This window comes from Hyperolius riggenbachi, chromosome 9 (genome assembly GCF_040937935.1).
Source record: "Hyperolius riggenbachi isolate aHypRig1 chromosome 9, aHypRig1.pri, whole genome shotgun sequence".
NCBI lineage: Eukaryota > Metazoa > Chordata > Amphibia > Anura > Hyperoliidae > Hyperolius > Hyperolius riggenbachi.
Window position 1 is genome coordinate 245,986,021 of NC_090654.1, and position 54,752 is coordinate 246,040,772.

The 54,752-nt window shown below is 45.4% G+C and overlaps 2 protein-coding genes across 4 annotated transcripts; one reads left to right on the forward strand and one right to left on the reverse strand.

Moving 5' to 3' along the window:
* Positions 1 to 12,611: 12,611 nt before the first annotated feature.
* Positions 12,612 to 29,193, reverse strand: ZBTB25 (zinc finger and BTB domain containing 25). Of its 3 annotated transcripts, none has more exons than XM_068252063.1 (3): positions 29,100 to 29,193; positions 18,049 to 18,226; positions 12,612 to 13,962 (listed from the first exon to the last, which is right to left on the reverse strand). In XM_068252063.1, the coding sequence occupies exons 2-3, from the start codon at positions 18,219 to 18,221 to the stop codon at positions 12,846 to 12,848; spliced, it is 1,290 nt and encodes a 429-aa protein (XP_068108164.1). In that variant the 5' UTR covers positions 18,222 to 18,226; positions 29,100 to 29,193; the 3' UTR covers positions 12,612 to 12,845. The 3 variants fall into 3 exon arrangements, with proteins under 3 accessions (XP_068108164.1, XP_068108166.1, XP_068108165.1); XM_068252065.1 differs by lacking the exon at positions 29,100 to 29,193 and adding an exon at positions 28,933 to 28,982; XM_068252064.1 differs by lacking the exon at positions 29,100 to 29,193 and adding an exon at positions 28,736 to 28,925.
* Positions 29,194 to 39,199: 10,006 nt separating this feature from the next.
* On the forward strand, positions 39,200 to 49,654 carry ZBTB1 (zinc finger and BTB domain containing 1). The gene is made up of 2 exons (XM_068254246.1): positions 39,200 to 39,437; positions 44,686 to 49,654. Exon 2 carries the CDS (start codon positions 44,706 to 44,708, stop codon positions 46,776 to 46,778), a length of 2,073 nt encoding a protein of 690 aa, XP_068110347.1. The 5' UTR covers positions 39,200 to 39,437; positions 44,686 to 44,705; the 3' UTR covers positions 46,779 to 49,654.
* Positions 49,655 to 54,752: the final 5,098 nt, after the last annotated feature.

The following is a 54,752-nucleotide window of genomic DNA, read 5'->3' on the forward strand; positions in this document are numbered from 1 at the left end:
CAATCACTTTTTCACACAGGGCCATGTAGATTTGGAGTTTTTTCTTCTCACTAAATAATAAAAACCATCATTTAAAACTGCATTTTGTGTTCAATTATGTTATCTTTGACTAATAGTTAACGGTTTTTGATGAGCAGAAACATTTAAGTGTGACAAACATGCAAAAGAATAAGAAATCAGGAAGGGGGCAAATAGTTTTTCACACTACTGTAGCTAATTAACCAGTTCGGCCTTTCTGGACGAGCTTTCTCGTCCAGAAAGGCACTGCTGTGTTCCCTGCGTGGTGCGCGCGATCGGGCGCGCGCACCCGCCGCCCGCCGCTAGCCCCCCGATCAGTGAATGGGAATATAATTCCCATTCACCGATCTGACTTCCCCGCAGAAATACCGACGCTTTCTCTCCAGAGAGCGTGGTATTTCTGCCCCCCAGGAAACAACTCCTCTGAATTTTAGTTCCTGGATGCGACATAGTTCGCATCCAGGACTTTGCTCACTGTGGCCATCTTGTGGCCAAATAGTAAACTGCACCCACATACATTTTTAATAAAACAATTACATTATTTTACATTAGAAAATAGCAGTTTCCCTCCCACCCCAAAAATTACCCACATACATTTTTTTATTTAAAAAAAACAAAAAAAAAATACAATAAAAAAAAACAAAAACAACATAAATAGTTACCCAAGGGTCTGAACTTTTTAAATATGCATGTCAAGAGAGTATGTTATTATATTATTTAAAATTATAAGCCTATAAATAGCGATGGACGCAAATTGAAAAAATGCACCTTTATTTCTAAATGAAATATCGGCACTATAAATTGTGATAGGGACATCGTTTAAACGGTGAAATAACCGCGACAGATAGGCAAACAAAATAAATGAGTTTTAATTACAGTAGCGTATATTAATTTCAAACTATAATGGCCAAAAACTGAGAAATAATGATTTTTTTTCATTTCTTTCTTAATCTTCCTGTTAAAATGGATTTAGAAAAAAATAATTCTTAGCAAAATGTACTACCCAAAGAAAGCCTAATTAGTGGCGGAAAAAACAAGATATAGATCAATTCATTGTGATAAGTAGCAATAAAGTTATAGGCGAATGAATGGGAGGTGAACGTTGCTCGGATGCATGAGATTTTCGGCACTGCGGCGCTGAACCGGTTAATATTCACTGCACTCAGTGACGTGCAGTGTTTACTTCCTGGTGCGGCCGCTCTGTGCGGCGATTGGCCGGCGGGACCACGTGATGCCGCATGCGTCCAAGAGTATGCATCACGGACACCCGAGTGAGCTGCACAACGCGGCTCACTCCAACGTCCACATCGAAGAGCACCAGACCTTGCGTTAGGTGCACGTTATGCGACCTTAACGTAGCACCTAACGCAACGTCTTGGTGTGCAAGTAGCCTTAAGGAAACCCATGCAGACATGGAAACGACATACAAACTCCATGCAGATAGTGCCCTGGCTAGGATTCAAACCGGGGACCCAGTGCTGAAAGGCGAGAGTGCAAACCGCTATGCCACCATGCTGTCCAATTTAAGCGATTCAAGGTCGGTCGGCACACCAATTCAAGTTCCCAAGCACATTTATTGAATGCACAGCCGGCCAATCGCCGCCGACCTTGAATCGCTTGTACTGAACTGATGTTGCTTCTACATCAAGGTTGAGCACCCAACTATCCACGGCAAGGTGTGCCAATCCTAAATCTGTTATCATGCTGTCCAATTTGTCACAATGTGGAAGTTCCATGTCTTATGGTGACTGTGGAAGGCTCTGAGGGAGCCAAGCAAGGAAAGACTTGTTCCACCACCTCCATATCATTGGTCAATGTCAAACCTTACCTAAGGTATATACAGGTATTTGCGGGTGTGGCCAGTATCTTTGTATAAATCTTTTCAAGGGAGTGCTTTTGTAAAAGAATAAATTAAATACTGAGAATCACCTATGCGGAGATGGACTAGTCAAAAACCCGTCAGTTTCGTCAGATTTCAACTAAATACTGTAAGTGACAGCAACATAGGAAAAAAGTAATTTAAAGCTCATTTTACTCTGAAGAAACATACTTCTTATTTGTATGTCTACACAGCAGGAGGAGGTGGCAGCGCTTCTCAAGGCAGGCAGGCAATCTGATTGATTGACTAACTGCAGGGATGTGCAGAGCCTACATATAGACAGGTTACACGACTTGCATTCAAAACAGATGCAGCAAAATGGAGGATGTTGGCTTTCAAAAACAGTTTGCGCAGAGTGTTCCGTACTAGGCTCTTCTACTGCGTTGAGGTATCCTCATGGAAGAGACCCTAACCTCTAATTAAGAAAAAACTTGAACCTGGGGGCAGCTGGCCATAAAATGGTTTACACATTTTTTGGGGAACAGGAGGGAATTGGCAGTGCTTCTAACCAGGCTGCAACTGAAATGACTATCAACAGAGGCGTGCGGAGCCCCCTAGAGGCTAAATACACACCTTGTATTTGTATGTGTTTACTTTGAATTTTTTTTTTTTTTTTATGATAGTGGTCTTTCAATTCCATAGAAAAGAGAAACCAGGCTATAGCTTCCCAAACACTAAGAGAATACTCACAATACTGTATATTCTGAAGCAAATTAAAATATATTCGTCACGCTGTCAGGGTGCTGTACATTTTTATTTATTTAAGTATTTATATAGCGCCGACATATTACGCAGCGCTGTACAGAGTATATTGTCTTGTCACTAACTGTCCCTCAGAGGGGCTCACAATCTTATACCTACCATAGTCACATGTCTATGTACTGTATGTATGGTTAAGTGCATGTATCATAGTCGAGGGCCAATTTACGAGGAAGCCAATTAACCTATTTGAATATTTTTTGGGATGTGGGAGGAAATCGGAGTGCCTGGAGGAAACCCACGCAGACACGGGGAGAACATACAAACTTGCAGATGGAGTTTGCAGATGACATAACAGTCACATGATTTTATATATATATCTAGTACCTCTACTGTCCATGCAACTCTGATTCAATTTAAATGTGTGCTTCTGGATTCATAGCAAACCTGATATAAATATTAGATGGTAGTTTGCAGCGCGCAGTAGAGCACAATCTCACTACCATTTCTGGTCTCGGCATCAGGTGTGGCTGAGCTGCCCTGCACATTTCTTATAAAGAGAAGAGATCCACCTGCTGCCGGTAATTTCAAAACTGATAAAACCCAAAACAGGTTATCAGCATTCCCCAGTGCAAGGTCCACTGTGCAGGATTATTAAACATCAGCTAATGCCTGAAGGAGACTTACCGTAATATAGAACTGACCTCTCAGAAGTTCATCTATCTTTTCGTCCCACAGATGAGCAAAACATTCAATGACAGTACTTAAATTCATTCTGTAGCTCCAGGGACCTTATACTATGGGGTGTGGAGCCTTTTTACTGTCTCCCAAAGCATGTTTTAGAGTAATATTGTGTTTGGTCCGTAGGCTGTGCCAGCGCAAGCAGCTCCCCAGTTAAAGTGATTACAGGATGGCAGAGTGATGTGCACTGCGCTGCATTACCCATTGTCTTCATGTAGTCCAGTCAGGCGCATGAAACGGAGCCTCAGTGCTGCTGCAATGATGAAGAAAGAGGCCCTGCTTCTGTCACTAGGATGTCTTTATTCCGACACGGTTTTAAGAGGAACTTTACCAAAAGAGAGTAGTAGGGAGAAAAAAAGTAAATCTGTACATTGCAAAGTGAGTTAAAAAAATAGAAGCTAGATTAAGAAATGATTTATACTCGCCGTGTAATTCGTTCATGTTGTTGTTTGTTAGACTGTGAACATGCAGGTCATCACCTTTACTACTGGCAGACATGAAAAGTGCCACAAGTAAGTACATATATATGCAATAAAAAGTATGTGAACACTTTGGAATAAATGGATTTCTGCACCAATTGGTCATAAAATGTGATCTAATCTTCATCTAAGTCACAACCATAGACAGTTACAGTCTGTTTAAACTAATAGCACACAAATAATTAAATGTTTCCAGGTTTTTATTGAACACACCATGTAAACATTCACAGTGCCGGTGGAAAAGGTATGCAAATCCTTAGATTAATGACATCTCCAAGAGCTAATTGGAGTGAGGTGTTAACCAGCTGGAGTCCAGTCAATGAGATGATATTGGAGGTGTTGGTTACAGCTGTCCTGCCCTATAAAAAAACACACATCACTTTGGGTTTGCTTTTCCCAAGAAGCATTGCCTGATGTAAATGATGCCCCGTACAAAAGAGCTCTCAGAAGATCTACAATTAAAGGTGGGTACACACATCAGACCATAGTCTTTGGAAAATGAAAGATCACAGACCAATGTTACCCCCTTCCATGTAGTATGAGAGCCATACTTTACACAGTCTAGTCTATTGAGCTGAACTCTCCAACAAACAGAAATCTTTGCAAGATGCTGCACACACAGATGCTGTAGACATTCAAAAGATCAGTTCCTGCAAAAGATCCGTTCCTGCAAAATGCATTCATAGTCTATGAGATCTGCAGTTCATCCTACACACCTTGTTTAACAGACAGTCATCTGCAGATCAGATCCACCTGGATGGATTTTCAGATCTGCAGATGATTGTCTGATCTGCAGATGAATGTCAGTTAAACAAGGTGTGTATGATGATCTGCAGATCTCATAGACTATGAATGCATTTTGCAGGAACGGATCCTTGGCAGGAACAGATCTTTTGCAGATACTAATCTTTTGCATGTGTACAGCATCTTTGTGTGCAGCATCCTGCAAAGATTTCTGTCTGATGGGGAGTTCAGCTCCATAGAATAGACTGTGTAGGTATGGCTCTTATACTACATGAAGGGTGGTAAGATTGGTCTGTGATCTTTCATTTTCCAAAGACTATAGTCTGATGTGTGTATGTGGCCTTAGAATTGTTGACTTGCATAAAGCTGGAAAGGGTTATAAAAGTATCTCCAAAAGCCTTGCTGCTTATCAGTCCATGGTAAGACAATTGTCTATAAATGGAGAAAGATCAGCACTGTTGCTACTCTCCCTAGTTTTGTCACCAATTGGTGCAGAAATCCATATAATTCCAAAAGTTCACATACTTTTTATAGCTACTGTACATATAAGTTCAATCCTGAGTTAGAGTTCCACTTTAAGCGTAATTTGGGGGACCCTACAAATTATTATTTTGGCGGCAGCCTGCATAATTGTTAGTTGGGGTTTACTCTAGTATTATGGGGGAACTCTGCATAATTATTCAGGAAGCATTCTGCCTAATTGTTATTTAGGGGTACTTACTTTTTTTTTGTTACCCAGGATTGAAAGAGCATGCCCCCTCTAGGGAAGAACAGGGGACAAAGCTCTGGGGCAGGGTAGATGCTGGCAAAGCTGAAGAGCCATTGGTAAGAAGTTTAAGGGGGGGGGGGGGGGGGGGGGGTTATCAGGTAGCTTTAGTGCTCTTGCTCAGCACTCAATGAAAAGACTTTATTCCACATTTAGTTGCTTAACCTCCCTGTTGGTAATCCCGAGGTTAGCTCGGGCTAAGGATTACATGCTGGGCCACAAGCGCTGCCAGCTCACCTGGGAATTGGCGCTGCTGCGCGGGACTCCAGGACACTTCTGCTGGCCACCAGGATCCCAATCTCTTCTGATCTTCCTCCTAGATCCCGGTGGGCCCGCGGCCAATCAGCAACGGTGCGGCGTGACGTCATCGGCGGTGGGCAGTGCTAAATTTAAAGTGGACCCAAAATCTTGCACAGGACAGAAGGAAATCAGAAAAATGCACTCGATGTGCATATAGAGTTGAGTTTGTCTAATTCCCCCATCTAAACCTCAACTCTGGCACAGGACAGAAGGAACACATAGAGAAATGCAGCCAGTATGTATTTATAGAGTTTAGCCTGTCTAATTCCTCCTCATTTCTCTAATCACAAGTTGTAATTTGATCTCTCCCCGTGTCAGCTAACTGCTGACAGAGATGGCAGATAAGCTCATATGAAAGCACAGGATGTTAACAATATAGCTATTTGGTTCCCAACTGCTTCTGAGCTAAGTGCTTCAGCTGATCTGCCCTAAGGTGGGTACACACATCAGATAAAAGTCTTTGGAAAATGACAGATCACAGACCAATTTTACCCCCTTCCATGTAGTATTAGAGCTATACCTACACAATCTATTCTATGGTGCTGAACTTCCCATCAGATAAAAATCTTTGCAAGATGCTGCACACACAGATGCTGTACAGACACAAAAGATCAGTATCTGCAAAAGATCTGTTCCTGAAAAATGCATTCATAGTCTATGATATCTGCAGATCTCATACACACCTTGTTTAACAGACAATCATCTGCAGATCAGATCCACCAGGATGGATCTTAAAGAGACTCCGTAACAAAAATTGCATCCTGTTTTTTTATCATCCTACAAGTTCCAAAAGCTATTCTAATGTGTTCTGGCTAACTGCAGCACTCTCTACTATGACAGTCTCTGTAATAAATCAATGTATCTTTCCCCTGTCAGACTAGTCGGCCTGTGTCTGGAAGGCTGCCAAGTTCTTCAGTGTTGTGGTTCTGCTATGAACTCACCCTTCCTGGACCCTCTATGCACACTGCCTGTGTGTTATTTAGATAGGAGAGAAGAGAGAAGCTGCTCTAATCAGCTGGATAAATCGTCCTCTGAGCTGGCTGGGCTTTCACATACTGAGGAATTACAAACAAGGGCAAAGCTGTTTGCAGGGAGAAAAGAGCAGCCTGAAACTTCAGTGCATCGGGGAAAGAAACACACAAATGATCTCTTGAGATTCAAAAGGAATGCTGTATACAGCCTGCTTATGTATGGATGTATTTTCTATGTGTGGACATACTGTACATCAACCTACTTCCTGTTTTGGTGGCCATTTTGTTTGTTTACAAACAAACTTTTTAAAACTGTTTTTAACCACTTTTAATGCGGCGAGGAGCGGCGAAATTGTGACAGAGGGTAATAGGAGATGTCCCCTAACACACTGGTATGTTTACTTTTGTGCGATTTTAACAATACAGATTCTCTTTAAGATTTGCAGATAATTGTCTGATCTGCAGATGAATGTCCGTTAAAAAAGGTGTGTATGAGATCTGCAGATATCATAGACTATGAATGCAATTTGCAGGAACTGATCTTTTGCAGATACTGATACAATAAATAAATAAATTTTGACTACTCTCTGCCTGCCGCCTAAGACTGATAGCAAAGGGAAAAAAGTCTGAAAGGAATCAACCGCTTCTACTGCCCCGATTGTAATGTCACCCTCTGTGCTGTTTTAAAATATACCACACGTGGGAGGTGTATTAGGTATATACAGTATGTACATACTGTATAGTCTGGTGCCTTATTTGTACAGTTTGACAATTTTGTGTTCTAGTCTTTTATTACAAGTGGGGTGTCTATAAGACCTTTATTCTGACATATTTTGATGATTTATGACTTAAGAATTGGAGGCCTAAAATTCTTGAAAAAAATTTACCGCTTTTAGATCCATAAATCCAGACAGAAATGAACCGTCAGGGGGGTTAATGTATTACTGTAATCAATACAAACGCTATTTATCCCCACATTTTACTGCAACAAGAAGCTCACACACCTGTATTTGATTTCATTCAAACTAAACACATTCATTCATCTATCTAAAACAATAGTTCTGATGACTACAGCTTCCAGAGGTGCACCACAGCACAAGGACGGCTCCGGAGTAATCCTGGTGAAATCGCAACATGGCATCGACTCTTCAAAGAGCGGTACTCAAACTGCAGTGGTGCACCTGTGGGACCCCTGGAAGAGCTGATGTCCTTCAACCAGCTCCTCAATCATAGAGGGGTCTTCAGAGGAGGTGGGCAGTCAAGGTAGCCTAACAGACGGTCAGCTCTCCCCGCTGTGGTCATCAGATCAAAGTGGATGATGCCACATTATTCATAATATCCTTACAATCATAAGAATAAGGATTATTCCTATCACCACAACTATGGGCTTTAACCAATTAGAGAGCATATTCAAGCTAAGGCATACAAAATGGAGGACAGTGAACCACCAGATGGAGGAGATTTAAAAGTATAATCATTTCTTTTACACATCCTCCCCACCAAAACATATCATTCCTTACATGACTAAAAGACATCCTTATCAAATATAGTTGGTTGAGACTATTATCGATACCATTGTATTATTTACCATACCCATAGATGTTACTTGTGCACATACAGATACAAGTTTCGAGTGTCAGTATGGCCAGTGGGTGTTTGCAAGTACTGCAAAACATGCACACTGATTACAAGCATGATGAAGGCATTTCAAGACAGTGTCCAAATTTAAAGACAACCAGTTGAAGAAGTTATGATGCAAAAAATATATGCAGCGCATGGGAAAAAATGCAATGCTTGTATGTACGTTCGGCAGTCTGCTGTTTGTATTATATCTAGGAGCAGCCTTTTGCTCAGTCTGGAGTCTTAAGTCCTTGGAAAAACCCCAAAGGTCTAGATAAAAAATATATTTTTCCATATGCCCAAAGGGCCCTTTTTCACTGGCTGCTTCAAAAAGCAGATCAGAGCCGTGTTGCCGATGGCTAGAGCACCGCAGTTTACATTTAAATTGTGGTGCTCTTTTTCTACTACCGCAATTTATTTTTTCACTGAATCACAATCGCCGGCCAGCGTGATACTCGCCGCGATCGCGCTGTGTTCCTGATGGCTATACGGCGCAACGTTTGCATGGTCATGCGCCTGTACCCATGTCGCGATATTGTGCAAACAACTCTTCAGCTCTCCAGAAATCTTTGGTCCTCTGTAAAATCGTGACATTGGTACATAGCTTTATGGTTACTGATTGTTGCCCGACTACGCTCTGCCTGCCGCCTGCACAGACCTCTGCCTGGATTTCTGACTACTCTCTGCCTGCCGCTTACACCGACCTCTGCCTGGATTTTGACTACTCTCTGCCTGCCTCCTGCACCAACCTCTGCCTGGATTTTGACTACTCTCTGCCTGCCTCCTGCACCAACCTCTGCCTGGATTTTGATTAATCTCTGCCTGCCGCCTAAGACTGATAGCAAAGGGAAAAAAAGTCAGAAATGAATCACGCTTCTACTGCCCAGATTGCGATGTCGCTCTCTGTGCCATTCCGTTTCAAAATATACCAAACGCGGGAGGTGTATTAGTAATATATGTACATTCTGTATAGTCTGGTGCCTTATTTGTACAGTTCCACTATTTTTTAAGTTTATTCATAAATGTAATTACCTCAACAATTTTGTGTTCTAGTCTTTAATTATAACAGGGTGTCTACAAGTTCTTTATTCTGACATATTTTGATGAGCTATGACTTAACCTCCATAGCGTTCTGGACGAGCTGAGCTCGTCCAGAGACGCCGGAGGTCACCGCTCAGGCCCTGCTGGGCCGATTTGAATAATGTTTTTTTCAAACAAGGAGCTAGCTGCTTGTTTGCTGAGATCGCCGCAGCTTGCTGCCGATACCCAACGCAAAAGAGCCCCCCCCGCAGACCCTGTGCGCAGCCTGGCCAATCAGTGCCAGGCAGCGCTGAGGGGTGGATCGGGACTCCCTATGACGTCGATGACGTCATTCTGTTCGTCGCCATGGCGACGGGGGAAGCCCTAAAGGAAATCCCGTTCAGAACGGGATTTCCTTATGGGCAAACGCGCTGACGGCGTTCGGAGGGGTGGGTGGGAAAGCGCAGGGAGGGGGGCAGAAAAAAAAATTGGGCGAAAAAAACCACCCGTTTTCAGAATGCCCAGCAGGTTAAGAATTGGAGGCCTAAAATTCTTGAAGATTTTTTTTTACTGATTTTAGACCCATAAATCCAGACAGAAACAAACTGCCAGGGGGGGTTAAGAAATTCACTGCACTGTGCTCAATGTTTGTTTAACCTTATATGTAGCTATGGATAGATTGAAATAGCTCTTCCGGGATCTCTGCCTAGGCTCTCTGCTTATAAGTAAACATTGAGGTTTAACGAGAACCCGAGGCGGTGCGGCAGATGGGACACAGAGGCATGTTCCCTGCCTCATGACATGCCTCTGTGTCCCCCCCCAGACCACTCTCTTCCACGCTATAACCCCCCAAAATTAGCGGCAATGAGTGTCGCTATTCTGGAGGATAATAGGAGGAGAGGGATTCCCTGCTCAAAACGCCCCCTAGGGACCTCCTGCAGACATTCCCCAGCTGCCATTGGGCAGCTGTGTCTCCCTGGCAGCGCCCCCTGCCTCCCTGCATGCTCAGAGAGAATATCTCTCTCTCCTTCCAGTGTCGTGACCCCAGAGGTCACGAAAGTGATAGTTAAACAATGCAGGCCAACGGAGCGGCGGAGATGGTAGCTACCTGATCTGCCTAGCCCCCCGGATCAGGTAGCATAGGTTTTTTTTTAATTTTATGTGCCCAACTCGGGCTCTCTTTAACCCTTTCAGTGCCCTCTGGAAAGTGAATATAAGTTAAAAAAATCAGGGTTTCTTAACATTTTCCATAAAATGTAATGAAGATTTTTTTTTCCATATTGGTTATCATGCTGTGACTAATCTTTTAGAGCAGAGAGGAAGTCACAAGTTAAGTTCCGCTTTAAATCTCTCAAATGGTGATGCAAAAAAGAAAAAAATTTAAAACGTTTCTAACCTTCCCTATAGTATCCAGAGCTTGTTATCATTCACAGCGCTGAGAGACTTCCTGGGGAGGCAAGGCCACACAGTGGAACAATAATTCAAGTGCTTACAAGTGTAATGAAGAAGACTACTGTATATTTTTATCAAATGGTGCCCATACACGGTACAATTTTTTTTCCGATCAGAGAAATTCGATCGATTATTCCATTTGGTCAAATAGTTGTTAAAATTCTTTTCCAATTACCATACATGAATGTTAGTTTTTGTTTTGTTTTGTTTTTTTTAGAAAATCCTAGAAAAACAATCGAATAAGAAGAAAAAGTTGGTTGGGAAAAATGACCTAAAGTAAAAAATGAACAAATCTGATCAAAATTTTGTATTCAATCGGAAATGACGTGTTTTCTGCGTTTCCTGAACTTTTTCTTCAGACGGAATAGGAACAGGAAGAGGAAATGGCTGTAATAAGGAATAAGAAGAAAGCTCATATAGCGTTTGCACTTTATCTGTGGACCATACTGGATGAGAAGAAACCAAAACCAACAAGACTATGGGCAAAGAATTGGTTGCAGAATAAAGACAAGTATTCTCATGTGACGCTTCTGCATGAATTAAAGGAGAAAAACTCAGATTCCCACAACTACTTGAGGATAAACTGTGATACTTTTAGGCTTTTACTTGAAAAAGTGGCGGAAAAACAACAAATATGCAAACTTGAATTATAATCTCAATGACACCATGCCTCCTGCAACCTCACTGACAATGCACACTACCAGTATATCTTGATCAATTAAAATACTAATACAGAAAAGTCCCCAGTATTCGGGACTGGCGGGGATCGCCTGATGCCGGATACATGTGCTTGCCGGTTGCTTGAGCAGCAGGTCGTAAAAGCACAATCCTCCCCCCTAAAATACTTACCCCAGTGCACGGAAGCTGGAGTGTCAGCTGACCCGCATTGGGTCACATGACACGCCGGCTTCCGTACACAGACGCTGGAAGCCGCTAGGAGGTTAAGGAAGACCACTAGCCATCGCTGGATGCTTGGTAAGTATTTTAAATCCTGCCAGCACCCACAGGAAGCCACCCAAAAGAGTTCCCCATTACCCCTCAGGCATGGCGGTTAGTTGAGACTTCCGGTTGCCTGAATTCCAGATAACGGGGACTTTACTGTACTTTCGAATTTAACTTTACTTTACTAATACTACTGTATTTTTCGGACTATAATACGCTTCTGACCATAAGGCGCACCTAGGTTTAGAGGACAAAACCAGGAGAAAAAATATATACTAAACCTGGTACATCCATGGTGAAGGGGCATCTTGTGGATTATGCCCCCTGCCCCCTTGTACCTCTCGTGTCTCCCTGTGTCCTCCATGTGTACTCTTCTATGTCCCTTTGTGTCCTCCTCTATGGCACTTTGCGTCCCCCTGTGTCCTCCGTTTGTCCCCCATGTCCTCCTCTGCATGGGCACAGTACAGGGAGTCCCTGACATTGGAGGTTCGTATCGGCAGGCAATCACAAGTCAGGAACTCCCTGAATTCCCTTGGACTATAAGATGCAGTGACTTTTTTTCTCCACTTTTGAGGGAGAAAAGGTTTGTCTTATAGTCCAAAAAATACAGTATTTGTATGAGAAAATCAACACTCATTTCAGGGCTCCAAATAATAAAAAAAAATCCATAACTACTATAAAGACTAAAAAATGAATACTCTAGTCCCTTCATTTTTTCTATAATTCACGATGCATATAGTTTCCATTCTTTAAACATTTCTTTCAATTTTTATGTAATATTATTTTCTAATACAATTTACCATACAATATACAATTTCAAAAACATACACCCAGATTTTTCTCGATCTAAAAAAAAAAAGATTTTTTCACTCTATTCTAACGTTTTGGTCAAATAGACTGGAAAATCAACATTTTAATTGTACAGTGTATGGGCACCATAAGAAAGTTCTAGCATCTGTAAATTCTGACAATGCATGATGTGACATTTTTAGATACAATTTATTTTTGTTCCCTTTAATTAGGATTTGTCAGTAACAACACAACACAGTATTTACCAATAAATAAGAATACAATTAAAGTATCAGTGAGTTAATGCCCGTTAAAAGCTACTCTTAGCACACTCTACACAAAGAACTGGCATTTATGGAAATCTAGCCTAGTGCTAGAAAACCATGATATGAAACACAAATACCAAACTTTCGTATCAACAAATATTATTCAACCAGAACAGAATCATCTTCTTGTGAGTTTGTGGGCTCCTCATCGTCAAGGAAGTCTGGTGGTTCTAGCAGTTTGTCAGTATCTTTCTGAGTACTGTCAGTCAGACTGTTACAGTAAGTCTGTAAAGCCTGTTCTATCTGATTGCCGAATCTGTCATAGCGACTGAGCTTAGGGGGTTTAGATTTGTGGGTGTACAAATGTTCCAGTAACTGGCTCCTGCGTACAAATCTGTGTCCACAGACGGTACAGGTGAATTTTCTTTTTCGCAGGAAGGAGAAGTTACAGTTCAGTTCTATGGGATCGGTGTCCTTCGACAGGAAGGAGAGTTGGCTGAGCTGAAGATGTTCCGCGTGGCTGGGATTTTGAAGAGCTTCAAAAGTCCCGAGTCGGCAACTCTCTGTGTTCTCGATGTTTTCAAGTATGGGACGAACTTCTCCCAAGTCATCACTCTCCAGAATAGAGGTGGGAACCCCGAAAGGGAGGGACTGGGATACATGTATATGCAAGTGATCCCTCAAAGTACCCCGGGAGTCAAAGTGTTCACCACAGTAGTGACATGAGTACATTTTCTCAGCACTTTTAACGAACGTTGACTCTGAATCATCTTGGGGTAGCAATGACGGTTGAGGAGATTTTATGGAATCGCTGTCACAGGACTCCTGCTTTATGGTCTTTACGGTGTTCTGAATGTCTTCTAGTGATTTAACGGAGGTTCCCACCTGGGCAGGAAAATGTGAACTCTGCTGCTCAGAGCCTACACCTTCAAGACCGATGGCAAGAGACAGCTGTAGCTGAGGCTGCTCTCCTTGTTGAGCTGCTCTTGATGTATTTTGCAAATTATTTCTAAGATTGCTGCTTTCTTTAGGTGTTTTTTGGGCTGTTGAGATCTGAATTCCATACAAATTAGAGGACTGCATGGTTTCTGAAGGCAAAACTTGACTCGTCTCAGAGGCTGTCATGGACAGGAGGTTAGCATGAAGAAACCTAACTCCTTCCTCTAGTCGGAAATGGTCCACACTTTGTTTGGGAGTTTTTCCTGTATACATGACATGCAAGAGGTAACTGAATATGTCCGGCTGAATGTCTGTTGGCTGGATCTTGATACATTCACTGTCGAAAGAAAAAACACTAAAGTAAATCAAATCGCAAGTGGAAGCACACAAATGGCTTTGATCAAAGTGTCTCTACCCTCAAAGATTTTCCTGGACAGATAATAAAAACACAAAATAACATCCATAAGTTAACACTAACCCCACCCCCACGTTCCTCAATAATTAAGTTACATGGCACAACTGACCTAGAATGGTTTGATTCTCCCCAAGCACAGTGAGATTTTCCACTTTCACCAAATTGTCTCATAAAGGGGTTCTGTAGGGGCTTTCTGTGGATAAAAACCGCCACTTACCTGGGGCTTCTATCAGCCCCCTGTAGCAGTAATGTCCCACACCGTCCTCCTCCGATAACCTGTTCCCCGCCACCGGCATCGGGCATTATTCGTCTGTCATAGCCGAATAATGCGCGCTGCCGTTCGCGTAATCGGAAGCTTACTGCACAGGCACAGTATGAAGGTTTCTTGTACTGCGCCCGCGCAGTAAGCTTCTGATGACATGAGCGGGAACGAGCACGGTTGCGCAGCCGCAGCTGGACTGCGTGCTGCGCTAAACCGGGACCGGCAGTGGGGAACAGCGGATCGGAGGAGAGTCTATGGGGATCAGAACAATAGTCCACGATAGTCCTGAACGATTTATCGTCTGGGGATAGAAATCGCGATCATGGAAACAACGATTTCGTAATTGTCAAAGCAGGAATTTTTAAGCTATCCCCCTCTGCAGCCAATCTAGTATTCCCTTGTCCCGCTGTGCATAGCTTGCCGCTCTATGCAGTGGCTCTTAGACGTGGCAACAGCTCACTCTCTTCACCTTACTTCTGCCCAGTGTACAGCCTATCACGTGAGCAGGCGGCAGACTTCGCCCGCACGCCTATAATTAACTGCGGCTCACTCCTCTTTCCCCTAACTTCTGCCTCAAGGGCAGGCGCTACCTATCAGCTGAGCGGCAGTAGACTCCGCCCGCAGGCTCTCATTCTCGGCAGCACCTTCTGCCCTACTTCAGGTCATCAGCTGGGCAGGCCCGCACACCTGTCAATCAAGAGTTTTATATCAATCCTCCCTCTGCCTGTTTTGCACAGCATGTCAGCGTGATGATGACTGACACAGACTGTGGTGTCACTGGTGTGTGACTGACTGTTGTGCGGTGATCTGCAACTCTGTATTCTGCTGCAAAGCTGTTTTCTGCTTCCTGGCAGTGGGGCAGTGACTGTGAATTTGTGCAAAGGAGCTGAGGCTGTTAATCCTAAACCAAAATTGTGGATGCAGGCTTGATAATTGGCCAAAGTGAAGTCTGCAGAGAATCTTAGAGAGCTAAGGAAGGACTCTAAGTTGCTGGCTTGCTGCTCACACAAACTGATGCTTGTGAAATTGAGAGCTGTTACTGCACAACAGGCTTCAGGAGAAGGACTATACTGACCTGTTCTCTGCCCCTACGTCCAGAGGTGATAAGAGACTTGAGTAACGATCTTATTGTGAAGACGTGAACTGAACAATCCTTTGTTACTGGTAAAATTTAGTGCTGAAGCTTGATTCGGAAACAAAATCGTGAATTGGATCGAAATCGCAATTTCTGCCAGCAATCGTGCAATTCAATCTTTTCCTAAAATCGTTCAGGCCTAGTCCACGACTGGAGTTTTCATGACGGTCACTATCGCCACACATCGCTAAATATTGTTTAGCTGACTTTAATTAAAAAATGTTACAGGATGCTACATGATATCAGGAAAACTGATCACTGGAAAAATCGGGGAGAAAAATGGAAAACCGTGGGTATGGGCCTTTAAGGTGGCCATACATTAGTTAATGGCCACAAGATTGAAAAACAGATAGATCCCTCTCTGATCGAGTACGATCCGAGAGGGATTTATTACCTTTAATATTAAACAGAAAAGGTCATCAGTCAAGGGATGTCAAAATAGCTTCATTCAGTATCGAAAACCCCCTTCTAGCCCAATAAAAACTCTTGCAGACTGCAGAGTGTTCCTCACTACACTTCACCATCACACATGCCAATCCACATACTGGGTACCGGGACCACCTTCCTCGGTTTTCTTCAGAGTGGGGTGACAGAGATATGAGGTGCAGAGGATCGATGACAACCCGGCTGTACAAAGCCAAGACCCAAACAACAATCGCTTCAATTGCCAGGCTAACAGAGGCAGTCAGTGGGGCTGTATACAACGCTTATTGGTAGTCTCACCACTCCAACGCTAGACTATGTCCCTTCTGCTTCACTGCCCATGCTCAGGTTTAAAGAGAAGCGATCGTCTATTCTAGCAAAAAGTTGCTCAACCCCAGCCAGTGGCATCTTCTTAGCAGAGAGCAGACCGCACATAAGACACACAGGCCCATATGCAATTACTGTATATACTTGAGTATAAGCCAGGCATGGGCAAATTCGGCCCTCCAGCTGTTACGGAACTACAAGTCCCACAATGCATTTGCCTTTATGAGTCATGGCTGTGGCTGTTAGACTCCTGCAATGCATTGTGGGACTTGTAGTTCTTTAACAGATGGAGGGCCAGGTTTGCCCATGCCTGGTATAAGCCGACCCAAGATAAACCAACACCCCAACTTTTACCTTAAAAAAATTGAAAAAAAATGTATGACCCAAGTATAAGCCGGGGGAGGCAAAAGCCTCAACCATAACACCACTCACAGCCATGGCCAGCCACAACCATATATTAGTAAAGCAGCATAAATTCAGCAGATTGCAATAATAAGCCAGAACATAGGCCCACAATAGAGATAGACATGCAAATAACTCCTGCTGCAAAGTTTAAGCTGGCATAAAGATAAAGCAAGGAATGCACAGCCACAGTCATGTATCTAAAACTTGATATAGGACTGCAAGGATTCTCACCACTCAGTGAAAGCTGTTCCTGTATGTCTTCCAAGGTTACAACTCAAGATGAGGTTAGCTGGGACTTCCCATGGAAATGTCAAGTGTGTTGCCTCCCTCAGATAATGCACCACTGTACATATAGTGGGGGCACTGTGGGGGTTACTCAAAGAGTAATGACTTGAGTATTAGCCAAGACCCCTACTTTTGGGCCATTTTTTGGGGGCCCAACAGTTAGGCTTATACTCGAGTATATACAGTATATTTTTCTCCTGAGTTTTCTCCTAGGTGATATTTTTTAAAATTGACAATAAAATGCCTTTCAAACCACCAGATAGCAAGAAAATACTCAAAATAATTTTGATAGTACTTTTTCATGAATGTTTTGATACTTTTTCAGTTGCAAAGTGCTGAAAAGTTATTTTAAATAAGAAATGAAAAATTATCTCCTTGGAGAAAACTCAGGAAAAAAAAAGTGAATTGCCTATGGGCCACAGTTGGGAAGTTGCGGCTGCAGCCAATCAAGGGATCTATTACCTACCCACATACTGCACACAGATTCCCAACAGATATCTTGTGACTACAATTTAGTCCAAGAATCAGTCGGCACACCAGGCTTCACAAGAGCAGAAATGTTTTTTTTGTAATCCATCAAATGCATGTGTCAAAAACCATTCGTTGACAATTGTTTCGGGGCCACGCAGGTTCCCTTCCTTACAACAGTGCAGACGTGTGACGTGTGGTGTTTGACACGTGCATTTGATGGTTTAAAAACCTACAGTTCTGCTCTTGTGAAGCCTGGTGTGCTCACTGATTCTTGGACTTTATGTCGTATACAGGATGTTGCTTTTGCACCCGAGGCTCATGCACACAACCTATACGGCACAAACCAAACCTTTGACCACTTGGTCGAATACTTGCAACGGGGGTGACAGTGCTGGAACAAGACCATGGAACAGGATTGGGAAGGCTCGCAGTGTTCCCCAACCCTGTCCTCAGGGTCCACCAACAGTGCATGTTCTGAGGAAATCCACAGAGGTTGTTTATTAGCTCTGCTGAGACACTAATTACTCCACCTGTAATTGTTTGTGGTTTTCTGCAAAACATGCACCGTTGGTGGGCCTTGAGGACATGGTTGGAGAACTCTGCTCTGTAGGATCCACAGCCTTCGCTCTCCATAGATGAGTATCAAAATTTTTTTTTACCCACTTCAGTATCACTTTAAATGCAAAAGCAAAGCTGGCACCTGGACTGGTGAATGAAGATCATCTTGAAATAGTTTGAAAAGGCAGCAAGAACGGCTCTGTGGGCCTTAAAGTACACATCTCCGATGGCGACAGTGCAGTCACAAAGGAAGCCAAACTCTCGCTGCATGTTCAACTGCTGGAGCAGAACCAGACTGTGATTGGATTGATCCATGGTTCCTAAAGAGAACAAAAATAATACACAATTACAGAGATGCTATATGTCATCATAAATCAAGCAGATTCAAAATATCTATTACTGTATCTACCAGTACATACCTGAAATAAAGTCCAGTTTGAGTAAGCTGACTTGCTAACTACTGACCCTCTTAAAGCCCCACTCCAGGCACAAATGTTTTCCTGGATCAGCTGCAAACCTTGTTTTTCTCTGATTATAAAAACCTCTGGTGCAGAAAAAAAAAACCAAAGTATCCCTGAATCAGAGCACTACTACTGCACAGATGGAGAACGCTCCCAATGATGAAAGCGTGATATGGGGGGTGGGGGGGGGGGGGGGGGCGGAGGACAGCCAGAGTGGGTATGCACCAACTGGCCCCAACTGAAGGACGTCAATGACCATTGCCAGTATACTCCTCAACCTCCTTAACGGTAATAACCAGTATAGCTAGGGGTGGAAGGAAACAAGACAGGAGCAGTAACCCCGAGCTGAACTTGTGGTAGCCGCAGAGAGGTCAATGCAGAGCAATGCGCGTATCGCAGCGTTTTTCACACACCTCCCGGGGGATCCAGACGTTGACAACCATTCTTTTTCCTCTGACGACAAAGCTGGCAATCTCTTTATAGGGTTACAGTGCCACCCAGAGGACGGAGGAAAAACTGCAGATCTCCTTAGCAGCATGATTTTTTTTCCCGGTTTAAAGAGACTCTGAAGCCACTTCAAAAACGTGTTTTTACCTTTTATTTAGGTTAAGCATGTTTGCCCCTGCTAAAACGCCGCTAGGCGGAACGAGGGTTTTTCCTGTGGCAGAACGATGGATGCCGCAATGAGTGTGAGCACACTGGGAGAGTGTCCAGGCACTTGCACTGTTAGATTTGTTTGTTTAATGGTGGTGGTTTTTTAATGGGAGAGGTGACAGTTGCCATTACAAATGGAGTTAGACTATTGTATTCTCAGGTTTTTTTTTTATCTCCATACAAGTGTTGGTCTTAGCAGGGCTGTGGAGTCGGAGTTGGAGTCGAAGTAATTTTAGGCACCCGGAGTCTGAGTCGTTTATTTCATAAACTAAGGAGTCGGATAATTTTTGTACAAAATCCACAGCCCTGTTAAGTATTAGACCAGGGCTGTGGAGTCGGTCCAAAAATCCACCGACTCCGACTCCTCAGTTTAGGATTCCACCGACTCCGACTCCTCGACTCCGACTCCTCTAATTTGCATATTACAATTTTGTTGATTAAAAGTATGGAACATGAAATTCGTCTCTTAACTGCCAACGCTTAGGAATTTTACAAGACAACTGAAGTGAGAAGGATATGTAGACTACTATATTTATTCCCTTTAGACTAAAACTAGTCCTTGGTAAGAGTACTTGTAAAAGGTACAAACCGGAACAAAGAACATCTATCAGGCCCTAGGCAATGTAAGTGTGGGTACATGTAAGAATGATGTGCAGGTACTCTGCAGGGGAATGAGGAGATTGTAAACAGACAACACCTCTGTGTTCAATGTGCACAGCATTCTCAGTGGATTCCCTGCAGCTCTGTGGGGAGTGCATATGTAGAGTATAGTACTACTGTGTAACAAAGTAAACCTAAGACAGATTAAATTAAAGTTTTATACATACTTGGTGCTTCCTCCAGCCGCCTTCAGGATAATCAGTCCCTCGTTGTCCTCCTCCTCCACCACCTGGATCTTCTGCTATGAGTCCAGGTACTTGAGCCAGTCGGGCGTAGTGCGCATGCACACACTCCGCCGCCAGGAGCATACTACACCTGTGCAGCACTATTGCGCAGGTGCAGAATGTTCCTGGCTGTGGGAGCAGCATGCGGCCGGACAGCGCTGACTGGCTGAATTACCAGGACTCATAGCAGAAGATCCGGGTGGTGGAGGACAGCGAGGGACTGATTAGACTGAAGGGGGCTGGAGGAAGCCCCAGGTATGTATAAAACTTTACTTTTCATCCGTCTCAGTTACCCTTTAATTTGTAGTCACCAAACCAAATTTTAACAACATATCAAATTATTTGATTTCATCAGCAAAGGGAGTGCATACATTTGCATAAATCAACATCAATGCAGAATTATTTCCATCTCGTTGACCATCTCTATTAGTGACACAGCTACACATCAGGCTTTATTCTTACAGCATAGATGTTATTTAGTATATATAAGAGATTCCTGTGTACACATCATATATACAGTCACAATCAGATATGTATATCTGACCTTAAAAATACGGGGACTGCTTTATTGAAGCAGCACAAGTAACTAATTTTGATTGGTTTATTTCATTTTTGTGGACTAAGCACAGCTATTACGGTATATATAGTGTATATATACATTATTTTTAATGACTATTATCTGAGAAATAGAAAAATGTATCATATTTTCTATTTTAATTACAGTTACAAATTCATTAGGAGTCGGAGTCGGTGCATTTTTTCCCGACTCCGACTCCAGGCACCCAAAATTGCCTGACTCCACGACTCCTACTCCACAGCCCTGTATTAGACTAAGGAGTTTGAGTTGAGGAGTCGGATTCAGAGCCATTTTGGGTACCTGGAGTCGGAGTTGGAGTCGTGTTTTCATAAACTGAGGAGTCGGAAGATTTTTGTACCGACACCACAGCCCTGGGTCTTAAAGGGAACCTTAACTGAACCGGGGGAGAGGGGGGTAAAGAGTTTCAATTACCTGGGGCTATTACCAGCCGGCTGCAGCAGTCCTGTGCCCTCGGAGCCGCTCTGGAATCCTCCGGTTCCCCGCTGTCACTTAGTTTCGTTTCTGACGACTCACCAGTCGGCCGGCCGCCATGCGTATTATTGGACGCATTCCCTACTGCAATTAGCGCTGTTGCAGACCACAACGCATACAAAAATACGCGTTGCTGCATATCTACGCGTGCAGAATGCGGCAATGCGTATTTTTGTACACGTTGCGGTCCGCAACAGCGCTAATTGCAGTAGGGAATGCGTCCAATAATACGCATGGCGGCCGGCCGATTGGTGAGTCGTCAAAAACGAAACTAAGTGACAGCGGGGGACCGGAGGATTCCAGAGCGGCTCCGAGGGCACAGGACTGCTGCAGGGGGCTGGTAATAGCCCCAGGTAAGTAAGACTCTTTACCCCCCGTTCAGTTAAGGTTCCCTTTAAGCCTGGTACACCCCATGCAATTTCCCATTAGATAGATGGGTCAAATAGATAATTCCCAACAGGTCCGATCTAATTTACGTTCTTTTTCTGATTGATCGGATCTTTCAAAAATTATCTATCGATCCATCTATCTAATGGGAAATTCCATGGTGTGTACCAGGCTTTAAGAAGAGGAACAGTGGGATGATAAGATGGCACCCCTTTCTCCAGGTTTAATGCTGGGATTAGACCATACGTTTTTACCCCTGATAGATGGGTTCAATAGATAATCTCCTACATGTCCGCTATTTGTTCCGATTGTTTTTTTGGCTCAATTTCTCATAGAAGAGAATGGAAAAAGATAAGAAAAATAAGTGGAAGAGAATTGAGCGGGAAAAACAATCGGATGGAAAATCGAGCGGAAAAACGTATCGTGTGTACCCAGGAAGTGACCAGCGTGTGACCAGTACAAAATATGCCTGGTCTTGCAGAATGCTCTGTGATGGATAATTCCGCATAGCTAATTAGCCTAGGGCAGTGGTTCCCAACCTAACATTCAGATATCCGTGACACGTCACATCATGCCAAACATTCAGATATACATGACACGTCCCGTATGATAGAAAAGAGGGGCTCAGTAACAATCTGCTGATGCTGCAGGCACAATGAGGGGCTCAGTAACAATCTGCTGATGCTGCAGGCACAATAAGGGGCTCAGTGACAATCTGCTGATGCTGCAGGCACAATGAGGGGCTCAGTAACAATCTGCTGATGCTGCAGGCACAATGAGGGGCTCAGTAACAATCTGCTAATGCTGCAGGCACAATGAGGGGCTCAGTAACAATCTGCTGATGCTGCAGGCACAATGAGGGGCTCAGTAACAATCTGCTGATGCTGCAGGCACAATGAGGGGCTCAGTAACAATCTGCTAATGCTGCAGGCACAGTGAGGGGCTCAGAAACAATCTGCTGATACTGCAGGCACAATGGTGGGGAGCTCAGTAACAATCTGCTGATGCTGCAGGCACAGTGAGGGGCTCAGTAACAATCTGCTGATACTGCAGGCACAGTGAGGGGCTCAGTAACAATCTGCTGATGCTGCAGGCACAATGAGGGGCTCAGTAACAATCTGCTGGTGCTGCAGGCACAATGAGGGGCTCAGTGACAATCTGCTGATGCTGCAGGAAAATGAGGGGCTCAGTGACAATCTGCTGATGCTGCAAGCACAATGAGGGGCTCAGAAACAATCTGCTGATGCTGCAGGCACACTGAGGGGCTCAGTAATCACGGGGGGGGGGTTGGTGAGGGTGCAGTGGCATAGCTAGCATAGTTGCCCCAGTATAGGGAGTTTAGTTGCCCCAGTATAGCTAGTATAGTGCCCCAGTATAGCCAGTATAGTGCCCCAGTATAGCTAGTATAGTGCCCCAGTATAGTGCCCCAGTATAGTCAGTATAGTGCCCCAGTATAGCTAGTATAGTGCCCCAGTATAGCTAGTATAGTGCCCCAGTATAGCCAGTATAGTGCCCCAGTATAGTGCCCCAGTATAGCCAGTATAGTGCCCCGGTATAGTGCCCCAGTATAGCCAGAATAGTGCCCCAGTATAGCCAGTATAGTGCCCCAGTATAGCCAGTATAGTGCCCCAGTATAGCCGGTATAGTGCCCCAGTATAGCCGGTATAGTGCCCCAGTATAGCCGGTATAGTGCCCCAGTATAGCCGGTATAGTGCCCCAGTATAGCCGGTATAGTGCCCCAGTATAGCCGGTATAGTGCCCCAGTATAGCTGGTATAGTGCCCCAGTATAGCCTGTATAGTGCCCCAGTATAGCTAGAATAGTGCCCGAGTATAGTGCCCCAGGATAGCTAGTATAGTGCCCCAGGATAGCCAGTATAGTGCCCCGGTATAGCCAGTATGGGTAGGTGGTGCCCCCCGCCCGTCCCCGCCGCTGTTATTACCTTAACAGCGGCCGCTCTCCCCTCTCCGGCGTGTGTATTTATTCAAGCAGCGTATCTCCCGGCTGCTCTGTGTGTGATGCGCAGGAAGGAGGGCAGCGGCGATATGTATCGCCGTTACTATGGTAACCGAGCCCTGCTACCTGTGCATCACACACAGAGCAGCCGAGAGATACGCTGCTTGAATAAATACATGCGCTGGAGAGGGGAGAGCGGCCGCTGCTAAGATAATAAGGCGATCTGCGGGGGAGACGAGCAGGGGGAGCAGAGAGCAGCGACACATAGCTGGTGCTGCCGCGACACATAAATGTGTCGCGGCACACCGGTTGGGAACCTCTGGCCTAGGGTATAAATCACTGGGAAGATGAGGCTATATTCAATATAAAGTATACAGATATATGAAGCGTTTCTGATGCTGAAACCAGGATAATTAATAGGCATGCATCTAGTTTAGGGGACCTAGCAGGAAACCTCATAGAGAAATTCCACTATCCCGATTGGGTGCACAGCACCCTCTCAAACTTCTAGATTTCAGATGTTGTAGTACAATGCTTTATGCTGTAGAGGGTGCAGTGATTGGAGAACTGTTCCCTATGAGTTTTCTGGCGCTAGTCTAGTTTAGGAAACCCAGCAGGAAATCTCATAGGGAATAGTTCTCCAATCCCAGCATTAAGCATTGTGATTGGCCGAATAGTGTGGGCGTAGTTTACTACGACCTAATGGAAACCTAGCAATTTGAGAGGGTGCCCTCCATCCAATCATGTTAGCTGAATTTTCCTATGAGGTTTCCTGCTGGGCCCCCTAAACTAGCCTGCAATTGAAGTGTACCTGAGATGGGCGAATATAAATATACATTCCTGGGGCTTCCTCCAGCCCCCTTCAGGCTGATCGCTCCCTCCCCATTCTCCTGCGCCACCTAGATCCTCTGCTATTCGTGCCCAGTAATTTCAGTCAGAGCATGCGCAGTCTGGCTGCGCTCCCCCCATTGTACTACCATCACTGGGAGTGATCTGCGCCTGTACGCTCCTGACAACAGGAGTGCAATGGGGGCGCGTGTGCAGCCAGAAATGTGCAGTACTCCCCTGACTAAAATTACCGGGCCGACTAGCTGAGGCTCCAGGTGGTGTGGCAGCAATCAGCCAGAAGGGGGCTGGAGGGAGCCCCAGGAATGTATCTTTTTTTTTTTCTACCCAGCCTGTCTCAGGTTTCCTATAAAGACGATCCGTATGGGAAAAAAATGCCCCTGGGGGTACCTATCGAGGCTTCCCCCGTCCTCCTGTGTCCCACGGCGGCAGCGATCGAGATACCTAAACGGTGGGGATGTAAATATTTACCTTCCCAGCTCCAGCGCAGTAGAGGCACTTGGCTCGGAAATAGCCGATTCCAGTCGGGTTCGCTCTACTGCACAGGAGCAAGTCGGCTATTTCTGAGTGGAGAGCCACAACAGCTCCCCCGCTGGAACAGGGAAAGGTAAATATTGCACAGCCTGACAAATTGTCGGCTATGCATTCAGTGGGCTGCAGTGAGACCACCGTGGGACACAGGAGGACGGGGGAAGCCTCTACAGGTTCCAGAGGATTCCCCTACCGAGGCGAGTATCCCCCAGGGTAACTTTTCTTCAATACAGTCTCTTTAACGTAAAATGGTATTCTGAAAAAATTACTACGTTGCGCCTATAATATACGTCACCACAGTGCCTCAGATATACAGATAGAAATTATTTAGGGCCCGTTTCCACTTATGCGGAAACCGCCGCGATGCCGCAGAGTTTCCCCACAGGCAAATCGTGCGGGGAAACTCTGCCATAGAGGACTATGGTGCCGCCGGCCGAATCGCTTGCGGTATTCCTTTTCACAAACCGATCTCCAGGTGGCTCTGTATGGCTGATATTGTGGTGAAACCCCTCCCACAGGAAACTGTGAGGACCATGGTCCTGGCAGTTTGTTGTCTGCATTGCATTGTGGGAAATTGCTGTTCACAGCTGTTTCCAACTGCCAAAAAAGCAAGCAGCATCTCCTTCCACTCCACTAACATCACCTGCCAGCAGTAAAAATGTCACCATGTGATAAATGTTAGAATGTAAATCAGGGAGAGGAAAGATTTTACAATGGGCAAACACTGACTGCTTCATTTTTACAATAATTATGTATAAATGATTTACTTTTTTTGTTACATTATTTTCACTGGAGTTCCTCTTTAACTTCTTAACATTTTGAGGACCGCCGCAGTATAAATCTACGTCGGGCGGGTGGCGCTGCGGTTCTGACCGGACATAAACTCTACGTCCCATTCACCACACGTCCCGCCCGACACCGCCGCTCTCCACCCGCCGCAATTAGCAGCCCTGTCGTCTCTATGACGGCAGAGCACTGTGAGCCGGGCAGGAGCCGTTTTCATTGGCTCATTCCTGTAAGCCAATCCCATTGGCTTACATTGAGTGACAGGGTCAGGAGCCAATGAAAGCGGCTCCTGACCGGCGCACAGCGCTCTGCTGTCATAGAGACGGCAAAGAGAGCAGCGTGCGTCGAGGACAGAGCAGCGTGACCGGCGGATTTTTGCTGCGATTCGTCGGGATGCAGCGTTTTAGCGTACCAGCAGCCTCTGGTCCTTAAGGGGGCAGAGGCTGCTGGTACCAAAGTGGTTAACTACCTGCGGACCGACGCAGTTTAAATCTACGGCGGGCGGGTGGTGCTGCGGTTCTGATCCCATTGACTGCGCGCCCCCGCCCGTCTCTCTCGCCGCCTCTATGACGGCAGAGCACTGTGAGCCGGGAAGGAGCCGTTTTTTCATTGGCTCCTGGCCCCGTCATTCCAGTAAGCCGTTCCCATTGGCTTACATTGAGTGACAGGGTCAGGAGCCAATGAAAGCTGCTCCTGACCGGCGCACAGCGCTCTGCCGTCATAGCAACGGCAGAGAGAGCAGCCTGCGGCGGGGATAGAGCGGTGTGACCGACAGATTATTGCGGCGATTCGTCGGGAAGCGGTGGTTTACTGTACCAGCACCATCTGGTCCTTAAGGGGGCAGAGGGTGCTGGTACTGAAGTGGTTGAACATGACAAAAACATAGGGTTCCATCAATCATAAACAACAACAAGACTCAGAGCAAATATATATTCTCATCAATATTACAACCTTAAGTCAAACCAAAAAAATGAGTTTTACTCACCTGGGGCTTCCAATAGCCCCCTGTAGCTGTCCGGTGCCCTTGCCGTGTCGCTCCGATCCTCCTGTCCCCGCCGGCAGCCACGTCCGGTTTCGCCGTCAGGCTGGGAACACGAGTGATTCTTCGCGTTCCCAGCCACAATAGCTCCCTCTATGCTGCTATAGCATAGAGGGCGCTATTGTGGCTGGGAACGCGAAGAATCATTCGCGTTCCCAGGCTGTCGGCTTTGACAGCGAAACCGAAAGTGGCTGCCGGCGGGGACAGGAGAATCGGAGGGACACGGCGAGGGCACCAGACAGCTGCAGGGGGCTATTGGAAGCCCCAGGTGAGTAAAACTCATTTTTTTGGTTTGACTTTAGGATCACTTTAAAGGTAATTGACAACAATAATTCTCAAAGAAAAAGATACCTTTAGAAAGGTTTAAAGGGCTAAACCCGCCCTAATGTTGCAAAAAGATACTCCACAACATATAAATCAATGAAAAATAATCCAAAGTTTATTTGGGACATATCAATTAAAACAACATGATAAAAATCCCTCAAACTGCCAGTCAGCAGTACCCTCTATACATGTAGGGCTGTAGCAATACACAACGGTAATAATAAATCCTCACTGGATAAACTGCTAAATAGCCAGTGCACACCAAAAACCTCTAGCAGATCCGCAAAACGCTAATTTTTGAAGCAGATTTTCAGAGCGATTCTAGGCAAGAGAGGTTTTCTAAACATGCCTAGCATTTTTGGAGTGTTTTTGTGTAGCAGATTTCATATATTGTTACAGTAAAACTGTTACTGAACAGCTTCTGTAACAAAAACGCGGCAAAACCGCTCTGATCTACCGTTTTTCAGAGCCATTTTACACTTTCCTATATTTTAACATTGAGGCAGAAACGCATCAGAAAGCTAAAAAATGCTGCAGCCGAGTTTGCGTTTGTGCAAAAAAGGAACCGCTCTGGTGTGCACCAGCCCGTTGAAATACATTACCCAAGCAATTTTCAAACAGCTAGTGTTTTTAAAAACGCTCGAGAACCGCTCTGGTGTGCACCAGCCCTAAGGGCCCGTTCACACTTAGAATCGCAGAACGTTTTGCGGGAGTGATTTTCCCACGATTAGCGCGGAAAAATCACTGGACACTGCTGCGGTTTTGGAGCGATCGCAATACGATCGCAAATCGCGGATCGCTCATCGCCGGCAAACTGCTGCATGCAGCGCGGTTGCGGTTATCGCTAACCGCAACCGTGGCAGTGAGAACACTGCCACTCGCTACATTGGGTATCATTCATAAAGAGGCTGTCGGTAGTGCGGGAAAACACCGTTCTTCTCCGCAACCGGTAATTAAGACTTCTGGGTGGGCATTCATAAAGAAGTTGCCTGTTGCGATACAAGTGCGGAGGTTTTCTGGAGGAAGCTGGCGGTAGTGTGGCGGAAGACATGCGGAAACATAAAAGCTGCCCGATTCCCTCCGTGCGCTCCTCTGCCTGATGCTGCTTGGGAGGTCCCTCCCATTCATTTACATGTAATCCGCCCGCCTATCGCTACTGTCGAGCAAGCGGTATTTTCCTTCCAGATACAGCTTGCTCTAATGTTTATGAATGGATGTGTTTGTTACTTTTTCTAGATTAATCTAGAAAAACTCCGCACAAGGCGGAAATGTATCGCTCTGCACGGGAATGTCATTTTTTCATGCGGAAAGAGCCTTTATGAATGCTGACTTTGCTGAGTGGTCGGTAAAGTCAGCTGTTTTTAGCATTTCCGCATGCGAAAATGCTTTTTGAATGATAGCCATTGTGTAGCGTTTTTTGCTAAAACGCTAGCGGTTTGCCGTGAGCGGAATCGTGCGATTCACGCTCAGGTGAGAACGGGCCCTCGGTGCTGCAAAAAAACGCAATATTTCAAATATCCTGTGAAAACAATACATCAAACACATTTTTTGATGTTTTTTTTCCACTGGATATTTGATGTATTGTGATCTTTTGCACATTTTTGCAGCATATAGCACTGAGCACTTTATCCAGTGAAGATGTATTACCATTGTGTATTGCTACAGCCATACATTTCTAGAAGGTACTGCTGACTGGCAGTTTGATTGAGGGACTTTTATTATATTTGTTTTGTTAATATGTCCCAAATAAACATTAGATTATTATTCATTAATTTATATGCGGTAGAGTATCTTTTTGCAACATTAGGGCGGGTTTAGCCCTTTAAACATTTCTAAAGGTATATTTTTCTTTGAGAATTATAAAAAAACCTAGGGTTCATCAGAATTGCCGACCCTAATAACTAAGTGCGCAGCCCTGAGCACAGAACGGCGACCATCACAGCGCCTCTTCTCATAGCCTCGCCATACAAGTCTCCGTGTATTATACTCCATACAGTGACACATGTATCGTATTATCCGAGTACAATCACGCCATCCTAGACTACACTGTAGAGCCCCGCATAACGGCTGTATAACCGGAGGTGCCCTACGTTCTCTCTCCCAGCAGCACTCTAGCTATACGCAGTGCGGATAGGCCCCGCCCCCTGCTGCCTCACAGCTAGGCGCGTGCTCCCGCCCGCCCCTGCCTGGAAAATTCCACAGGAAGCGAACGGCCAACGGCTCCCCTCCTCCCCCTTACCCACAATGCCCCGCTCACCGAGCACAGCACGCGCCCTCCTCTGTGTCCCGCGGCTCGGCGCCGTCTGCTGTTCTCTGACGCCTGCACGCACGCACGCACGCAGCCGGCAGGGAATGAGGGGGCGGGGTCACATGACTGGCAGCAGGATGGCGCCAGGAGCAGCCTGTGTGGTCGTAGAAGCATCTGTCCTTCCTCTGGTACCACAGAGACGAGGAGCTTCCGCTGTCACACCTCAGCCAGAGGCGGCTGCTGTAACTGAGGAACTGGAGCTAGGAACACATAGGGGTTAATCTAGTGCTATCTGTGTGATCTGCAAATCCACTTGTCAGTATTTTTATGCATTTTGTACAATCAGTAGATTTAGCAGGGCATAGACCAACATACCTCCCAAGTTTTGGAGCCATTAAGGTCTTGTTCCCTTATTTAAAGCTTCATCTACACGCGTAGATGACGCTCCGATGTGTATTATCAAATGAGCTGCTGAAGCGGCTCGATTGATAAGATCCGACAGGTCGGATTTCGCCACCGCTGATTCCCTGCTCGTTCCCCACGAGGGGAAAATGGCAGGGAATCGAGCAGAAGATAAGCGGGGACGAGTGGGGCATCGAATCCGACGCGGCGGGTATGAGCGGGGATGCGGAAGAGGTGATCCGGCGGCTAATCGAGGGAACCTGAGATGAGAGGATATAAAAATTTGATACACACCTGGGGCTTCCTCCAGCCCCCTCCTGCCTGATCGATCCCATGCCGCCCTCCTCTGCTGGCTGTAGCCTCTGCAAATTGCCCCGGAATGTACTATGGTCCGGGACATATTGCACAGGCGCAGAACTCTCCAGGCCACAGGAGGGAGATGGGAGCGCGCACAGTCTGACTGGATGACTTATTGGGGCCAGTTGGCGAAAGCTGCAGCCAACGGAGGATGGGAGCGATCAGGCTGGAGGAAGCCCCAGGTATGTATAACATTTTGAGATCCCATGCCTCAGGTACACTTAATCAAGATGCAAGCTATGAAGGCGTAGATAGCCAAAGCATGGCATGACACTGCGTTGCACAATTTTTCTCGGCTGCAATTCCATTCATCATAATCGATGGAATCATAAATGCGCTGAATTGCTTGCAACCATGCTTTGTGATTCTGCAGTGAATCACAATGCATTGATGGAAACAGCAGACAGTGCCGTCTATGCCCGATCTTTCTGGACAATGCGCGTGCCATCTCAAATTGGACTAATTAGATTGTACCAATGATTAGGGTAATCAGACTGGACTAATATAAATGAATGACTGATCCAATAATGCAATTCAATTGGTCCAATCAGATTGTATTGTATGATTGGGCCAATTAGACTGGACTGAAGGAATTGCATGATTGGACCAATTACATTGCACAATTGAACAAATTATTGCACGATTGAATCTATCACAGGGCACTATCTGCACGGAGTTTTCTCCGTATCTACATGTGTTTCCTGTGGGCACTCAGTTTTCATCCTATATCCCATAAAAATTAGTTGTGAACTAAAAAGGACATATGGCTATATTAGGGATTAGATTGTGAGCTCCTCTGAGGGACAGTTAGTGATGTGACTATAAATACTCTGTAAAGCGCTGCGGAAGATGTTGGCACTATACGAATAGTAATAATAATGATTGGACCAATTGAATTACATGATTAAGGTGTCCATTAACTTAACAATCTCACGGTCAAACAAGTATTTCCGGTCGTGACCATTAGCAGGCAATTTCCTGCTAACCAATTTGATGGCATTATTTCAAAAAATGGATCGATTCCATTGATCTGATCAAATTGGTAAACTAGAATTCCCGCGGTGATCAGAAACCATCAATCGGCCATGGGATTGTACTTTTAATGGGTACTATTGGACCAATCAGATAAAACAAATCGAATTGCATGATTGGATCAATCAAATCACTCTGTATGAAAGGACCATTTGAATTGCACAATTTGATCAGTTAGATTGTATCAACCAGACGACCAATGGAAAGGAACTATTGAACCAATCAGATTGGATCAATTTAATTGCATGATTAGGCCAATCATATTGCATGATTGGACTAATCGAAATTGCTTGAGTAGATCAATTAATTTACACAATTGGACCAATCACATTGCAAGATTGGTATACATAAAGAAGACTGATTTATCGGTACCAAATACTTATGATTAGTCAGCAGCCAAGGCTATACAGATGAGTAGCCTGGTAATGTTGCTGTGGAGGGGGGACAACGGAGCAGGTGGGTGGAGTAAGAGAACAGTGCCCTCAGCCTAGACTATGTGCTCCCAGCCTCCGCTTATTACACTCACTCTGTCCTCCTCTGATGGAGCAGAACTGGCTCTGCAGACTCCTCCAGCTTTACTACAGTACAGAGCACTTGGGGAGGTGTAGAGGTTGGGGGCTGGGCATTGTACACAAGAGCCTGCTGCACTCTGAATAGGGACTGTCTACAAATCTTTATCTACAAAACTTTGTATGATTCCTTATCAGTGGCTGAGAAGATGCAGTCATTACAATTGTGCAGAGGGCAGAAAGCTTTTTCTCTCTGTGCCCTTAGTTGTCAGTCTCTCAGGACAGGGAAAAGAAACTTCCCCCTTCCCCCCATGGGGCCCGCTGGGGCTTATGGGCCCCCCTGCGGCTTTATTCCTTCCAGGGTCTGTTGTTACATCTCTGGGCTCATTCCTGCACAGTAGCAAGGAGCCACTGCTCGGGTATGGTAGAAAAACCGAGCCAGTTTGTCTTCATGCTACTGTGGAGACGTGAGCTGCCTGCACAGTGTGGTGGAGCTTTGTTGACTAGCCCTTGTCAATGAACCTCAGAGGGGTCCCAGCACTGGAACAGCAAGGTGGAGGGGGATACCTCAGATAAGTACCCATTTGGGGCACTTTTTTCCCATTAGGTACACTATACAGTATAAAATGGCAGTTTCATTTTCTGCTCTCATCTTATTGCCATGAAAGTTATAATTACTTGCCTAGTTTGTTCCTCCAAAAACCTCTCATGGCCGCCTGCTTCCGTCACATAGCCCTGGCCCCTGCTTAAAAAAATCCCATAGTGTTTTCTTTCTCGAGTAGAGGAGGGCGGAGCTATGTGACAAGATATGCGGCCCATGCACAGGCCAGTGCTTTTGAGGTAATCCACATGGGTCCACAGTAGTGTGCAGACAGCAGGCTACAAATGGCTGCCAGCCCACCCACTGTCCAACTGATGTATTGCGCATGCACCAGCCCACTTTCTGCTATATCAGGATACAGTTTATTGCAGGGACCCAAAAAAAACCCCCAAAACTTGTTCCTAAACGAAGTTCTATTATATTCCGGTTTATTATACCAAGACCTGCCAACCTGTAATAAGCCTATTAGTGTTTCAACTGAAGACAGAAAAGATGTTGAGTACTTTATGTGATATTTTTTTATTTGCACTAACAGTAGAAGACATTTGTTTACACATGATTCAGCACTTGGTGTTCCTGTTCTGTAGGCTTGCATGGACTGCTCATTTCTAGTAGAGCTGTTGTAGCTTCTCGAAATCTGAACTGACAGACAGGTATTAAACACCGTACCTGCTGTTAAGGCGTCATGACGCGGATTGCGCCCTCTGTAGCAACCCCCGCATTGCTCCAGTTGTTTGTAAATTGTCCTGGAGTAGGCCCGACCCCCTTGGGGTCATCATGTTTGACCTAGAAAGAAAGAGTATTTGCCATGTATGCGGCCATGGGCCGCCCATGATGCCTCTTCCTCCGGCGGCATCCAGTGCTTTCCTCTCCATCCATGCAGAACAGCAGCGTAAAGGCACTTACGCCACCGGCGGGTCTCCCCTGTGATGTGCCTGCAGCCGCTGGGTCTCCCTGTAATCTGCCCTCCGTAGCTGCTGCTCGTCTAGTTCCGGCAGGAGAAACAGGAAGTAGACAAGTCATTTAGCTAATTTTGTCAAATATTTGTCAGAAACCTCTGATCAGGATGCTTGTTCAGAGTCTTTGACTAAAAGTATTAGACACAGAAACAGGTGGACAACCAGATATACTTTCCATTGAAAGTATAAAACACCAGAAAACCGCTCACACCTCCCTGGGACAGTGCCGGATCCAGGACAGGCCAATCCAACAAGACAGAAGCAAAGAAGGGGGATGTCCGCACGATATCCCTTGATCAAGTTCCTTTATTATGGACGTATCCACACCAAATCACACATCATATAGCTGACATGTTTCGAACCAAACGGTTCTTACTCATAGCTAAAAAATCAATGACACTGGACACCATATATACCATCCTCCTGTGGTGGGGGAGGTCCCACAAATGCAGACACTCCCCTTAATCACCACATCCAGGAAGGGATATTCACATCTCAGAGGGAAACAGCTCTCTCGGATAATGTGTCCTATACGGTATGTCTACATTCCATCAGATTTTATTTAAAAGTATATAGAAAAAGCTCATAAAATAAGATAAAAACAGACAGTATAAGAGCCAAAAGAACAAAGATAAAGGAGCAACTCTACATTACGTTATTAATGCCAAATCCCAACGGGAATTTAAACCCTTGGGGGTTCTTGTTCCTAGTCTAAAGATCCATAAAGCCTCTCGGCTAGTAAGTCGTTTAACCAAATCCCCCCCTCTCTGAGCTGGGAGAATCCTTTCCAGGCCATGGAAGGAGAAAGAAGCCATATTGCCACCATGGACCTGGCGAAAATGCTTCGCTACATTGGAAATGTTGGAACTAAGCCAGCCTGGGCCGCAATAATGTTCACCAATTCTGGCACGTAAAGATCTGGTAGTGCACCCCACATATTGTAGGGAACACTCCGTACACGTGATAAGGTATATTACATATGGTGTGCCGCAATTGATGAATTCTTTAATTGGAAACCTATGTCCATTTGAGGTTGATATCGCTTCCCGTGTGCGCTTATGTACACCACAATAATGACAAGTTTTCACCCCGCATTTATTAGAACCAGACAGACTAAGCCAGGTTGTGGTAGGTAGGAGGACAGTGCGGGACATTACGGCTGCAGGGAGCCGATAAAATCGCCAGGTAAGTGGCAGTTTTTGTTTTTAAAAAGGTAAACAGAACCCCTTTAAAGTTTACCTGAACTAAGAGCTATATGGAGGCTGCCATTTTTATTTCCTTTTATAGAAGTACCATTGCATGGCAGTTCTGCTGATTCCTTTGCCGTAGGATCTGAATTACCCACCTGAAACAAGCATGCAGCTCATCAAGTCAGACTTCAAACACCTGATCTGCTGCATGCTTGTTCAAGGTACATGGTTAAAAGTATTATGCTAGGAATACACTATGCAATTTTCCATCAGATAGATGGGTCGATAATTTCTCACAGGTCTGATTTGATTTCCGATCGTGTTTCTGATTGATTTGTATAGAAGGGATCAGAAAAATGATCGAAAATCAGATCGGATCTGTTGGAAATTATTTATCGACCCATCTACCTGACTGGAAATTGCATGGTGTATTCCCAGCATTCGAGGCAAATGATCAGCAGGATAGCCAGGCCATTTTCAAAAGGAAATATATTTATATTTAAAGGGAAGGTTCAAGCAAAATAAAAAAATGAGATTCACTTACCTGGGGCTTCTACCAGCCCCATGTAGCCATCCTGTGCCCTTGTAGTCACTCACTGCTGCTCCAGTCCCCCGCTGGCAGCTTTCTGACCTCGGAGGTCAGGGCCACATTGCATACATTTTCACGCATTCCAGCTAGTGCAGGAACAAAAATGTACGCGTTTCACCACTAACGCGTAAAAATGTATGTGTTAATGATCCTGCACTAGCGGGAATGTGTAAAAATGTACGCAATTTGGCCCTGACTTCCGAGGTCAGAAAGCTGCCAGCGGGGGACTGGAGCAGCAGTGAGTGACTACGAGGGCACAGGATGGCTGCATGGGGCTGGTAGAAGCCCCAGGTAAGTGAATCTCATTTTTTTTTTTTGCTTGGACCTTCCCTTTAAAAGGAAATATATATGGCATCCTCCATATCCCTCTCACTTCAGGTGTGGTACAGAAAATGTTTCAGCTCTACACAAATATATAAATAATAAGAGCCAATTCCATTGTCTGAAGTCTTGAAAAATAACCTAAAAAACGACTTCTTCAAGAACACAGTTATTTAGGCTCAGCATAGGACCACAAAGACTAAACAGTAATGTGGAGACTGGCAGCCACGCCTCTTCAGGCAGAATCAACCAACAGGTTACCACAGGAAGGATATGCTTCTATGGTAGACTGGCAGTACTACAAAATCTTCACAGGTCAGCTGGTGTATTAACTGAGAGAAAACAACTAGTCCCATCCAGTGCTTCACAAACCAGAGCGTGAAATGTCGCGTTTTCTGTCATGTGCGGGTTTTTTTGTGTGCATTTTTACTGCGTTTGCGTTTTTTTCGGCAGATGCGTTTTTCAATCGTTTTGTGGGTGTTTTTATGCGTTTGCATTTCACATATGCGTTTAGTATGCGTTTTTCGATTGTTTTATGCTAATCACTAGGAAGACAACAGGAAGTGGGAAAACTATTAGAAAAAAAGCATATAAAAATGCATGGAAAGCGGTTTTTCATATTACGCAACAAAGCCAGCATTTTTAAAAACACACGCATACAAAACACATGCGTTTTACATATTCTTTTTTCCTGCGGCCCATAGACGTCCATTAGCGGCAAAAATGCAGCGGTTTCCGCAATACTTGCGTTTCTGCTAAGTGTGCACCTAGCCTCAATGCTTGAGTCCTTACGCTGCAGGAAATGCTGACATAGCCTTATGATGAGGCAATTTATTGAATATACTGTAAAATATGCCAGTTAAAGGAACTCTGAGCAGAAGCCATTGGTATGCATGTAAGCATACCCACGACTATTTAGTAAAGAGGGGACAATCGCTGGCCCCTTCAGTAAGCGCTCCTGCATCCCGGGTGGCCGCTATAAGTTACATTGAAACAAGCGACTATGAACTAAAGTCTCGCTGCGCTACGGAAACAGGAAGCTTGCGGGTCCTTTCTGCACAAGCTTCCTGGCTTCTTACCCCTCCTTCCGCCGCGTATCATTATGCGGTTCAAGAGCGGAGGGGAGGAAAAAGCCAGGAAGCCTGCGCTTGGGCAGAGAGGACCTGCAGGCGACTGCAGTAGGGATCCGATTGTTGATTCCTGTGAGGCGAGACAGGTAAAAAGGGCGCAGGACATTTGGGTGCCGCCATAGACTGTAATTAAATTACAGCTATAGTGGCACTCAGAGGGTAATTTGGGCGCCGGCAAAATTTGACAATAATGTCAGAAACACCTGATCTACTGCATGCTTGTTCAGGGTCTATGGCTAAAAGTGTTAGAACAGAGGATCAGTAGGATAGCCAGGCAACTGGTATTGCTTAAAGGATACTGCAGCCGAAAGGCTGCTGAGAGATAAAACCTGCAATGTGTAGGGAAAGAAAAGTACATACTCACCGCTCCTCTCGCTCCCTGCCGTCGGGTCCCGCTCGTCAGCCACAGCTCCCGGTACTGGCTGACTCTCCTGACCCGGACATACTGCGCCGCGCATGCGCAGTATGTCCTGTAATCTTCGCTTCTGGCGTCGCATCATGACGCCAGAAGTACGGGCGCTCCAGCGGCTCCACTATAAAGCTTCAAAGTGGAGCCGCTGGAGCGCACACGCAGGAGGCGGGGGAGTGTCCGTTCTTCTGGCGTCATGATGCGACGCCAGAAGCGAAGATTACAGGACATACTGCGCATGCGCGGCGCAGTATGTCCGGGTCAGGGGTCAGCAGAGTCGGCCAGTACCGGGAGCTGTGGCTGACGAGCAGGACCCGACGGCAGGGAGCGAGGGGTGCGGTGAGTATGTACTTTTCTTTCCCTACACATTGCAGGTTTTATCTCTCAGCAGCCTTTCGGCTGCAGTATCCTTTAAAGGCCTTTTGCACACTGCAAGCAATTCAGATTCCGCTTTTTAATCTGTTTTTACTTCACATTCAGATTTGCAGTTTGCTCCTTGCACACTGCAAATCTGAATCGGAGGTAAAAACTGATTAAAAAGCGGAATCTGAATCGGAATCGCTTGCAGTGTGCAAGAAGACTAAAGGAAATAAATATGGCAGCCTCCATACCCCTCTAAGTTCAGGTTCCCTTTCAAGTGAGTCTGGAGTGAATAAAACAAACAGATACTTACCTAAGGAGTGGGGCTAGGCTCTGGGTCCTATAGAGCCTTCCCATTCCTCTCCTGGTCCCCTCATTCCACTCCAGGCTCCCCTGTAAGCAGTCTCTGACCGATAGGGCGTAGACTGCTCTTTTCCACTGTTGAGTGTTTCGGGAGCCTGAGTGCTCCTGAAGATCGACAGCTCCATACTGAACATGCGCGAGCACGCGGAGCTGTCCATCTTCGGAAGCACTCAGGCTCCTAAGGACTTCCAAAGCCTCCTGCAGCGGAAGAGAGCAGTCTATGACCAGTTGGTCGAAGACTGCTAACAGGGGAGCCTGCGGTGGAACAAGGGGACCAGGAGAGGAACAGGAAGTCTCTATAGGGCACACGAGAGAACTCGCCGCTGGGAGACTTTTACGCAGGATATAGCCGATATACTGCTTATCCTGCTGCTGCACAAATCCTGGCGGCGTTAATTACTATTCCGCCTTCAGGACCACATAGGTAGTGGGGAATTATGTAATTCGGCTTCCAGCTATTGCTGGCGGCTGAATTACAGTGTTTTAAAAGTAACTTTAGCTTCGTCTTCTGACGGCGCCGAAGTTGCACTCTGTGCACTGCTATAGCCATAATTCCTATTACGGTCTATGGTAGTGTCGGCTGCACCTAAATCTCCTGCGCTGTTATTACAGCGCTTGTGTATAGGACCGAGAGCATTCCTTCTCCTTAGGTATGTTTTTTTTTTTTTTTTTTAATATTCACTCCAGACTCCCCACAGTCTAGATTCTTGGACGTGAGAGCCAAACAACCATTTTGGCTGAAGATTATCTAGCAGGGACGTAACAAGGGATGCAGGGGATGCAGCCGCAGGGGGGCCTAGAAGCACAGGGGGGCCCATGGGAGGAGAATTTTATTTTTGCTGACCTGAGAGACTGACAACTAAGGGCACAGAGAGAAACTTTCTGCTCTCTGCACAATTGTTATAATGACTGCATCTGCTCAGCCACTGATAAGGAATCATACAAATTTTTGCAGACAAGGATTTGTAGACCGTCCCTATTCAGTGTGCAGCAGGGTCTTGTGTGCAAGATCCTACCCCAGCCTCTACACCCCCCTCCCCAAGTACTGTGTACAGTAGTGATGCTGGAGAAACCTGCAGAGCCAGTTCATCTCCGTCAGAGATGGGCAGAGTGAGTGTAATAAGTTGAGGCTGAAAGCACACTCATCTGTGGCATTTTCTGCTTACCATGTGTGTCTGTATGTGTGAAAACATGCACGTTTTATCACAGAAGCTAATGTATTTGATAGATAAAATAGCCAATTGAATAACATGGGGTGGCTTCCAAAGTGTTGCAGGGGGCCCAGCAGGGCCGGGCCCAGGCGAGAGAGGCTCCAGCCTCAGGGCGCAGTGTAGGAGGGGCGCACAACTTGCTCAGCTATCATCCCCCTATTGTGTTTGAAGCAGAGAGAAATAAGAAAAGGGGATACCTGGCAGTGACTGCAAGCCAGATCACTAGAGATTAAGGCATTGGGGCCCTGGGGTGCCTTTTAGTCTAATAGCAATCAGTGTGACGACTGGGGTGGTAGGGATGGGGGGGGCGCACTTTAGTGTTTCTGCCTTGGGTGCTGGTGGACCTTGTCCCAGCTGTAGGGCCCAGGGATTTCTAATTATGCCCCCTATCTAGCATTTATACAAGGCATTATTTGTATTATTCACTTTTTTTTATGTTTGGCCCAGGCACTTTTCCTTCAGTGCTATAAAATAATCGATCTTGGCTTGGCCAGAAAAGCAGACGGAACAGCGACTTTCCAAACAGAACCTCCACGTGCTGCTCTTCCTTCCTAGTCTACTTCATGTCACTTGACAAGTTTGTGTTTACTTTTCAGTTCTGCTAATATTGACAATAGGCTGTTCTGAGCGTGGCCAGCAGGTGGCAGCCTGGGTCAGTGCAGACATAGACGGAAGAAGCTCGCTGTAGCCTCCTCTTCCCCTCAATGCTCACGGGGCAGGGAGGGGAGTCGTCAGGGACTGTCACGCCGGACACTGGGCTGCAGCAGCACCGTCCAGCCTCTCCGGGGCTGCGGCTCTTCCACTGAGAGCGGCTGTGACTGCAGGAGACGGGACAGCCAGTGCAGCCCTAGCTGAGCGTGTGACCGCAGCTCCTGGAACAGCCATATTGCATGCTCCCCGGGGCCAGCAGCCAGGTAAGGGTCATGGCTTCTGCATGGAGTATAGAAGCCACACTGCTGGGGGGGTTCTAGTGGCATTTGGGGCGCGAGTTCCCGGGCTGTGGGCTTTGATTGGCAGGCCGTGGACCCACAACTTGCAACTCATAAGAGCCCTGCTATTGGACGGCAAGGGGATGTGACGTCACGGGATGACAGGTCAGGCTGTGGGAATGAACACAATATTTCAGCCCCTTCCTGCTCATGAAGTGTAACTAAGTGACTAGTGACAGCTCTGCACATTGGACTCAGCAGGGCTGCAGGGATCTGTACTTGCTGCTTCCAGCTGCAGTGATTTGTGCATCTGTAGTGTGTATAGATCCAGTGGATGAACTTATCTCAAATCCTATACACTCCAGTTGGCTAGAGATCTCTTGTGCGCTGTAGGGCTGATTGAAAGTGTACTGGAGGCGAACCTATGGGTAAAAAAATAGATACCCAAGAAGAGGGAAGTCTATGGATCCTGCAGAAGCTTCCCACGTCCTCCTGGCCTGCACTGTTGCTGTGCTCCTCTCATTGCAACCCTATTCCGTATTGTGCATGCGCTCGGTCACACTGGGCCACGCCTATGTAGTAAGCCAGAGCCAATTGTGCTACTGCGCAGGCATGGCTTGTACTCACCTAGGTGCAGCACGGCTGCGCATGTGCATGAAGAGGAGCACGGTCTTGATCTTCAGGAGGGTCCCCGGCAGTCAGGGTGGTCTCCAGGAGGACATGGGAAGCCTCTAGAGGATCCAAAACCTTTCCTCTTCTTGGGTAAGTATCTGGTTTTATTTTACCTTCGGGTCACTTCAGGTTCACTTTGAAGTAAACCGTAGTCAGAATAAACGTATTAAATAAATAGTTGGATATGTAGGGACAGAACAATTTTATCACCCTCTTCTCCTGGCGGACTCAAACTGCCAGAGCTGCAGTCACTAGGGCATGCGCAGTAGGCAGTAGCTGTGTTAGGGAGTCTTGCCCGAGGTCTTCTTACTGAATAGGTGCTGGTTACTGAACAGGCCCTTAATCAATACACTATCCAGCCACTATGATGTAGAAGATTGTAGAATTTTGTATTGTATTCCCATACTATTTATCTTCATTTTAAAGGTAACCAGAGATGGCCAGAGACGGGAAAATGAAAAAGATTTATACATACCTGGGGCTTCCTCCAGCCCCATCCGCCTGGATGGCTCCCACGCCGCCGTCCTCCGCAGCAAAGAGAACCGGGTCCCTGCACTTCCGTCAGCCGGAGCCAGCCTACACAGGAGAAGTGCGCCCTCTACGTATCTCTCCAGCAGCCGCTACTGGCTCTGACTGACGGAAGTGCGGGAACCCAGTTCTCGTAGCTGCTGGCAGCGGAGGATGGCGGCATGGGAGTGATCCAGGCGGATGGGGCTGGAGGAAGCCCCAATTATGTATAAAATCTTATTCATTTTCCCGTCTCTGGCCATCTCTGGTTTCCTTTAAAATGAAGATAAATAATATGGGAATACAATACAAAATCCTACATTCTTCTACATCATAGTGGCTAAATAGTGTACTGATTAAGGGCCTGTTCAGTAATCAGCACCTATTCAGTAAGAAGACCTCGGGCAAGACTCCCTAACACAGCTACTGCCTACTGCGCATGCCAGGGTTGAAGATGTAAAGCCAAGATTCAAAGCAAACCTGTGTTTAAAAATAAAAAAAATTAGATGCTTACCTCAGTAGAGGGAAGACTATGGATTCACCAAAGCAGGGGTGTCCAGATCTGTAAAGGGGAGCCCTAATCACTTATTCACTCCCTCTAATAAAGGGTCCATGCTTCAGATCAGATGTTTTTGTTGCTACACTTGTTATGGGTGTGAAGATTACAATGGCCACACTTGTTTTATGGCCCTTGCAAGATGAAGCCCAGGTTGTGAGGGTCACAAGGGGTGGGTAAGGTAAAGGGTTGAACATTGAGGGGCCCCATCAAAGTTTTGCTTGGGGGCCCCGTGATTTTTAGTTATGCCCCTGCTCCAAAGGCTTCTCTGATCCTTCCTGAGCCCTGCTCTTCTTGGTCTGCCGAGCCTCTGTCTGTGGACGAGCACAGCGGCACTGCACAGGCGCACAAGTAAAGAATCAATACAGGCAGTCCCCGACTTACGAACGACCTGCCGATACGAATGGCATGGATTCTCTGTTTCCATGGGAACAAGTCAAAAACATTTTTTTTCAAATTGGACTTTGAAAAAAAAAAAAAAGGCTTTTAAACTTGTATAAGCAGGTACAGAGGGCAGAGGTGACACAGAGGTGGACACTGGAGGCACAGAGGAGGTACAGGGGACAGAGATGGCACAATGTTCCGACTTAAGAACAGATTCAGGTTAAGAATGAACCTACAGTCCCTATCTTGTTCGTTAACCGGGGACACCTGTACTTGCCTACCATGATCTCTGTTGCCTTCCTCTCTGTCCTACCTGGCGATTGTGGCATGCAGTGCGTTACCATACTGCAACACACCCGCCACACTGTGAATGTCACATAAGCCTGTTCAAAGCGCATTACAAAGTATCCATTACACCACACCTTAAAGAGAATCTGTATTGTTAAAATCGCACAAAAGTAAACATACCAGTGCGTTAGGGGACATCTCCTATTACCCTCTGACACAATTTCGCCGCTCCTTGCCGCATTAAAAGTGGTTAAAAACAGTTTTAAAAAGTTTGTTTATAAACAAACAAAATGGCCACCAAAACAGGAAGTAGGTTGATGTACAGTATGTCCACACATAGAAAATACATCCATACACAATCAGGCTGTATACAGCCTTCCTTTTGAATCTCAAGAGATCATTTGTGTGTTTCTTTCCCCCTGTTCTCAGGCACTGAAGTTTCAGGCTGCTTGTTTCTTCCTTCAAACAGCTTTGCCCTTGTCTGTAACTCCTCAGTATGTGAAAGCCCAGCCAGCTCAGAGGAGGATTTATCCAGCTTGTAAAAGATAAGAGAGAAGAGAGAAGCTGCTCTAATCTAAATAATACACAGGCAGTGTGCATAGAGGGGCCTGGAAGGGGGAGTTCATAGCAGAACCACAACACTGAAGAACTTGGCAGCCTTCCAGACACAGGCCGACATGTCTGACAGGGGAAAGATACATTGATTTATTACAGAGACTGTGATAGTAGAAAGTGCTGCAGTAAGCTAGAACACATTAGAATAGCTTTTTGAACTTGTAGGATGATAAAAAACAGGATGCAATTTTTGTTACGGAGTCTCTTTAACTCACCACTGTGAACATGGTTTAAAGAAAACCTGCTGTAACAGAAAAAAGTGCCCCTAGGGGTACTTACCTCGGTAGAGGGAAGCCTCTGGATCCTATAGAGGCTTCCCCGTCCTCCGTTCCACGGTGGTCTCGCTGGGCCCCTCCGAAGGGCGGCCATGTAAATATTTACCTTCCACGGCTCCAGCGCAGGTGCAGTAGCGGATATCGGCTCGGGATCAGGTGGAAATAGCCGATCCCAGTCGGGTCCGCTCTACGGCGCAGGCGACTTGCGATCCCAAGCTGTGAGCCGGTACTGTGCCTGCGCTGGAGCCATGGAAGGTAAATATTGCAGGCGCTACTGCGCCTGTGCCACAGCCTAATAAATTGTCGGCTGTGGCTTTGGAGGGGCCGATCGATACCACTGTGGGATGGGGAAGCCTCGATAGGATCCAGAGGCTTCCTCCTCCCGAGGTGAAGTATCCCCCCAGCAGCACCATTTTTAAATTACAGAGTCTCTTTAAGTGTTAGTAACTCAGTTGTATACATGCCACTCTCTGAGGGCAGAGACACCCCGTTATAGTGCTACTCAGTCCGTTTTTGATTTAAAAAATACGCTCTCATTGACTTGCATTAAAATCGCTGTAAAAATGCAGCAAAATTGCAGCAATTGTGATTTTTGAAAAATCGCAATCGTTTTGCCTCGATTTTACAGAAATTTTATTGGACTGCACCAAAACCCAAGGAGCCAAAACATTAGAGCAGGACTTCCTATGGAGGTAAACATCTTACAGGTTTTGTGGTTTTTAGTTGTGCCCAGAGATAATTTACCTATGCCGCCGCCTATAGCTGATGCATTCCACCTGCGGTCCACATAACTCTACATTACTTCCTCCTTCAAACCCGGGAGGAGGAAGTAGGGGAGTTTTGTGGACCGCGGATTTAAACGCATTGGCTATAGGCGCGGCATAGGCAAGTTAAAGGACAACTGAAGTAAGAGGTATATGGAGGCTACCATATTTATTTCCTTATAAACAGTACCAGTTGCCTGGCTATCCTGCTGGTCCTCTGAATCTAATACTTTTTAGCTATAGACCCTGAACAAGCAATGCAGCAGATCAGGTGTTTCTGATATTGTCAGATCTGACAAGATTAGCTACATGCTTGTTTCTGGTGTTATTCAAACACTACCGCAGCCAGGTAGATCAGCGTGGCTGCCAGGCAACTGTTATTGTTTAAAAGGAAATAAATATAGCAATCCCCATATACCCATCACTTCAGTTGTCCTTTGAAGTGAACCTGCAGATTGAAAATCTTCTCAGCAGCACTGAAAAGGCTTGGTGTTTCTTTAACAGTCTCACAGCATGAGAACTTTGTTGTTCTTACCCAAGCCTCATTTTTAGCTGCACATAAGAAAACTGCCCGGGCATTTTTCCCCTGATGCTGTGCAAAGCACAATGGGATTGCTAATGTTGTTATTCTTGGTCTGCTGTTTTGGTGAATTTTTTTTATTTTTTTTATTTTGAATTTGAGATTTGAAGCCTAGCACGAACAGCTAGGAGGGGTGATCAGGACACTGGACAGTTGGAACTGTCTCATGCTCCCCGTCACCTCCTTTCAACCAAAAAGATGGCTGCCCCCATGAAATCACAAACATTTGCCTTTTCTTTTAAAACAGGGTGGGTAAGAGATTATATTACCTATCAACTGTATTTTAATTAACCTAACTAATGTAACTTAATAACAGTATGTGTGTTTAGGCTGAAGTTCCCCTTTGCTGCGGGCAAAGTTATTTTAATTTAAATTTTGATTAAGAGTAGCTACGTACTCATAGCCCACAACACTAGTGATAGTAACCACCCGGACGACTTGTTGTCCTTCATTTCCTTAGCTGGAATAATTTACTGAAAAGCTTATATTTCACTAGTAAAACCTCTTTAATGTGGCAACTTAAAAATTACATATGTTATTTCTGTACCTTTTGCTTTTAATACTTTATTATTTTCTTTTTTTTTTACTCAAGGCCTTATTGAAAGAATCAAGATGATGGGGAAATCAAGCCATTGTAGTTACGTGCTGCAGCAACTCTACAACCAGAGGGAATGGGGATTCCTCTGCGATTGTTGCATCTCAATCAATGACATCTATTTCCAAGCTCACAAGGCGGTGCTGGCAGCTTGCAGCTCTTACTTCAAAATGATGTTCATCAATCATCAACACACCATGGCTCAGATCAACCTCACCAACACAAAGATCAGCTCCGAATGCTTCGACCTCATCCTCCAGTTTATGTATCTGGGTAAGATCATGACGGCTCCAGAAAATTTTGAACAGTTAAAGCAAGCAATGACTTACCTGCAGCTGTACGTAATCCCAGATTGCCTAGAGGATATCCAGGATATCGATTCATCTATCAAATGTTCCTCCTCTGCTTCCAGTAGCCTGAGCAGTAAAATGGTCTTCGGTGTCCGTATGTACGAAGAACCGGCGGCCAAGACTCCAGAAGAGCCGGGCAAATTGACCTCAGAACCAGCCTTACCTGCTAACCCTAACCCTGCGCAGGAAAAGCAGACTGAAAACAATGCACCGCACCACAGCCGTCAGCAGACACGGAATGTGTGCAAGAAAATGCCTTCGCCAAAAGTGCCTCACTCCAGAGAACGCGGAGCCAGGCGGTTCGGACGCAGTTATACCTGCGAGGACTGTGGATTTGTATTTAGCTGTGAGAAGCTCCTCGATGAGCACTCACAGACTTGCACCAACAGGCATATTTTTCAGAGCAGAGAACAGTCTAGCAACGAGCAGAGCCAGAGCGGAAGCGAATCTCCCATATCAAAATTTTCACCACCGCACAAAGCGGACTCAAGTCAACCAGCAGAAGAATCTTTGGCTTCTGAAAGCGCAAAAGATTCAGGAGTCTCCTCGGACCAGGTGAAGAACTCCCTGATAGACTCTACTGAGAAAACCCCGGTGATCATCAAAATTGAATCCGACGAGAACTCCCTTGTGGAAATGGAGGACATTAACATTGTAAAGATTTCAGAAAAAGATTATTTAGAATCTTCTGACATCGATGACTTAGACGATGAAGCTGAGGAAGGTGCGTACTATATTGGAATACCCTATAACCAAAGAATGAATGATAAAATAGGCGTGGGTTCACAGCCAATATTTGCAAACTGCAGCAAAGATTTGGGTCGTGGTAGTCGGAAAGCAAGTAACGCCGACGAGAGCGTGCCCGACATGTCGTGTGAACTTTGTGGCCTAACCATCAATGAACAGGACCTGTCTTCTCACTACTTAGCTAAACATATAGAAAATATATGTGCCTGTGGTAAGTGTGGCCAGATTCTTGTGAAAGGTAGACAGTTACAGGAACACGCTCAGAGGTGTGGAGAGCCCCCAGAAAATTTTGAGGAGGACCAAGAGAGCAACATGGAGGAAAGAATGCACTTTGAAGATGGCATTGAAGAGTCCCCAGCAGTGGGAGAGGTGCTTGTAGATATGTGGGATGAGTTAAACGAGGGCAACGTTGGCATGCCGAAACAGGTTTATAAATATTCCTCTTGTCCTTACCGCTGCCCCAATTGTGGGCAACGTTTCGAGTCTGAAAGGCAGGTAGTAGAACACATGTCTCAGTGCATGGAACGTGAAGTCTACAGGAATTCTGTTTCTGACGACAACGATCGGGACCATCGGAGGAAACATTTCTGCGATATCTGCGGCAAAGGCTTCTACCAACGTTGCCATTTGCGAGAACATTACACAGTACACACCAAGGAAAAGCAGTTCTCTTGCCAAACTTGCGGGAAGCAGTTTCTAAGGGAGCGACAGTTACGACTGCATAATGACATGCACACAGGCATGGCGAGATACGTTTGCTCACTGTGTGACCAAGGAAATTTCCGCAAACATGACCACGTACGTCACATGATATCACACCTAGCAGCTGGAGAAACTATATGTCAGGTGTGCTTTCAGATCTTCTCAACTAATGACCTCTTAGAACAGCACATGGACATCCACCTGTATACTTGCGGAGTTTGTGGAGCAAAATTTAACTTGAGGAAAGACATGAGGGCGCATTATAACGCTAAGCACTTTAAGAAAGCTTAGACATGTGGATATTATTGGAGGAAACCAGGTAGACCAATAAGGGAGCAGCCATTGCTGACCTCACTGTGAACATTATAGTTTACTGGCTGTGGTGCTTGTCCTGAATTCTTTCTATTGGACATCTATATAACAGTGATAGACCTCAGCTTTGCAGATCAACCTGCATTACTGCCCATCACAATGAGAAATAGAATAGAACACATGATATTGAGGATATAAAATGACATAGCAGGCAAGAGAAGGTCAATAGGGATGGTTGCCAATGCTGAATTTCGAATTTGTTGTTTTGGTTTTTTTTTTGTCTTTTGCATTCTCTGATTGGCTAAATGCTTCTGAGTTGACTTGGAAGTATTGGACCAATCAGAGAATGCAGAATTTTACCGCGGTAATCGTAATACTACGGAAATGTTTTTTCCACAATCACAAGACTCAGGAATACTTGGTAGTATCCAAGTCTTGTAAATGGTCTTAAAATTACAGCAGAAATCCGAATTGGATTTTTTTTTCCCTACAGGTACTTTAGATTGTACCATAGAAGTGTCAGAACATTTGCATAATTGTTCCAACATAGTAAGTTACAGCGGATTAAAGATCGTAAGATAAAAATTGTTCCAATTTCATACATGATTATGCAAATTCTGCATGCAAATTCATTTAGCTTGAAAATGGACCTATCCAACTCCACCTTTGCAAGGTTCGATGAGTGTATTTTCAAGCCAAATAAATTTGCATGCAGAATTTGCATAATTCTGTATGAACTGGAATGATTTGCATCCCACTGTCCATCCCTAATTAAAAGCAGGTGATCAGTATTACAGCCGGTAAAACGGATGATTGTTTGCAGTGGCAGCTCCCATAGTTTATTTCTAACAGGTTTACTGTAAAGGATAAGTGTATTTACGACATAATCCCATGAAATCAGAACCAATGTGATCTCTGATCAATAATGAGTAAATATAATCTATTTCTGATTTTGCCCTTATGAGATGCAAGGCCCTATGGCAGCCTGTATATACAATACTGTAGTGGAGGGTGGCCAAACACCCTGAAAAAGAACACAGAGGCAACATGTAGTATGTCAAAATGAAGTGGTAAATGTCAATAGAAATTATAATACTCGCAAAGGAAGGTTGCGTTAGGGGCTACCAACCACTGGAAGCAGGTGGAGATGTATAAACCTGACTCCACTCAGGTACCCAGCTGGATATGCATGCAGTTGTCTTGAAAAAACAGCAAAGGTCCTATCGGTGGCATAGCCACTAGGTACCAACATACTCCCCTCCTAGAAGAGGGTTACAAGCACAAAGGGGATAAGAGGCGCCCAATGGTGGATAAAACTAAACTAAAAATAGAGGTGCTCCATACTTGGCTCAAGGTACAACGTTTGGCACTGTAATTGCCCTGAGGAAGTGGGTGTAGACCCATGAAACGCATTGCCTGTGCATATTACATTTCATATGAATTTGTCATTTATGGAGGTAATTTTTTTTCTATTTTTTGTTTCTTTTAACTTCGTTTTATCCACTATTGGGCACCTATTACCTCCTATGTGTATATACAATGCACAAACTAATTCCTTGCCGTTCTGCCAGCCTTTCCCATTTGTCCTTGCAAACTCCTTGCTGCTGCCAATTTCTGTGTGAAAACTGTATTCACGTATCTGCAATTTGTAGTCATGTCTGATGATTACTCTCTGCGTATCACTTCCTGTTTCTATCTGTGCTCGGGAAGCAGGTGAGACATTCACAGGAACAGAAATGATAGGGCAGAGCAGTGACTGTGTGAGTAATGAATTTCACACAGCGATGCAGACATATTTGAGCTGAAGTACAGAGCATAAAGTGTACCAAAGGAGGTTAGGATTTTTTCTTTTGTACGTCTTGCTTCAGGCCCCTGTAGTCTGCTTCATCGATGTCCTTCCGGTCCACTCCGTTTTACCGCTGACAGACACTCCCCTTCTCTGATGGGAATACAGGGGGTTGGAGGAATCCCCAGGTAACTAAAAATAATTTCCTTCCCTGTGTTGAAGGTTTACTTTAACAGGTAAGAGTTAAGAAATATTTGTAAACTAGGCCCAAGGCCCGTTTAATAACGGGCGCTAGGCTCGGCCACATAAGCCGCATACCTGATCGTGCACACGTCCGCCTGTCCCAACGGCTACGCATGCGCAGTAGCCAAAACATAGGAGGATGACGCAGGGACACATGGGGTTTTATTATATAGGATAATAGCCAATAGGCTGTCAGGTCCATATCCGAGCTATCTGGCAGAGCTCACTGTGACAATCTGGGTGGAGAGGTTTGGCCAGGTATAGTGTTCCAGTGGTAGGATCCCTCTCCCCTCTTTTCTCATCACAGGGGCATAATCAGCAATGCATTATTGATTAGAAAGCAATTTAGGGCTGATATAATACATTTATGTTTCTAAGTACTCTCATCCTTTAATCTTCCTTATAGTATATACCAAAGTTTTAAACTATTAACATAGGACTTATATAAAAAAAATAGATCTAACCTAGGAGGACTGGAACTCTGCTTGTCTGAAATAGCAACAAGCTTTTTTTTATACATTGAACTTAGAATCCTCACGACATGCAATAGAACTGTGGATCTCTATATTTCTTTTGTATTTTTTTTTTCATTTCCTCTCTAATTGAATCGCAACAGTTAAAGTAGAGAGCGTATCAGGGTATGTTTTACATGTGACACAGTATCATCTGAATGTATTCCAGAATCTCTACCCAGGCCTAGCATGATTTCGTTCTTGGAATTTGGAATGGTTGTGATACAATTCTGCTGCATAATCCAGTGTAACACGACTGTATACATGGTATATTTATATTGGTTTATTACAAGCAGTCATCTAAAGTAACTTTATCAGCGTGTCTTGTATATCTCCATCTATTGATTAAGCATGTCAAGGATTTGGGATTCTAAAGCAGGAAATACGGTATTTATAGTACAACTGAAGTGAGAAGTATATGGAGGCTGCCATAATTATTTAATTTTAAGCAGGGGCAGTCCACAAGTCGGTCAGGCGGGGTCTTCCAAGGGGCGTCATTAAGCCCACATGCCCCCGCCTCCCTGGCCGCTGCTCGTTTCGCTGATTAAGTGTGCCGCCACCCTCCTTCTCCACCACATCGTCCCCCAGCTGGCCCTTGCTGCATGCCCGGTCCGGCATGCAGTCCTGTCTGAGACCTCAGATCAGCAGCGACCCGCAGTGGAGACGTGAGGGCCTAGTAACGACGCATATACAGGAAGTTACTAGGCCATCAACAGGAACTTACTAGGCCATCGCTCTCACGTCTCCACTGCGGGTCGCTGCTGATCTGAGGTCTCATTGAAGGAGGTCGTGAAGGAGAGGTAGGGTGAAAGCCAGGTCAGGGCGAGATCGTGAATGCCCATGGATTGGAGGGACTGGAGGAGTAGGGGGATGATCTACTGTATCAAAAGCTGCTGAAAGGTCAAGGAGGAGGAGAATGGAGTATTTACCTTCAGCTTTAGCTAAGGCAAGGTCATTGACCACTTTGGTGAGAGCCGTTTCGGTTGAGTGGGCAGGCCGAAATCCAGATTGCAGTGGTTCAGGCGTTTGTGAACCAGACGCTCAAGAAGTTTTGAGGTGAAGGGGAGGAGGGAGATTGGGCAGTAGTTGGAGGGTAGCAAGGGCTCGAGGGAGGGTTTCTTGAGCAGGGGCAGTACTGTGGCCTGCTTGAAGTCTGAGGGGAAGGTGCCTGTGGATAGGGAGAGGTGAAACAGGGTAGTGAGGACTGGGGCCAGATCCGTGAAGTGAGGCTGAAGTAGATCAGAAGGGATAGGGTCAAGGGGGAGGTAGTGGTATGGGAAGTCTGCAGTAGGTGGTTGACTTACTCAGTGGTAGTAGGAGTGAAGGAGGTGAGGGGAGGATAGGGTGGAGGAGGAGTTGGTTGTGAGCAGGTGGGAGGTGAAGATTGGATATTTCCTGACGGATGGAGACTATTGTGTTGGTGAAGTGGGTGGCTAAATCTGTGGCAGAGAGGGAGGAAACAGAAGGTGGGTGGGTTGGTTTAAGCAGGGAGTTGAAGGTGCCAAAAACACGCGGGGGATTGGAAGCTTGTGCTCCGATGAGCTTGGTAAAGTATTCCTGCTTCGCATGAGCAAGGGCAGTGTGGAAATGCAGCAGGTTAGTCTTGTATTGTAAGAAATATTGGTTTAGTCGAGTTTTCCTCCATTTTCGTTCAGTGGCACGTGTTTCCCTTTGGAGGTTGCGAGTATGGGTAGTGCGCCAGGGCTGGGGGTTAGGGGTCGGTTGCGGCGGAATATTGGTGGAGCAGCTTTCTCTAGGGCTGATGAGAGTTTGGTGATACTGAGCTGCAGCAAGATTAGGACAGGTTAGGGTGGGGAGAGTGGAGGAGAGTTCTCTTTAGTAAGTAGGTTGCAGGAGAGTCGGATAGCCAAGCCTTGCTGCCGGCATCATAGACTTCAATTGACAGTGAAAAGGATGAATTTCTCATAAACAGAACTGCCTGGTCAAATAAAAGTTGATTGTGAAGCAAGACTTCTGAAAGGACGTCTACCACAATATCTGCTGCTGAAAGAGGATGGTCAATGAGATGCAAATATTTCCATGATAATGCAGATTTATGTAAATTTTTATGCAAATATACTGTATGCAGCTTGAAAATGGACCAATCAAGTCCCACCCAGGTTTAAGTTGATTGGTCCATTTTCAAGCTGCATTTATTTGCATAAATATTTACATAAATCTGCATGAACTCAGAAATTATTGCATCTCATTGATCATCCCTACAGCCGAGGCAGATGTGAGGGGAAACATCGACAAATGTACCACAGATGGTAATAAGGCCTCTTTCAGATGGATGGACTTGCGGAGTAAGTTACCCAGTGGCAAGAAAAAAAAGCAATGTGGCATCTGAGCAGGCCGCTTCCGATCTCGGTTGTCAATAGGTGGGCCACTTCTCCAATGTCTGTGCAGAACACTAGCAAGCCCCCGGCTGATGCACAGGAGCAGGCGGTGAATTCACTGCGTCTAGCCTCCCTTGTGAAAGACAGGGCTGTGGAGTCGGGCAATTTTGGGTGCCTGGAGTCGGAGTCGGGAAAAAATGCTCCGACTCCTAATGAATTTGTAACTGTAATTAAAATAGAAAATATGATAAAATTTTCTATTTCTCAGATAATAGTCATTAAAAATAATGTATATATACAGTAATAGCTGTGCTTAGTCCACAAAAATGAAATAAACCAATCAAAATTAGTTACTTGTGCTGCTTCAGTAAAGCAGTCCCCGAATTTTTAAGGTCAGATATACATATCTGATTGTGACTGTATATCTGATGTGTACACAGGAATCTCTTATATATACTAAATAACATCTATGCTGTAAGAATAAAGCCTGATGTGTAGCCGTGTCACTAATAGAGATGGAAATAATTCTGCATTGATGCTGATTTATGCAAATGTATGCACTCCCTTTGCTGATGAAATCAAATAATTTGATATGTTGTTAAAATTTGGTTTGGCGACTACAAATTAAAGGGTACCTGAGACGAATGAAAAGTAAAGTTTTATACATACCTGGGGCTTCCTCCAGCCCCCTTCAGGCTAATCAGTCCCTCGCTGTCCTCCACCACCCGGATCTTCTGATATGAGTCCTGGTAATTCAGCCAGTCAGCGCTGTCCGGCCGCATGCCGCTCCCACAGCCAGGAACATTCTGCACCTGCGCAATAGTGCTGCACAGGTGTAGTATGCTCCTGGCGGCGGAGTGTGTGCATGCGCACTACGCCCGACTGGCTCAAGTACCTGGACTCATAGCAGAAGATCCAGGTGGTGGAGGAGGACAACGAGGGACTGATTATCCTGAAGGCGGCTGGAGGAAACCCCAGGTTTACTTTGTTACACAGTAGTACTATACTCTACATATGCACTCCCCACAGAGCTGCAGGGACTCCACTGAGAATGCTGTGCACATTGAACACAGAGGTGTTGTCTGTCACCCATAAACCTTGTTCAGATTGTGCATGAAGAATGTGTAATAGAGGAAGAATCTCCTCATTCCCCTGCAGAGTACCTGCACATCACTCTTACATGTACCCACAGTCACATTGCCTAGGGCCTGATAGATGTTCTTTGTTCCGGTTTGTACCTTTTACAAGTACTCTTACCAAGGACTAGTTTTAGTCTAAAGGGAATAAATATAGTAGTCTACATATCCTTCTCACTTCAGTTGTCTTGTAAAATTCCTAAGCGTTGGCAGTTCAGACGAATTTCATGTTACATACTTTTAATCAACAAATTTGTAATATGCAAATTAGAGGAGTCGAGGAGTCGGAGTTGGTGGAATCCTAAACTGAGGAGGCGGAGTCAGTGGATTTTTGGACCGACTCCACAGCCCTAGTGAAAGAGGTCTAAGGCAGCTGTAAAATAAACTGGCAACCCTTCCCTATTCTGTTCAAAACTGAAAAGTATGGTTCCCGTTTTAATGCACTACTGCAGCAAAAAAGTAAGCAGTTAAAATCTGTCAGAACTGACAAGTTTTGGACTAGTCCATCTTCTCATAGTGGATTCTCAGGGTTTTCTTTGTTTTTTAAAGAGTCTGAAGCCTTAAAAAATATATCTTTTTACTTGCCAGTCCTCCTCAGCAATAAGGCCATAGCTGATACGCCGCATTCTAGAACAGAACGATGCCTTTATACCCACCAAATCCCAGGGGGCAAAATTTGGGGATCGCTTTCTGGTAGAGGCAGAGCTTTGTGCATTAGCTCTGCCTCTGCTGGAGTCAATCTGCGCTGATTTCCGCCTCTCCCCGACCCTCTCCTCCTTTCAGAGGGGTGGGGAGAGGCGGAGATTGACTCAAGCAGAGGCAGAGCTACAGCGCAAAGCTCTGCCTCTTCCAGGCAGCAAAATCCACGACCTGGAAAGTCATGGAATTTTGCCCCTGTATTTGGGGGGTATAAATATGTTGTTCTGCCGGGAATGCAGCGTTTCAGCTATGATCTTATTGCTGAAGAGAACTGGCAAGTAAAAAGAGATTTTTTTTTTAAGGCTTCACTCGCTTTAAAAGCTTTTCCTGAATGGCACTTGTAGGTCTAACTGACAAAGTAGTGTGTAATTGAGTGGGGAGCCTGGCTGGTATCTTACTATTTTAGCAGTTAAACTGCCATTCAGAAAATGCTTTTGAAAACGAAAAAAAACTTTGAAAATCCCCCATGAGGAGATGGACTAGTTCAAAACTTGTCGGTTCTGTCAGATTTTAACTGCTTACTTTTTTCACTGGCGTGGTCCTTTTAATCACAGGATGTAGTGTATTCTTTCTACTATGAAAGGGGTTTTGTTACTGCTGGGTCAGGCAACTTTCCTGATCTGCTCTTAGCCACAAATTTTTGTGGGCAGTAAGAGGAATCCGTGGGTGTGGCGGCTCGCTTAACCAGCACCAACTGCAAAAGCTGGCATGGGCCCAGGCCTGGACTAATTATGGAGAGCCAACAGCCAGGAGATTATCGGCTGCCTTCTTGTAAAGAGACACGCATTAGCTGCAGCATCTATATTTGCAGATGGATCTAACACAAGTCCTGAGCAGTGATGACTCTCAATAATTGTGGAGTTTCTGTTCCAAGTCCCGAGTTACAGTACTGAAGCTACAGAGCCAATTTTACACTGCCCCTAACTCTGTACAGTGTTCTCCCCAGAATTTTTTCCAGCCGGGTGGCATGAAAAAGTAGCCGGGTGGGGTGCAAGGGAGGAATGCAGGGCCCTCACAACTTTCCTTACAGCATAGGAGGAGGAGGAAGAGGAGGAGGTGAGCAGATGGCAATGGTTAAGATCCCGAGAACACTACTGCATATATAACCACATGATACTAAAGCCTGGCATACACTTTCAATTCTGTAGTAGTATGTAGTATGGGGGTCAACAGATATTGAATACTATGAGCAAATTGTGTTGGGGAACCTCATACTACATGGAGGTAGTAAAATTGGA

Coding starts and splice junctions, on each gene's coding strand:
- ZBTB25 (XM_068252063.1), bottom strand. CDS start 18,221: ATGGATCAATCCAATCACAGTCTGGTTCTGCTCCAGCAGTTGAACATG. Junction 13,963..18,048: donor ATCTTCATTCACCAGTCCAG/GTGCCAGCTTTG, acceptor TTCTTTCGACAG/TGAATGTATCAAGATCCAGC.
- ZBTB1 (XM_068254246.1), top strand. CDS start 44,706: ATGATGGGGAAATCAAGCCATTGTAGTTACGTGCTGCAGCAACTCTAC.